The 67,418-nt window shown below is 39.0% G+C and overlaps 5 protein-coding genes and 3 pseudogenes across 7 annotated transcripts; 5 read left to right on the forward strand and 3 right to left on the reverse strand.

Annotated features, from left to right (window-relative positions):
- The first annotated feature begins 3,547 nt into the window (after positions 1–3,547).
- On the forward strand, positions 3,548–8,434 carry LOC126602498 (probable E3 ubiquitin-protein ligase RHG1A). Of its 2 annotated transcripts, none has more exons than XM_050269396.1 (6): positions 3,548–3,805; positions 5,021–6,847; positions 7,255–7,305; positions 7,572–7,670; positions 7,777–7,914; positions 7,995–8,434. In XM_050269396.1, exons 2-6 carry the CDS (start codon positions 5,111–5,113, stop codon positions 8,124–8,126), a joined length of 2,157 nt encoding a protein of 718 aa, XP_050125353.1. In that variant the 5' UTR covers positions 3,548–3,805; positions 5,021–5,110; the 3' UTR covers positions 8,127–8,434. The 2 variants fall into 2 exon arrangements, with proteins under 2 accessions (XP_050125353.1, XP_050125352.1); XM_050269395.1 differs by having other exon boundaries at positions 3,551–3,805; positions 7,252–7,305.
- Positions 8,435–10,850: 2,416 nt separating this feature from the next.
- LOC126602501 (transcription factor SPATULA-like) lies at positions 10,851–13,763 on the forward strand. 2 transcript variants are annotated; one of them, XM_050269399.1, is made up of 6 exons: positions 10,851–11,488; positions 11,681–11,779; positions 11,873–11,938; positions 12,091–12,156; positions 13,024–13,338; positions 13,417–13,763. In XM_050269399.1, exons 1-6 carry the CDS (start codon positions 11,078–11,080, stop codon positions 13,498–13,500), a joined length of 1,041 nt encoding a protein of 346 aa, XP_050125356.1. In that variant the 5' UTR covers positions 10,851–11,077; the 3' UTR covers positions 13,501–13,763. The 2 variants fall into 2 exon arrangements, with proteins under 2 accessions (XP_050125356.1, XP_050125355.1); XM_050269398.1 differs by having other exon boundaries at positions 10,853–11,488; positions 11,678–11,779.
- Positions 13,764–15,761: 1,998 nt separating this feature from the next.
- On the forward strand, positions 15,762–17,466 carry LOC126602502 (transcription factor bHLH95-like; annotated as a pseudogene).
- Positions 17,467–20,212: 2,746 nt separating this feature from the next.
- LOC126602499 (probable serine/threonine-protein kinase At1g01540) lies at positions 20,213–23,631 on the forward strand. Its single transcript, XM_050269397.1, has 7 exons — positions 20,213–21,124; positions 21,384–21,488; positions 21,672–21,794; positions 21,873–22,043; positions 22,120–22,249; positions 22,330–22,539; positions 23,201–23,631. The coding sequence occupies exons 1-7, from the start codon at positions 20,433–20,435 to the stop codon at positions 23,354–23,356; spliced, it is 1,587 nt and encodes a 528-aa protein (XP_050125354.1). The 5' UTR covers positions 20,213–20,432; the 3' UTR covers positions 23,357–23,631.
- Positions 23,632–24,192: 561 nt separating this feature from the next.
- On the reverse strand, positions 24,193–26,411 carry LOC126601326 (subtilisin-like protease SBT3; annotated as a pseudogene).
- A 2,089-nt stretch (positions 26,412–28,500) lies between these two features.
- Positions 28,501–41,248, reverse strand: LOC126601335 (subtilisin-like protease SBT3; annotated as a pseudogene).
- Positions 41,249–51,323: 10,075 nt separating this feature from the next.
- On the reverse strand, positions 51,324–53,374 carry LOC126602113 (uncharacterized). The gene is made up of 3 exons (XM_050268939.1): positions 53,109–53,374; positions 52,931–53,028; positions 51,324–51,530 (listed from the first exon to the last, which is right to left on the reverse strand). Exons 1-3 carry the CDS (start codon positions 53,309–53,311, stop codon positions 51,463–51,465), a joined length of 369 nt encoding a protein of 122 aa, XP_050124896.1. The 5' UTR covers positions 53,312–53,374; the 3' UTR covers positions 51,324–51,462.
- Positions 53,375–54,263: 889 nt separating this feature from the next.
- On the forward strand, positions 54,264–56,920 carry LOC126602105 (subtilisin-like protease SBT3). The gene has a single exon (XM_050268928.1). The coding sequence runs from the start codon at positions 54,332–54,334 to the stop codon at positions 56,630–56,632; it is 2,301 nt and encodes a 766-aa protein (XP_050124885.1). The 5' UTR covers positions 54,264–54,331; the 3' UTR covers positions 56,633–56,920.
- Positions 56,921–67,418: the final 10,498 nt, after the last annotated feature.

A 67,418-nucleotide genomic window follows, 5' to 3' on the forward strand; every position in this document is an offset into this window, starting at 1 on the left:
ATTTGTGTTATTTGCAACCCTTGTGATCGTGGGTTTTGTTCCCTTTAAATAAATTTGATTCAATAAATACATAACCAAAAAACCAAATTGTGGGCTAGGTTTGTTGGTTAGCATACCGTTCGTGTTTCTTTACGTTCAAGTTCGTATCTCTTTTGTAATTTATAATATTATCTTGTCCAAAATAAAATATTTGGTTTTGTACCTCAACCACATTATTTATAAGGTCACTTCTCATAAAAACATTAAATCTCTTATAAATTAGTCTTATTCAACAAGAGAGCTGCCTGAATAGGACTCAATACGACAATTTTATCGAAGTTTATCTGGTACGATACTCACCTCTTAGAAAAATTGAGTAAAAAAGATATGGGAGAGTAATTGCAAAATATTAGGTCCTATATATGCATACTTGCCAACAACCACAACTTGAATCTCAGCACATTATTCCACTAACTTGAAGCAAATTTTGTTTATTGCAATGTGAAATTGCACAAGTCATTAGGGTTAGTTTTGAATTTTGATGCATAATTGAAACCTAATTATATTAATATGGACTAATAAAAAATACTCTTCTGGACTGAGCCAAAGCCCCCTTGACGTGTACCGTAGCTAGGGTTTTTAGCCTGTCCAAATTTTCGCCATCTCAAAAGCACCAAAAATTTCTAATATTCTCCATGGTGGAGGAATCGTCAAATCTTATCTCATTAGTAATTAAGATATATTATTTAATAATTAGTGATGGGTTTCATTACATAAGCAAATTCAAATAGCTATTGTTCGGTAGATTCTCAATGGAAATACGTGGACGTTACTACTCTACTTACCATACTCTAGAAGCGGAACATATTAATTATATCAATTATAACATGTAAAATGATATAATAACTGCAGGAGCAAGACATAAAACAGAATGAAATGGAGTATGATTCTCTCTCATTTTTTTTTCCTTCCCCTCATATTTGAACGGTTACGATTAAGTCATGTTAACATCTTATATTAATTTTTTTATAAAAGGAGAAAGACAAAATGTAGAATGTGAAATAAGATGATGAAAACAGAAGGGGAGAGAATCCTAGTCAAATTGAAATAGCTTTGAAAGGGCAAGAGAGGAGAGTAGAAAAACAAAAACAGGGGGGACCGAAAACAAAACGTAAGAAAAAAGAAGAGGCCCACGATTGAGATATGAACGGTAGGCAAGGAGGATTTTATAAAGGAAGAAGTTGGGGGAGAAGAGAGAACCTTGCTTGGATACTTAATTGGGACATTTATAAATTATAGGTCTTTGTTTTCACACCTCTTTCTTTCTTTAGGAAAGTTTTACGATGCACACATCAACACATAAAGACTCCTCCTAGTGTCTCTTAAAGGGCAAAAAGCCAAATTAATAATCAATGAATAGAACTAATTACGAATTTTTTATAAAACACGATATAAAAAAATTACCTGATTCTACATGTGCGTATTTTTATCAAAAAATTCAAGTGTTTCACAGTATACTAGAAAATTGAGTTTATTTACAATTTTATATATAAAAATTAAACTCACTTAGATCAATGTGGAAGACCTTTAAATTATTTTTAAAAAAAATTAAAAAAAAATCCTCATATTAGTTTGAGACTACTCCTGTAAAGGTTAAAATCATTTATACGTATGACAAAAACTTAAAATCATTTATGGATCGTAGAAATGCTTGTTTATTAAGCACTTTCAAAAAAAAAAAACAGCCTTTATTGTCTTGAAATTTATCAAGCACCAAATCAGCCAGATTACCCATTTAACCCTAAAATTGAACCGACAAAATAATTAAATGACCCATCTGGTAAAATTCAATTTGGGTGCGCTATTATTGCCTCTTACCCAAAATATTGATTTTTGTTTTCCCCTTTTAAGTGGTTTTTTCTTCGACCAACCATCAACTGCGAGAGATGGAAACAGTGTCCCCAAATAGTTAGTCAAAATTCGTACTCATCTACAAAAGCACCAAAAGCCAGATCTTTAGGAAGGTGAACAAAATCTAAACTCATCAAACTGATGAGACCCCATTGCCTCGAGAAATTTTTTTGTGTCCGAAACACGATGTAGTAAATTATATGTTATTATATAAATGGTGAGAAATTGTATTTTTTTAAGTGTTCCATCACTTGTGTAATGACATATAGTATTACGCTCCGCACTCCAGGCACATTAAAAAATATCTCCATTGTATTGTGCCATGCTCCATGCCTCGTGTAATCACACTAATTGTCCATTTTTATTTATTTAAATTACGAAGTTACAAGAATAATACTTGCACGGTGAGTCAGAAAATTTGAATTCTACCAAAGTGATTTCAATCAACTTGATTCGTATGTGGTAACTATCCAAATTTAAACTTGCATAAAAATTATTTTAATTTGTTTTAAAATTTTTATGTGGGGGGGGTGGGGGGTCACAACTCACAACTCACAACTCAAACACAGCTGAAAGGTTCACAAAGTCAGAAAGGGCTCCTCAAGAAAAATGCAACGGCAGAGAAAGCAGGACATGTGAAAATGTGATAATATTGATGCGAGAGGAGGCAACAGCCAACAGGTGCTTGGCGTGAAAGAGCTACTTGTGGGGCTTGCAATTTGGGAGCCATTTCCTCCTCCTTTTTTTTCTCATTTTCTTTCTTTTCTTATAAGCCAGCTAAAATTAAACTATTTACATATTTCCCTTAAGAGTAAGAATAAGAATTTGAAGAGTTCTAATTTCTTAACTTTTTTTCTTGTATTTTATTATACAAATGATGTTGAAAGAGTCTAATTCGAACTCGAGACATCAGTGTGAAGAAAAATGTTTTTAATTAACTGAGTTGCAATCTTATTGCTTAACTTTTCTTGTAGTTACTATTTATTAAAATAATAATACTCTGATTTCTACGTAGAGTTTCAATGACACATGAAATTTAAAAATTAAGTATCTATCAAATTACAATCCGTAATACAATACTTTAAGAGTTATAGACAACTTACTTACCAGAAATATGCATGCAGGGTATGTATCACCCCGATTCATGGTTTTCCCTTTGTGTTTATTGACACATAGGGAGAGATGATAAATCTCGTATATGAACACGTGGCAGATAATATTTTGATTCATAATTCTCCTGATTAAAAATAGATAAACAATTCGGATTGATTAAGAAAACAGTTGATTATATTCTTTATTTCTTTTTTCTCAATTCACGACTTATTCCATTATTTCTTCTTTTTCAGTTCACAACGTTTGTCATTCCAATTAAGTAAATGTGTAATAATAAAACTTCAACCCAAGTTTTAGATTTTTCAACCCAAAAAAACAAAAATGCAAAATGAGGACAACATTGGTGAGCCATTTGAATCCTCCTCCCCACGACACCTAGTAGGTGGTGCTGTTAATTAGTTTTTAGTTTAATTTAATTATATTTCTATAATATTCCATTTATTTCAATTTCTCTGTCAGGAAACTGCCCTGTATGACCATTACTCTCTCTCTCTCTCTCTCTCTCTCTCTTTGGGTTATTTCGTAAATTAAAGATGACTGTCCTCTTTAATCTCTAGTTCTTTCTCTCCCTTTTCTCCTTTCACATTTCATTCCATCCACCCAAAGGGCCAAAGCCTCTCCCTTTCCTCCCAACCCCCATTGCTCTCAGTGGGTTTTGTTTTCCGTTTTTCTCACCTATTTATTTTCTTCTCCAGAAAAATAAAGAAAAGAAGGTTCTTTTCATCACCCACCGGGATTATCCGGGCCAGTTCTTTCGATTTTCTGCTCCTGATTGTTTTCATAGATCGGTTTCTTCATCTGGGTATGTTTTGTTTTTCGATTTTGTTCGTTTACTTTTCTGGGTTTTCAATCGATCGGTTGCTGGTAAGATTTGATTGAAAAGACTCGGCTTTTGGATTCTGGGTTCGATTTTTGTTTTTGTTCTTGTTGCGCTTGTTGTGTTTTATCTCTGCAGCTGGAAATATAAAAGGTTGTACCTTTTCCGAACAAACCCAAGATTCTTACCTTGTTATTGGGTTTCTGTTCGTCTGTGCTGTTAACATTTGATTTCTGTTTGTTCTAGTTTGTTGTCTGTTGTTGGATTATGTGAATCACTTTTTATATCAGCTGGGTTTTCGGCCATCCGCATTTGACCTTGTCAGTGGGTGAACCGATCTCGAAATTTTACCAGTAAATGGGTTTGATATGTCATTCTCTGATTATACTGATGATAATTCGTTATGTGCTCTGTGTTTGGTCAGTTGCGTGTTCGAAAGGTTGCACCTTTCGATTGTATGACGTTGTTGTGGTCAAAAGTTTCATTTTTTCAGCTGGTGGGTGCCTAAATTTATGTGAATTTGATTGCCTCAGAAGTATTTCAGGAGCGGGTTTAGTTTTTCGATCATTCTTTGCTTTAGATGTGGGAGTAGGTTTGGCCGGGTATGTGGGTTATATGTGGGAAAGCTTGTGATTGAATTTAAGGATGCTTGTTTTACCTGATATAGCTGCACTTTCAGTCATTCACTCCTTTACTGCTGCAACATGATAATGAGCGTTTTATCTTGGTGTTCGATGCCTGCTTTCAGGCCAGGATAGCACGGGTGATTTGCCATTACCTCATCACTAGTCGAAGCTTAGTGTGTGTCTTCCCATTTGGTCAAGTAGGTGTATTAGTGCCATTGAAAATGCGGATTCTAGTCTTCAATTCAACTTTCACCCACTTTGCTCCTGCACCTACGCAGGAGCTTATAGTTAAACATTAAGTGAGAGGTTAAAAAAAATAACATGAAAAAAGGCATTGCTAGCTGGCGACGCAACTCACACTCTAGCTTCTTCCTTCAGTTAGGCATTCAAGTTTTTCACGCACGGAACACATACATTTCCGAGAACTCTTTGACTGGTGTAGAAGATTTGTGCTTCTCTTACCTATAAAAGAGAAGAAAAAATTATTGCTCTTTACTTTTATAGCAATTTTGTACCTATTACTTACTTTAAAGGTCTCCAAACTTATAACTTTTCTTCTACTTTGTTATGTCAGGTCTGCCAAAGTACAAATAACGATTTATTTATACTGAAGATTTCTTCAAGTTCTTTAATTTCTTATACAAGGAGTTTCATATTAGCCCTAATGCAAGGGCAGAGGGGTACTATCGGTTCCTTGCCTGAAATGCTAGATTTTGACCATGGAAGTGCATCAAACGATGCTGCTCTAGATCAGCAAATTTGCTGGAATAGCACACGGAATCCTGCTGAAAGGATTCCGGACTATGTACAATCACCTGGTGATGTGAATGTTGGGTTTGTGAATTCTATGGGACAGGAGCGACAACACTTGAGTAGATGGTGCCTGGGTGAACCTAGTTCTAGCAACTCACAGAGTGAGGTTAGTCGTGATGAGCGGAAACCAGAACTTGGATGGTCTTCTTCAGTGGATCCTTGTGTAGAAGCTGCTTCAAGGTTAGAGGAGCGACGCTATGAACCAACTAATAACCTTTCACTGGGCAACAATGTGAATACTATTTTTACACAAAGTTCCAGTTCCGATGCAATTCCACAGAATCTGAACTTGAATGCAGCTTTTGCGGGTCATGGTGGTGATAATAGTCAAGTAATGGAATGTCCTAACACATTCAAGTATAATGTTTCTGAAAATGAGCAAATTCGACCTCCTAGTAGTTCTAATCCCTTTATACTACCTTCTGGAACTGCTGGATTTTTAATGGGAGAGAATGATGGCAGATCGGGCAGTTCATTGGAGGGTCGTCGTGTATCTTGTAAAAGAAAGGCTATGGAGGGAAATATAGGACAGTCTTCTCTAAGTGGAAGTTGCAGTTACTTTCAGCATACAGACAGTGGTGGAAGGACTTCTGTTCCCGCTCACTATAATGCAGGTGGCAGCCTAAGCATATCTACACCATCAGAACAGGGGAATTCAAGACTTGGAGTAGTTGGGAGAGCACTTGCTTCTGACAGCCTTCCTGATTCAAATGCTGGAAGAAGCTCAGAAAGCACTCATAGGAACTTCCGTGTGAGAATAAATCCTTCAAATCAGCAAAATTCTATACCCTCTAATAGGTTCTCAACGGGGAGGGCTGCTAGGCATTCTAGTATTTCCTCTTCGCATCATTCACCAAGTCTTCTTCCAGTTGATCATAATATGGACTTGAGACCAGCACCAGCGCTAGATAATACGAGTTCACAGAACCCGCCAGTTGTCATCCATGTTCCTGCTTTGCCGCAAAATGTGCAATCATTGAGATGGAGTGGAGGGTCTAGCTCAAGAACCAGCAGCTTATCAAATTCTGTGGTTTTTGGAGACAGAGATGCTCCACAGCCTCCACCACTTGAGGAAGGGAGCTCAAGAAGCATGGCGAGACACATTTTGGATCATCCTATTTTTGTACCAGCAACTGAATTGAGAAATTCGGCTCGGCATCCTGCAGGTGCATCTACTAGAAATTTACCTGGTGGAAATGCAAGTATTCCTGGAAATGTTGCTTCAGCATCCCGGACTGGCACAAGTTCAGGTGTTAATCCAGCAGCTGCACCTACGTGGGTTCCTCCTCACAATTCTCATCCGCAATTTCCTCGAAGATTATCTGAATATGTTCGTCGATCATTATTTTCTGCTACTGGTAGTGAGCCTGGGAGCCAGGGCACTAATTATTTGCCTATGCGTTCGGGTTCTGCGTCATCACCAGAGGTTGGGAGTTCATCTGGTACAGGTAACCAGGGTCATCATCAGTCTCACCCAAGGTCAGCATCTTGGATGGAGAGACATGGTGATGGTGGACTTGGGCTTCCGTATTCATTACGGACTTTGGCTGCTGCAGGTGGTGAAGGAAGTAGCAGGCTCGTATCTGAGGTGTGTTGTAGAACTCTTTCTCTGGCTGTGAGGATTTTCTTTCGGAATGTTTTTTTTTATCCCATTATTTAAAGCATTCTGATGAATATTAGGAGAACCCACATTTGTGCTTAATCACCTATTGATGTGATACCATCAGATGTCTGATATAATTATGACCACGATGGTATGGGATATGCACTCACCTTTTCCTTTTAGTCAACCATGAAGATAATTTTTTCAGTTCTTTTGATCATTATGTTTCTATCTGTTTATGTGTTTTCGTCATCTCCAACTATTAACATCATAATTTGTGTTATTGAAGTTATCTGTTGCTCTAATACTACCAAGTTTATATTATTTTGCTAGATATGGGAAAAAAGATATTCATCTAAACTTTATGAAGTTTTCTTCTCTCTTTTTAGCAGATTTGCAATGTACTGGGTCTCATGCGTAGGGGCGAGAGCTTGCGATTCGAGGTTAGAAATTTATTTGCTTATATTGAAGCACTGCAGTGTAATCACAGTTTTGAAAAAGAATCTGTCTTGATATAGCACAAATGCCTTACTCTCGACACAGGATTCTGGTTTTGGAAGTTTAAGCCATATATGTCTTTTGCTTGTATATTTGGGGACTCGATGTTTCTGTTTTCATGTACAAGAATATCATAACAAAAGGCTGTTAACAGATGTGAGAATTTTCTTTTTGAATTGTGGTCTGACATTTGGCTGTACTTTTGTGTCAGGATGTTATGATTCTTGATCAGTCGGTCCTTTTTGGGGTGGCTGATATTCACGACAGACATAGAGACATGCGACTTGATGTTGATAACATGTCTTATGAGGTAATTGATCTGCCCAACCCTCCCGCTTTCCCATAAGATACATAACAGTGTGCACCCTTCTTGGTATAAATGAGATTACTGAGACATAAACCTCTGATTAATGCAGGAATTATTGGCTCTGGAAGAGCGTATTGGAAACGTGAACACTGGATTAAGTGAAGAAACCATATCAAAGCGCTTGAAACATAAGAAGTATGTTGCAGTAAGATCTCCGGCAGATACAGAGCCGTGCTGCGTATGCCAGGTAACGACTGCATAATGCTCAATCTGTGTAACATTTTCATGTTTTTGCGTTGCTTGATTTATTTATACCATTATATGCAGGAGGAATACAATGGTGGAGAAGATCTTGGAACGCTCGAATGCGGACATGATTTCCACAGCGAGTGCATAAAACAATGGCTGATGCATAAGAATTTGTGCCCCATCTGTAAAACTACAGCCTTGGCAGCATGAGGTCGACGACGTCAAATGTTTTTGCAGGCTAGCTTTTCTTCAAGTTAGGTAAAGAGGGTTGCTTATGGACTCAGTCTGCCTACATATGGGCTCACTGAATCCCAATGCCTCAATCCTTCACCTTTCCGTGGCAGTCGAGTTGAAGTTGGTCGAAAGCACTGCTTCAAGCGCCGAGCGGCAAATTACTTAATTATTTTTCATTTTATTTAAAACCAGGCCTCTTATTGGAGGCACCACATTTCGAAGTTGGAAAAGCAAAACCGGTACTGACTTTTCACTTTACCAATGAATGATTATGCTTAGGCTTTTATGTTTTTGTTATGGTTTGATTCCCTTTTTTGCTGCAGATTTTTCGTTATGCCTAGAGATTTCGTGATCTCGAATTCCTTCTCTGAGGGCTTGATAGAAAACTGAACCAGTACTAGATTTTGTTTCTGTTTAGGTTTTCTTTTCTTAGCAATTCCATGGTGCTGCAGCATAGGATTGTTCAAAGGTTTTTTGTTCGAACTATGCCAATGCAGACATATCTTAGGGCTGGTTTGGTATTGTTGTGATTTGAAAAAAAGTTGCTTTTGTTGTGCTGTGAGAATAAGCAGCTGTGAAATAAAGCAGCAGAGTGTTTGGTAAACTTTTTTGTAAAAGTGCTTTTGAAAACAAAAAAATAGTATTATAGTGTTTGGTAGACTTTTATGTAAAACAGATGTGAAAAAAAGCTGGTTTTTCAAAGTTGGGTTTTGCAGTTTCTTGTTTTTGGTTTTTTTTTCACTCAAAACTGTGAAAAAAAACTGAAGCTGAATGTTTACCAAACACAAAAACAGTTCCTAGCTTTTTTTTATACCAGTTTTTTTCAGAAGCACCTCAGTACCAAATCAGGCATTGGATCTTAGCCTTCCATTAATGGGCTCCCATTTTGATATTTTTGCATAAAAAGTTAACTAGGCTCATCTTTTTGGGTCACACTTGCTAATAACTAAGGGCTTGTTTGACATTATTTGTAGGAACCACTTATGCGCATAAGTGCCTTTGCTATAAAGTATTTTTAGTAGCAATCCAAATGTGCTATTGGGGTAGAAATCACTTATGCTCATTAGTGCTTTTGCTAGAACTGCTTTCAGTGTAAACAAGTGCAATTTTATAAGAAAACCAAGTGCTTCTTGATGAAGTATCTGGAAGTGACATTACTAGATGCTTCATGAAGTTCTTTTACGACTAAGAAGTGATTCAAAGATTTTTTTGCCATTTAGAAGTGCTTTTAGTTGTGAGAAAGCACTTTTAACCCTACTAGAATTCTAGAATCAATCTCAAACTTGCCCTAATGGGTTCTCAAAAAAAAAAAAAAAAAAAAAAAAAACTTGCCCTAATGTGGTCAAAGTGTAGTGGAAGTTTAGCGGTGAGCTAGTTGTTGGTTCCCTCCCAACTTTGTTGGCTTTGTCAGTACCTTTGCAACGATCAGCATGTTTATGATTAGATTGACATCTGTTTGAATCAACGTATTTTTCTCATCGTAGAAATTTCACATCAATCGAGCAAGATTTCGAAAAAACAGAAGCTGTAATCAAGTTCATGAATCAAGATGTTGATATCATTCACAACTCCATAGGTTAATATAATCATTTTGATGTTTGATCGTGGTTGGGAACCTTTGGATCCGATTAAATTGCAGAACAAGAAACGTGGGATGAGCCCTAGAATTTTCATCCTTCCTCTTTCCTTGTGAGTTTCTCTTAGGTCACTTTTTAGGGCGTGTTGGGCAAAACCCTAGGTAGCACAAGAACACGCCACTGAAAAGGGAGGGAGCCTCGGGAATTGCACCTTTTGGTGTCCCCTCATTAAATTCTAGTTGCAGGCAAAGGTGACGTTTTTGGTTGGATTAGATGGTGAAGGAGTTTGGACTGCATGATGTGTTTTGACTTTAACCTTTTCAGACGTTGAACAATGCACATTTACTCTTTGTACAATCTCTAGGGTTTAATTGCAAACTTGGCCCCTAAGTTTTTTTTTGGGTCTTTTCACTTTGGTCTTTCAAATATTTTGCGCCCCAAGTAGCGGCTTCAATTACAGAGGTAATAGCGTTTAGAGGTGGGGTATATCGTCGACAAAACTAAAGAAAATGTCCAGATCTGACTGATCAGGTTTAGTCCTACTTGCTTCATACTTAAAATAACATCGACTTGGAAAGAGTTGAAGAGCTATTCATATAGTTTGATTACATATTTGGACAACTAATAGGCGGCTTAAAAGAAAATCGATCCATTTAGGACTCTTTATACCCCTTCTTTGTGCAACTATGCTTTCTTGTGGTTTAAGACAAATAACACAGTCGTTAAAGGTTGTCAGTACTGAAAATTACAGAAACTTATAAGTTGGTGTGACATTGACCGACATACAAGTCAATTCACACCTAACACTATACTAGACATGAATCATCTACGTGATCTTAAGTTAATTTTTGTGATTAGGCCTCACTGCCATCCTTTTAAATTGAGATTTTAAAATTTGAAAACTAAAGTGAAACAACTCAACAAATTTGAGCTTATGACCCGATGTGGTAAATAACAGAAAACTAGGGGCGGGGGTCTGCAATATACATAAAACAATGGGGAGGTCTACAAATTTATAAAATAAGCGGAAATTTCTGCGAATGATGACGTAAACATCTGACGGAGCACTTGACAATTAGCGCGGGAGAGTAATCAAATTGCAAGCTTTACGGCTTTAAACCTTCTTTTAAAAGAGTTTTATGGAAAATGCCAATGACAGAATCACAGCACGGAACAAGAAGAGAGAGAAACACAGAGGAGAGAGAGAGGCAGAGCAGCGACGGAGAATTGGGAACCATGCTAACAACGAACTAGAGAGGCTCACCGTCTCCGGCTGAGCAGCGACGGCTCTGACGGCTGTAAAAGTGTTTCAATTGTTTCTCGTCCTCTGAAGTTTTCAAATTTTTAACTATGGCGGATCTGTACGGAACAGCGCCGGACTCGGAAGAAATCTCGAACATTCTAAGCCAGCTCATCCACGGCCATGGCTCCTCCGCCTCTTCTTGCATGCCCTTTAAACCCACTTACATGCAGTCGTCAGTGCCGCCGCCAATCCAGGCGGCGACGCCGTCCGAGGTCTTGATTCCGGAGGCCAGGCATGAGGATCATCGCCGGTTTGCTCAATTGGTGAACCGGTCTGGCACGGACCAGCGAGTAGCGGGGGGAAATTCAAACTCTGCTGGTGTGTTGGCTTCGTCGTCCGCTTTCGATTTCTACGATTCCGGTGGCTACTTCACGGAGGAGGTGAAAGAAGGTATGGAGTCTGACGGGAGGAGGATTTCGTCTGAGAATGATCTCGGCGGTTATAGCTGTGACAGTGAGGTACTTTCCATTTTTCACTTTTTGAATTCTGTTTGGTTGCTGAGAAAATTAGGTGGAAAAATTGAATAAATCAGTTTAACAAAACGAAAAGTATAGAATTTTTGTTGTGTTAATTCTGTTTGTATCAGTTTGTTCAACAATAATTGCGTGGAAATTTGAAATCTTTGGGGGGTTTGTTGGTGGAATTAGAAGGGTCTCGAGGAGGCGGCGGATGCGCAACTGAACTCGGCACTGCCGCGGAGTTCATCAAAGAGGAGCAGAGCTGCTGAGGTCCATAATATGTCGGAAAAGGTTCGATCTTTTTCCTTGTGCGTAAAGGTTTTCGATTCGAGTATGTGACAATGTGAATTTGATTTGTGGGTTGTAATTTTGATTGTTGGACAGAGAAGGAGGAGTAGGATTAATGAAAAGATGAAAGCTTTGCAGAACCTGATTCCGAATTCTAACAAGGTACTCTTTATCGAAAATTTTCTACAGCCTTTTTGTGCTTTCTTTCTCAAATAATTGTATTAGTCTTTGTTTTTTTGGTTAACAAATAGAAGAGGATTAGGCGAGATTAGCTACATAGTAACAGTCGATATTTGATCGTGTGCTTTTTTTAGACGGATAAGGCGTCAATGCTGGATGACGTGATTGAATATTTGAAGCAGCTCCAGCTTCAAGTACAGGTGAGATGGTTTTCACTGTTTTCGGAATATAATCCTGATAACTTACGAGCGTTTGCTTTTGTAATCCTTTCGAAGATCACTAGATCAGTCATCTTGACTTTAGCTATGTACTTGATATTCTGTTGTCCAAGTTCAATGTGGATTCTATTGAGTGCTAGCCTTGCTGCTTGAAGCGGCAACTAGATGCGAATCTGATTCTTTCCGTGCTTAACAAGCCTGACTAAACTCAATGACAAATTATAGAAATGTTGCTACATGTGTTGGGATTATCGAAATTTTTCATACAAAACTTTGAGAGGAGTAGATAGGGAGCCTGTATCACATGCCCATGTGGTATGCATTGGTATAATTAATTGAAGAACCTATTAAACACGTACCAGTTTGGCAGCCTCTTGAAAGCTGTAGTGACTTGGTTGTCGTTCATCCGTGATCTGATGTCATATGAAATATGATGTTTTTCCATGGCCTAGACCAGCATTTCTCTTACGGTCTTACTATGTGCTTTATGAAGTAGCGTTATACTGTGTTCTTTGTCTCTGGGCATTTATTGAAAGTGAATTAACAGTCTGATATTATGTATTGCTCTTGTCATGAGCCAAACTTAGTGAGATCTACGTCCTCTGATGTGCAATTTTGGTTTCTAGACAAATCATCAAATTGCGATGGAGGGCAAAGTTTGTTAATTGACATCTAACTGAAATTGGGTTTTCATGGAAAGATTTCGGGTGTACTGCATATTCATTATTTTGGGGGGACATTATATGACTCACAACTAAATAGTTTGTGTCTTGTGTATGAAGCCGCTACCTGAAGGAAGCTTGTTTTTCATTTTGAAGCTGACATACATTTTGTTTCTGGTTATTTCAGATGTTAACAATGAGAAATGGATTGAGTTTGCATCCGATGTGTTTACCAGGAGTCATGCAGCCTATGCAGTTGCCTCGTATATTTGAAGAAGGAAGTAATAAATTTCCAAAATCTGGCGAAGGAATAAACCCTTTTTACGGGACTCACGAGAACTCAGTGCTATCTGCTTTTAATTTATCCGCTGGATGCATGATATCAAATCCGCCAATGGTCATACCCTCGGTTGCAAATGTAGCAACTTCAGAAGCCACATTTGGTTTTGAACCATCGATTCAAGCTCACTACAGACCCTACAGCGTCCCCTCCTCCTCTAAGGTAACTCTAGCATGAATTATGGAAGTAACATACAAAAATTTCGAGAACTAATGCAGATCATTTTCTTGCTCCGTGAAGGAACTCGTCAGTGACAGTGAACCACAAACCAAATTAGATACCATTCGAACAGGGAAAAGCACTTCATCGGACGTTGATGTATGAGATTGCAGCCTGTTTTCATACCGTTCCTTTTTCTTCAACCAACCAAGAGACTATCATCGTCTTCGAAACTGCTGACTTCTTCACATACGTACTTTGATTAGGTTATAAATGTTTAATATTTTGCCAAGTGTAACAGGTTGACGCGATTGTCGGATTTCTACTGTTGATGCTTCTTAGCTTGTATTTATATAAAAATACTTGTACCAGTCTTGGTGTTCTCGATTTATAAAGCCATGGTTTTTTCGAGCTTTAGATTAAGAGAACTTTAACGAAAAGCACTTGGTACTGTTTACTTTAACGAAAAACCACATTTTTATACTAAAAAGTCAATCCTTGTACTATTCACTTTACCCTTTATTTTGTCCTTATCATTAGTTTTCCTTTAATTAGTTTTCCTTTAGATGAATCTCTCAATTGCTGTCCTTCATGATAAGAAACAAACATTTTCTAGCATGCACAGACGTGGCCCCTCTCAATTTTTTTGGTTGGAAATGATTTGACAAAATTACCCAATATATCTTTTCTTCAATTTTTTTTAATTTTTTATAAGACATTGAGTTCAACAAAAGCTAAACATCGACATCTCTTCAATGTAATTGTCACTCAATTCTCATCCATGACCACCAAGAGGCGGATATAAGAGTTGGTTATGACACCTCATGAAGAATATGAACATGTAAAGACCTATACGTTTTTAACAAAATGACACCGTTTTTTGAGAAAATTTAAAGTTGGTCATTCTCTCTCAAAATAATAAAAAGCTCATTAACCCACCTTCCTCCCAATTGTACGTCTTATATAGAGAGCTCCCGACCCTATAGTATATGATTTAACTCTTTGTTTTATTGACTATAACAATATTGACATAAAATACAATTAAGAGGCACTAAAAGGAGGGGATGTGCGCTAAGCATACAATGGAGGGTTCGGCCAAGTGCTCAATGAAATGCTTAATCGAAAAAACTGAAGAAATTCTTTTTTTTGGCAATGCGCTCATTGTTGTTGAGATGCAACGAGGATTAAGTCTTACATCCTCTACTACTTAGTTGTACCTCCGATAAACTAACTTTCTAGTTTCACCACTGATATAGAGTATGCACCGAAATTTTTGTCCCACAAATTTAGCACTCCATTTATTTTTGTGTATACTCTATACCGGAGCATAGTAAAATTGTCGTGTCAAAAGTAAATCTCAATTATGTACAGTGGCTTTGAAGTATTAGCAGGAATGCCATTGAAATGAGGACAAGAGAGATGAGCAGCCGATAGCGTTACAGGGAAGAAGAAACGTTTCCTCTGTCCGTCTCATTGTCTGCAACGAGACAATGTCATATGTATGGAAAGGATGGGATGCTTTGGCCGCCATTTCGGTGTCAGAAGTTTCTTTTCGTTTGATGAACATCATAACGGCCGTTAAATGCATTTCGCAATCTATTCGTCCTCCAACTTCACTTCAATTTACCAACATGCCATGAATCCACGATACACTTCTTGGTTGTTTTGGGGCCAAACAGAAATGACAGTAGTATGACAAACACAAATTTAGAAGGTAGCGTAATTGATCATTGTTTCTCTTATTATGCTTCGTCTAATGATATATTTCTTTTAATGTTTAAAGAGGTTATAAGTTCGAGTCGTTACTTAAAAAGAAAAACAAAAATTTAGAATTGGAGCTTATTGGTTACGAAGAAAGCATTTGTTGCCAATACGTTATAAATAATATATCGATATCATTGTCTTAGACAAATCATACATACATATTATTAGTACGTTTTCGACAATAACAAAGAACTGCATTAATGGTTTGAAGACAAATTTTGCTTTAAATCAGTATTTTTTATGAGAGAGAGCACATCAACTCCAACTAATGTACCTACGTACGTCCTCTTCCTGTTAAGAGTCTCATTCTCTTGTTCAGATAGTGACCAAAGATTTACGTACTACTACTTGCGTTAAATCAAATATTCTAAGAGGGATGGGGTGATTCGGTAATAAAAAAGGGCGAAGGAGGGTGAGAGTAAAGGCAATATAGGAGGGTCCGGAGAAGTCGATTTCGAAGGATGGAAAACGCGCTTTTTGTTTGGACGCCAAGTAACGGCATTCGTCTCATGATTGTATTTTGTTGTCTATTCCAGTCATATATTCAAAAGCCCGCCACCTTTCGTCGCCTTCCTCCTCTTTCTGAAAACGTCCCACTGAAGCTCTTAACCAAATCCCTCTCTCTCTCTCTCCCTCTCTCTCTCCCCCCCTGTATGCTATATAATCCCTATATAAAAAATATATTTTATTCATACAAAATTACCCATGTCCTGCTTCGATAGAAAACCTATCTGGGCTTTTGCCAATTCAAACTCAAATTCCAATTCAAGAACTTGTAGTGGTGGTGGTTGTTAAAGCGGGAAAAGGTGAGCTCCAGTGGCCCCACACCTACCAATACAATGGAGCAGAAAGAGGTGGTGATAAAAGAAAGCAGTGGCAAGGTTGGTGACCGTGATCGTGATGGCGGGGGCGATGAATCGGATCATGGGGTGCACACTTGGACTGAGAGGGAGAGAAGGAAGAAGATGAGGAGTATGTTCTCCAACCTTCATGCTTTGCTTCCTCAGCTTCCTGCTAAGGTATAAATTAATTAAACTACAATTTCAATATGTTTCACGAAAATTTAGCGTCTAAGGAAAATTCGCATGGACTCGATTGTTATTGCACCTGACTGTTATTACACTTTTGGTGTTTTTCAAGTGTTTATCGCTGACATTATCACTTGTATTGTGCACAAACTATATATTTTGATTTGTGCCTAAAGAGAGTAACCTAAAACAAACCATATATACAACAACAAAGCTTTATCTCATTGAGTGAGGTCGGATCTATGAATCCTATAACGCCATTGCACTCGATTAAACAGTTTAGTAAAAATTCGATAATCATTTGGGTAGTAAATCCCGAATGGATTACAATATTAAGAACAAAAAAAGTTAAAAGATAATATATGCTGTTATTTTCCAATGATGTGCAGGCAGATAAGTCCACCATTGTTGATGAGGCAATAAGATACATCAAATCCCTTGAGCACACTCTCCAAACAACACAAACACAAGGGCTTGACAAATTTTCTGCATTGACAGCATCAAACACAGAGTTAACTTGTGATACAAGGGAAGCATTTTTGGCTGATCATTTTCATCAGGGTCCACCAACATCAAACAACTTGGCATTGCCGGCTTCTCTTTTTCCGCCTCCCGCTTCCTTCCAGACGTGGTTTTCCCCAAACTTTGTCATGAACATGAGCGGCAACGATGCTCAGATCAGCGTTTGCTCACCACCAAAGCCAGGGCTCTTGACTACTATGTTTTACATACTAGAGAAGCATAAGCTGGATGTAGTATCTGCTCACGTATCCTCGGATCGATATCGTTGCATGTACATGATCCATGCTCATGTAAGTAGACTAAGAATACATATGATCACTTAGCATTCATTAGGAGGCCAAATTATCACTTAATTAGTTAATCTGCTGTCTAATTATGCTTTTTGTTTTTAACTTGTTTTTCGTTATGTGCCGGTCAGGCGGGTGCAGCTTGTGATAATTTTCCAGAGGCATTGTCAGTGGAGGACATATTCAAACTAGCAGCAGGTGAAATGAACTTGTGGCTCTTGTCATGTTGATTAAATGTACTTGATAGCGTGATTACCACCTTGCTAGAAGTAGAACTAGAAGAAGCTAGGAAAATTGAGCTTTTAGTTGAAGTGCTTTTAGGAAAGGTTTTGTGGAGTGGATACTATATGTGCCCACTGGTGGCCTGTAAAATTGAGCTTTTCCTTTGATCTTTGCTTGCAACTTCTTCAGTTCTCCTTGAGTTAGCTCAGTAATTCTGGATGAATCTTGCTGGTGTTTCTACTTTCTAGGCCAGTAAGCCCAATGTGCTATATTGGAAGCTAATTGAATTGGGTTGGGCTGATTTTTTCCGCTTATTTTTTACCGTTACAATTACAACTATTTTTGGAGCATTAGTTTAGGAGTGACTGTGTTTCTACACTGAAACATTTATGTTCATAATCACTTTATTAGAAACACAATATAAATTTTACTAAACTTTCAAGTGCTTCCTTAAATATCAACAAACATTTCACCAAAAATTTCAGTGCTTTTAAACCCATAAGCACGTGTACTTATCTATGTTATTAGAAAATATAAAAAATGTTTAGTGATTTGAAAGTGCTTTTAACTCTTCTGCGAGTTGATTAAGTCTGCAGATTGTAATGAAGCCAATATTTACTAGACGTAACATTTATGTTGTAATTTTATGTGTTTATGTTATTTTCGTGTCATACCTGATTATTTACTGTATCTAAAACTAGTACTAGATATGTTTCGTGCCTTGAGGCAATGAGGACATTGAGGAGATGATGCACGAGGACATTGAGGAGATGATATGCCCCATTCACATGGCTAGTACACTGTCGAGTCACATTATCATGTCTGCTTTTCTTTGTTTTTACTCTTTTGTTTTATGGGTTTGTTCATAAAAAGGTGACCCAAAAAAAGTGTGTTTCTTATTTTCGTCCAAACTAAACTTAATTGGAGCATGTAAAATATTGGCAAATGTTAACAGTGATCTCGGAGTATGACATAAAACCACCCTTTGTGCAAACGCTTTGATTGTGACTCGATTTAAATAGCTTGCTTTTAATCGTAGATGCGTGTGTAAGCCAATTGATTAGAAGAATGTGTCAAGTTTCTTTGTGTTCAAATTTAAATTTTCTTATAATAAATAAAGTAGTTCAAAATACTGTTATGTAAAAAGAGAACGTGGCAATAATTTACTTTAAGTCTATATAATCTAACCTCTCTCCGTATAAAATTGTCTCTAAAATGTGCTGCGTTAGTACACTAATAAGTTTTTTGACGAATTAAAACAGCTGGTGATCATATTGATGCACAAAAGCAAACATTGAGAACGGCAATGATTGATTTAAAACTTGAGAAACATAATTGATGAAGGGTAGTCATATCCATACACTCATTTTTACTCTTTACACACTCTTCTTAGTTCCTGACCATCAGATTGAATGAATTGAAGAAGATCAATTACAAAAAATTAACAAACATGTGTGAGGATGAAAATGAGTTTGCAAACAGTACTATCCTTCATGAATATTCAAAAATGTCACGTGATAAAAATCGTAATGGTCAAGTTTGGTGTGAAAATGAGAGATTCTATAGCACAACACAAGGAGCAAGAGCTTTCGCCAGCCAACGGCCTCGCTGGTTTTGAAGTCTACCTACACAAGTGTCCAGTTCTTTGTGGGCCCACTGAAAACGGCCCATTTACCTCTTAATAATCCCCTTCCCAAAATCCCACAAGAGCAATCCTAATCCTAATCCTAATCACAATTATAATCTATCTGAGGATCAATTAAAATGTCATTAAGCATCCCACAAGAGTCATACGCAAAATTCCACGATATCGGAAGAAAATAATAAAAAAACAACTAAAAGATTTAATGATAAAGAACCTAATTCTGGCTGTCACACTTAAACTTAATCGGAATATTTGAAATTTGAATAGAAAAGTAGTGAGCATCGTATCCTATGAAGAAATAAAATCAATAGCCCACAACCAAGTAATCATATTTTAATTGAATTAAATTGTATTAATTAATGACAAAGTTAAGAGAGTGTGTGCATCTAAGTGTAGCACTATGACCAAAAACTAAAATAAAATTGATATGAATAGTCTTTTAAACTTTTATACTAAGAGAACACTACCCGCGAAATCAGCAACCGACATTTACATTGAGAGACCAAAGTTAGAGGAGCAAATGAGATTAGAAGCATCACTGGTCCTAGCCGTAAATAATGCAAACGGTAATGGCTTCAACATATTGTTTTTTATCCTGTGCACACTCCTTGTTAATCTTAACCGTTGTTTTTACTTTAATAGTTCAATTTAAGAGCAATAAAACTAAAGGAGTGTGTATAAGATAAAAAAAGGTGTGTGAAAATTATAACCCTCGTGCAAGTTAACGTTGTATGTATCAGTTGTGCAATGATATAGCCAATGTGTTAAGTATCTCATACGAGTAGTACACTAGTAGGAATGAAATTCAAAGAAATTGACAAGCCTAACAAAAGTAATGGATCATGTGATTTAACTCGAGAGAAGTGAATTCTGCACACCTTTCTTCTTCTTTGATCAAATTTTTTATTTTTTTAATAACATTTAGACTAAATAATCAAAGAATATTTAGTAGACAAAAATAATTCTGAGTGCACAAGTATGCAAGAAGATTGTAATGCACAGGATCACGTGCACAACAATTAAGCGTCGAAAAACAATTGACTCTAGCATTTTTCTCATAATTAAGCATAGTTAATGTGTCAAGCTACATTTATTACCACATTTTTGCTATGGTAGGAGCAGAGTATCTATAGTCAAATTAAATGAGTGTGCATTTAGACGTTGCATATTATGGACGAAATAAAAAAAAAAAGGACTTTAATGAAAAGTTTTCGGTACCGTTCATTTTAACGAAAAACATAATTTTACACTAAAAAGTCAATCATAGTACTATTTACTTTACCGTTTATTTTGTCTTTAAAACTCAAAGTTTTCAAGTCATTATCATTAGTTTTCTTAATAAAAAAAAGATAAAATATAACATTTTACACTTGTAAATACATAAAAAACAAGCATATGGTAGAAGCAGCAGCAGCAGCTTGTGGAGCATTCTCATCATCTGATTCGTGCTTCTCTCTCCTCACTTTCTCTCTCATCCCCCATTCACACTGAGCTGAGCTCACCACCCCAGTTTCTCAATTTCCCCATTTGTACAGTCCCCACAGTCTCTCTGTCTCCTCTCTTTCTTTCTCTGCTTTCTTCTTCTTCTTCTTCTGTGAGGAAGGAGGAGGAGTGGAATTAGAGAGTACAATGTCGGGCTACTCGTTTCTGAACGACCAGCTCTCGAAGAGGACCTCCATTTTCGGTTTGCATTTGTGGGTAGTTTTGGGAATTTGCGTCGGAGCCGCCATTGTTCTCGTCCTCTTCCTCATCTCTCTCTGGTTCACTTCCCGCCGCAACAGCGCCTCCTCAAAAGCCAAGACCTTTACCCACAACTTCTCCACCATCCCAAACGTCTCCAAAGAGATCCAAGAAATCAGAATTGACCAGGCCCGGAACCACCCATCGCAACCCGACCCGAAACCCACCAACCACCAGAGTCACCCCGACCCGGTTGCCGACTCTGACTCCTCCGGCGCCAGACCCCAACCCCTGCTTCTACAGCAGGACGATCACCACGAAAGCCCGGCTGGGAGCGGCGGCCGGCAGAGAATTCACATTGAGATTGGGAAGGACCACCGGATTTCGTACCCGGAGAAGGGCGGCGGCGGCGGGTCGTCTCATGGCAGCGGCGAAGTTCGGTCTGGGGACCAGGGGATGATCGCCGCGCCGGAGGTTTCACATTTGGGGTGGGGCCATTGGTACACTCTCAGAGAGCTTGAGGATTCCACTAATGGGTTTGCCGACGAGAATGTGATTGGTGAAGGCGGCTATGGAATTGTTTACCGCGGTGTTTTGGAGGATAATACGATTGTTGCTGTAAAAAATCTGCTTAATAACAAGTATGTAGTTACGGTTTTGTAAATTTAATTTTTGATATGCGCTTAATATCGTACTAATTATGGTCAGTTTGAGATTATAATCATGTTTAAAGTGAACCCAGTTGGGAAATCTGAGAGCTTTATCTTGTGGAGTTAGTTAAATTTGTTAGATTTTCATGGATTTTGGGAAAATATATATTTTTGTTCCAACTGCTGCATGAACTTTGTATTGGGGAATTCGGCATGAGGAAGCTTGAAGATTTTACTTTGCTTGGTTCAGGGGACAAGCCGAGAAGGAGTTTAAGGTCGAAGTTGAAGCGATTGGCCGTGTTCGCCATAAGAATTTAGTGAGGTTGCTTGGTTATTGTGCTGAAGGAGCTCATAGGTAATTTATCTTCATTTGTTATATTGTGTATCCTTTCGAGTTTTGATCTTTGGTTTAATGCATGACCTTCTCTTGAATCCTTGATGGCTAATTCGTTAAGAATCTTTGTGATTATTTCTTCTTTTTGGATTAACTATAATATCCTTTCCTTATGATTGCGCTAATGCAGTAGGGTTTTTGTAGAATGCTTGTATATGAGTATGTTGACAATGGAAATTTGGAACAATGGCTTCATGGTGATGTTGGGCCTACAAGTCCTCTTGTGTGGGAGAGTCGTATGAATATAATACTCGGGACAGCGAAAGGGTATTCCTTGTATTAAATTACCTTAGTTATTTCGATTCTCCATGGTTTACCTTAACATAAACTCTGCCAACATTGTAGGTTGACTTACTTGCATGAGGGGCTTGAGCCAAAGGTCGTTCACCGTGATATTAAGTCTAGCAACATCTTACTTGATAAGCAGTGGAATTCAAAAGTATCCGACTTTGGCTTAGCAAAGCTACTTGGCTCAGAAAGGAGTTACGTGACAACTCGAGTGATGGGAACATTCGGGTGAGTTTAACCTCTCTACGTAAGTTATGACCTTGTTCTTGCACACTTGAATCACACATTTGGTTTTGCTTTGTAGATATGTAGCTCCAGAATATGCCAGTACTGGTATGTTGAATGAAAGAAGTGATGTGTATAGTTTCGGAATTCTCATAATGGAGATAATTTCTGGGAGAAACCCAGTGGACTATAGCCGCGCTCCAGGAGAGGTTTGTTTTCATGATCTTCACTTGATAATACATTGTCTTCCAACCAGAATAACTGGTACTGCTTGGTGATCATACTTCAGGTGAATCTAGTTGAGTGGCTTAAAGCAATGGTTACAAATCGGAACGCTGAGGGAGTTTTGGATCCTAGGTTACCAGAGAAGCCTTCTTCCAGAGCACTGAAGCGTGCTCTTTTGGTTGCATTGCGTTGCGTGGACCCAAATGCTCAGAAGAGGCCTAAAATGGGGCATGTGGTACATATGCTTGAGGCTGATGAGTTCCCTTTCCGAGATGTAAGTTGCATTAATTTCTTCCCCTAATTAATCTTTCCAGCTGGATGTCTGTTTCCTAGCTGGTTTATGATGCTACACCTTGTTTGAAACTGCTTTCTACGTGTTTCCTTATTTGTCTTCATAGACTTGCATTCTACATCATGAAGGATTGGTGTGATATTTAGATTTCACATTATTTGCTAACACATGATGCATGTCTTTTACCTTGATCTGGTGTTGTAATACATTCTCAATTTGTCTAATGTGCAAATCTTGGAGATAAATAATTGGAGTTCCCTAGATCTTGTTATCACAATTGCCAAAAATTTATTCTGTTTCATCTTAAATGCTAATATTAGTGGATGATAAGAAAACTTTTAACCTAGCGTATTTCATGAACTTCTCAGTCACTTATTGCACTGTGCATGTAAGCAACTTCTGTTACACTAGATTAATACGAACTAATAAGTGTGTAGGTTTCAGGGGAACTTTTTGTCTGCAAATTGGTGCAATTTCTATATAAAAGTTTTCTTATGGCAAATGAGGTTTCTATCCCTTTTCTTTTTGTTTTCTTTTTGTTTTTTTTGTTTTTTAACATGAAAGCACGTAAAACAAAGATCTACTTCTACCTGCATGGATTTGAGTTTCTCATCTATGATTATTTTTGTGCAAATAATTTCAGGAGCGCAGGGCTGGAAGAGAACATGGACGTTCACCACGTGATGCTGGAAGGATGGACAAGCGTGTGATTGAATCAGGTGATAGTAGCGGGTATGAGAGTAGTGCCCAAACTAACATGTTGTTATGGAGAAAGCAAGAAGTTGAAGAAGAGCATTAGCCTCTCACCAGCCACCAGTTTCATGTGTGAGGTGAATTGACGCACCTCGTTTTGGCCCTATGCCTCTGTCTAGGTGATGAAGTTAAATTATCTGTTATTTATTTCCCTGTATAGCCCCATTCATGTCAATATGAGCTTGCACTTCGGTGGATTCTCTAGCGTTTTGTTCCCTCCTCTCAATGTAAGCTGAATAACCAGAACTCGGTTTTTCATTCCACCGGCTTTGTTATGGTAATTCAGTTTTCAGAAATAGTAAATCTCGCGTCTTTATTAAAGTCTCATTGTATAAAGTTTGTTCCTTGACTGTCTTTCCGCTCTGTTAGGTAAGCTGTAAGTTCTCATTGTTGAATCCTTTGACTGAAAAAGAACGAAAAGGACCAACGGTTTTACTAGGACATTTCAGTTAAGAGGCGTAATCAACGGCATTAGTGGGTTTCGTGCTAGGTTTAGGGTTTACTTAGAAACATTCGGGCCCGACAGCATTCGATCAGGTTTGACAGCTAAGGATGTCATATGCATGCACAAGGGCATGATGATTCCTTTGGACCCCTCAAATTACGCAGTGTTGCTGGTTTTGGTGTTAATGTAAAAGTTATTAGAGGGACCTTCTTTCTGTTTCTTTCTTTCCGGCTCTTTTGTTCTTTTAGGTCCCCCACACACCAAAAGCTTTGATGGTTTTGATTTTCTTTTCTTTCACTTTTGGACTGAAAATCTGTGGTCTCTGTTGACGTGTCGCGTAAACCAGAAAAATGCAGCTACTTACTAAAAGATCATGAAACCCATTTCCGATCATCACTGAAATTCTGATAGTAATTGCTGTACTTCTCTGTATGAAACTAGTAATTTACGGCCACTACAGGACTTGACACTATGTGATTATATTGATCAATCCATTTCAGATGGCCATACGTCACCTTCGAAGCGTTGCTATCATTCTCGACTCTCAACGTGAAACCTTGTTCTTGATTCTTTCCAGTGAATGATAGGGTGCTAGGTTCCACTGCAATCTTCATTCCTTTAGGAACCTCCAAATATGCAAATTAACTTGATGCATCATCTCCCACATTTGTCACAACCCTAGTGAAGTTTTTTGCTTTCGGAGAGTTGTCTGTGCCGTTGAAGATGGCTATAAAAGAAGGGTAGTTTAGCTCAGTAGGTTGTTGCCTGCAACTCCATTGATTTCGTCGGATAACAGCGCTCATCTGCTTGGTAGTGTATCCAAGGCCACATAGAAACTCGATATAGTCCTGCACATCCATGTCATAGACGAGTCCAGGATTCATGGCTCTGTTCGGGTTGATATGGCCTGCACCGAACTCTAAAGGCGTGGCAGCAAGACTTTTATGGTGTTTCCAGTGTTGTCGAGGTTGTATGCTGTGGTCATGATCGCTGATCGAATGGCAGCAGGGCTCCATTCGTGGTGAACAGCCTTTAGGAGAGCTACAGCTCCTGCAACATGAGGTGCTGCCATTGATGTCCCTAATATTAGTTGATAGTCTGACGCCAAATTATAGTTGTTTACTTCCATGAACCTCTTGTTAGGTGCAACTGCAGCGAGTACATCAACACCGGGAGCAATTATGTCGGGTTTTAGAATTCTTGGGGTGATGGGGTCTGGTCCTCTTGAAGACAAAAACGCCACTTGCGATGCCGGTTTTGTCCCCAGATTGGTGTTTACAAAGGTAAGGGTTTTAACTTGAGTTGTATTGGCTCTTGTTGCATACTCTTTAATTAAATAGCCTTTTGCCATTGGTAGAATTAAAGCAGGAATGGTGAATGCGTTTCTTACCTCTTCCAGCTGTCCATCAATGCCACCTCCCCTGGGATTATCACAGAAGAGTACTTTTTCAGCCACTTCTTTCTGATCTAATGCCCCAAAATCGCATGTTGATTTCCTCACGCTGTCTTTCCCGTAGTACAACGGTTTATCAGCACTGTAAACGCTTTTGGGGAAGTATGATTCTCCTTCAACTGTGAATCCATTGTCTAGAGTCAAGGTTGCAGTGAAAGTACGATCAAGTGTGCCAGCTCCTACTGTCGTGATTCAGGGTGCTCCATTGTAGGTTGAGTTACGAGAAGGACCATCATTCCCAGCAGCGCATAGGACAACAATTCCCTTCTCAACTACTGAAAGAGAACCGATGGCAATGATATCGTTGTAGTAAGGAAGGAAGTCGAAGCCAAGAGACAGTGACATGATATCAATACCATCAGAAATTGCCTGATCCATCCAGGCAAGCACATCACTAGCTGCACTCTTATTTGAATATGCCACCCACAAGACCTTGTACATGGCAACATGTGAGTGCGGTGCCACCCCTCTTGCCGTGCCTTTTGCATATCCAAAATGACTTGCGCTGAGCACATGGTTGCCTGCAGCTGTCGATGATGTGTGTGTTGCGTGACCAGAGAAGTCTCTGGGTGAATCCTAGTCATATTCTTTGCTAATCGGTATACCTGCAGCCTTGTGCCCTTTGCTGAAAGATCGAGCACCAATGAGCTTCTTGTTGCAGAGAGACGGGGTAAATGCAGTTCCATTCTCGCACACGCCTTTCCATCTTAATGGCACCTCTGACATTCCCTTATCGCCGAAACTTTCACTTTCTGGCCAAATCCCTGAATCAAGAATACCTATGATCACATCTTGGCCAACTGAGGCATTAGGCCATAAACCGAGATTCTGCCTAAGTCCAAGAAACTTAGGGCTGTGAGTTGTGCACATCTTGCCAAAAGACTCGGGATACGTGGCAACATGAGCCGGGGATTTCTCCAATCTAGACAGCTGAGAAGGAGTGAGCCTTGCACTGAACCCATGCATGACATGGCTGTATGAGTACAGCAACATTTCACTGCCATCACCGTTTTCTGCAGGAGACGAAGACGACAATGACTTTACGGTGGACTTGTGCCAAGCTTCGTGCGTTAAGAACGATTCGGGTTTGTGGGAATGATCCATGTGAATGATGTACGTCTGGATTTCCTCAACGTTCGATACTGCATTGTTGATCTGCAACAGCATTAACAACAGAAGTGTGGTCATGCTGGACAAATCCATCTTTCTAGTTATCGATTTGCAAATAATAGACGATTTTCGAGCTTTAAAAGAACCATTGTTGATTAGCGAATGATGTTGACCTTCCTTGTTTAAACGCAAAACGTTATGTTCAAGGTCCGATCGAGTTTAGAATAAACTTCTGGTCGATATTGTCTATGTCAAAACAAAAGGCTTAAATATATAAAACAAAAGGCTAATGGTTTATGTCGATGCTACTTAAGAGAGATTGGACAGGCATCATTGTCTGACTTGATAGCCTGCATTTTCCTTATGTTTTTTTTTTTTTTTTTTTTTTTTTTTTTTTGTTCTTTTCTTTTGTTTTTAATCCTTGGGAGTTCTAACCTAAGTCTCTTAAAACCAATATACACGTCTTAATGTCAAAACCGACAAAAACTTACCTATCACAGAGTGTGTAGCGACATGGCCGTTTCTCTCTTCTCTCGCCTTATAGTAAGAGAATGATTAAAGAATACACACTACAAGTTGAGGTTCTCTATTTTCAGTAATAAGAAGATAAAAGAAATTTGGTTTACTACAACCATAAGACATTGAGGGAAACTGGCGAAATCATGTGAGAACAAACTTTATACAATGAGATTCCAATGAAGACGCGAGATTTACTACTTCAGCCACGGACGCTACTTTATGGTGAAAGAAGGGATTGTTTTGCGTCATAAAGTTTCAGTCGAAGGCATCGAAGTAGACAAGGCGAAAATTGAGACAATTTCGAAGTTACCGCCACCCACTTCCATCAAAGGAGTTCGAAGTTTCCTTGGTCATGTTGGTTTTTATCGTCATTTTATTAAGGATTTCTCAAAAATTACAAAACTATTGTGTAACTTGCTCCTTAAAGACGCGGAGTTTGTATTCGATTCATCATGTATTGAGGCGTTCAATGTGTTGAAAATGAAGCTCACGACAACCCCTGTGATAGTTGCACCGGATTGGGATATACCTTTTGAGATTATGTGTGATGCAAGTGACTATGCTATTGGAGCAGTTTTGGGTCAGTAGAGAGACAAGCTCCTACATGTGATTTATTATGCTAGTCGAACTCTCAATGACGCACAACTAAATTATGCCACTACCGAGAAAGATCTTCTAGCCGTTGTCTTTGCTTTAGACAAATTATGTTCTTATCTAATTGGTTCAAAGGTAATTGTCTACACCGATCATTCAACTTTGAAGTATTTATTATCCAAAAAAGATGTAAAGCCTCAGTTGATTCGATAGGTGTTGTTACTACAAGAGTTTGATTTAGAGATACGAGATAAAAAGGGGTCTGAAAATGTGGTGGCAGATCATCTTTCTTGAATTGTGCATCATGAAGGTGATAATGACTTAGTTTCCATCTCCGAAACATTCCCTGACGAGCAACTCTTTACCATTAAATCTTCAGTCACTCCTTGGTATGCAGATTATGTCAATTATTTAGATATCATGCCTCCTGATTTGACTTGGCAACAGAAGAAAAGATTCATTTCGTTAGTCAGACATTATTATTGGGATGAGCCGTATTTGTGGAAGCATTGTCCAGATCAATGTATAAGACGGTGTGTTCCTAATGACGAGATGAAGGAAATCTTGCGACATTGCCATTCTCTAGCATGTGGTGGTCATTTTGGTGCTACAAAGACTCCTGCCAAAGGTACTACAATTTGGTTTTTGGTGGCCTACATTGTTTAAGGATGCCCATACTTTTGTTTCTGCACGTGATCGCTGCCAATGTGTTGGAAATATCTCAAGTAGACATCAAATGCCGTTGAATAATATTCTAGAAGTTGAACTTTTTGATGTATGGGGTATTGACTTCATGGGACCATTTCCATCATCTTATGGCAATTAGTACATCTTGGTAGCTGTGGATTATGTTTCAAAATGGGTTGAAGCAATTGCTTTACCCACTAATGATGCGAAGGTTGTTCTTCATTTTCTCTGGAAGCATATTTTCACTCGCCTTGGCACCTCGTGCGCCATTATTAGCAGTGTTCTAAAAAACGCTCAAGGCGGCGCCTAGGCGTTCGGCTGTGGAAGCCCGCTGCGATTTGGGGAAAATCATTTAAAAAATCGATAGGGACTTAGGCGGCCACTAGGCACCCGCTTGGCGCTCTGGCGGTCTAGATGGCGCTAGGCGGTGCTCTAGGCAGTCTGAAATTCTTGCTGTCGCACAAGGTGCTCTGCAACTCTCGCCACCACTGAAGGCTTTACAAGACTGCAACTCTCTCGCCTCGAACTCTCGTAGCATCTGCAACTTCAAGTTTCCAACACCTGCATCGCATCTCGCACCTCGCATTTGGCATCTGCACCTGCATCGGAAACTATGGCTGCTTGCTACAGATTTCTGGAAAAAGAGAGGGAGCGAGAGAAAGGAGAGATAACGGTTTTGGGTTTTTGTGTCATGGGCTCACGGGAAGAGTGAAAATTTATGTAGGAAGAGAAATTTTTGTTTGACTTTGCCACGTGTGTGGTTTTTTAGGACTAAAATAATTATATTTTTAATGAGGGAAACCTGGTCCAATTGTTTTTCCAATTAAAAACAAAGTCCAACTATGATTAATATATATGGGGTAAGTAAATTAATATGCAGATGGTGTCACGATGTCTGAAACTAGTAATTTACGACCACTACGGGGCTTGATACTATGTGGTTATGTTGATCAATCCATTTCAGATACCCATACGTCACCTTCGGAGCGTTGCTATCGATCTCTACTCTCAACACGAAACCTTGTTCTTGATTCTGTCCTGTGAATGTTAGAGTGCTAGGCTCCACTGCGATCTTCATTCCTTTAGGAACCTCCAAGAATGCAAAGTAACTTGATGCATCATCTCCCACATTTGTCACAACCCTAGTAAAGTTTTTTGCTTTCGGAGAGTTGTCTGTGCTGTTGAAGATGGCTATAAAAGAAGGGTAGTTTAGCTCAGTAGGTTGTTGCCTGCAACTCCATTGATTTCGTCGGATCACAGCGCTCATCTGCTTGGTAGTGTATCCGAGGCCACATAGAAACTCGATATAATCCTGCACATCCATGTCATAGACGAGTCCAGGATTCATGGCTCTGTTCGGGTTGATATGGCCTGCACCGAATTGTAAAGGTGTGGCAGCAAGACCGTCTCGTTGGTCTTTTATGGTGGTTCTAGTGTTGTCGAGGTTATACGCTGTGGTCATGATCGCTGATCGAATGGCAGCAGGGCTCCATTCGCGGTGAACAGCCTTTAGGAGAGCTACAACTCCTGCAACATGGGGTGCTGCCATTGATGTCCCTGACATTAGTTGATAGTCTGAAGCCAAATTATAGTTGTTTACTTCCATCAACATCTTGTTAGGTGCAACTGCAGCGAGTACATCAACACCGGGAGCAAGAATGTCGGGTTTTAGAATGCTTGGGGTGATGGGGTCAGGTCCTCTTGAAGAGAAAGACGCTACTTCCGGTGCCGGTTTTGTCCCCAAATTGGTGTGCAAAAAGGTAAGGGTTTTAACTTTAGTTGTATTGGCTCTTGTTGCATACTCCTTAATTAAAGAGCCTTTCGCCATTGGTAGAACCAAAGCAGGAATGGTGAAGTCTTCAGCGTACAAATCTGGCATATCTGACACAAAGATTGCAGCGTAAGCGCCTGCGTTTTTTACCTCTTCAAGTTGTCCATCAATGTCACCCCCCTGGGGATTATCACAGAAGACTACTTTTCCAGCCACTTCTTTGTGATCTAATGCCCCAAAGTTGCACGTTGATTTGCTAACGCTGTCTTTCCCGTAGTATAACGGTTTATCAGCAATGTAAACGCTTTCGGGGAAGTATGATTCTCCTTCAACTGTGTAGCGGTTGTCTAGAGTCAATGTTGCAGTGAAAGTACGATCAAGTGTGCCAGCTCCTACTGTTGTGATCCAGGGTGCTCCATTATGTGTTGAGTTATCAGAAGGACCATCATTCCCAGCAGCACATACAACAACAATTCCCTTCTCAACTGCTGAAAGAGAACTGATGGCAATTATATCATTGTAGTAAGGAGAGACGTCGAAGCCAAGAGACAGTGACATGATATCAACACCATCAGAAATCGCCTGATCCATCCCGGCAAGCACATCACTAGCTGCACTCTCTTCTGAATCTGTCGCCCACAAGACCTTGTACATGGCAACGTGGGCGCGTGGCGCCACCCCTCTTGCCGTGCCCTTTGCATATCCGAAATGACTTGCACTGAGCACATGGTTGCCTGCAGCTGTCGATGATGTGTGTGTTCCGTGACCGAAGAAGTCTCTTGGCGAATCATAGTCATATTGTTTGGAAATCGGTATGCCTGCAGCTTCGAGCCCTTTGCTGAAAGATCGAGCACCAATGAGCTTCCTGTTGCAAAGAGACGGGGTGAATGCAGTTCCATTCTCGCACACGCCTTTCCATCTTAATGGCACCTCTGACATTCCCTTATCGCTGAAACTCTCACTTTCTGGCCAAATTCCTGTATCAATAATTCCTATGATCACATCTTGGCCAAATGAGGCATTAGGCCATAGACCGAGATTCTGCCTAAGTCCAAGAAACTTAGGGCTGTGAGTTGTGAACATCTTGCCAAAAGACTCGGGATACGTGGCAACATGAGCCGGGGATTTCTCCAATCTAGACAGCTGAGAAGGAGTGAGCCTTGCACTGAACCCATGCATGACATGGCTGTATGAGTACAGCAACATTTCACTGCCATCACCGTTTTCTGCAGGAGACGAAGACGACAATGACTTTACGGTGGACTTGTGCCACGCTTCGTGCGTTAAGAACGATTCGGGTTTGTGGGAATGATCCATGTGAATGATGTACGTCTGGATTTCCTCAACATTCGATACTGCATTGTTGATCTGCAACAGCATTAACAACAGAAGTGTGGTCATGCTGGACAAATCCATCTTTCTAGTTATCGATTTGCAAATAATAGACAATTTTCGAGCTTTAAAAGAACCATTGTTGATTAGCGAATGATGTTGACCTTCCTTGTTTAAACGCAAAACGTTATGTTCAAGGTCCGATCGAGTTTAGAATAAACTTCTGGTCGATATTGTCTATGTCAAAACAAAAGGCTTAAATATATAAAACAAAAGGCTAATGGTTTATGTCGATGCTACTTATGAGAGATTGGACAGGCATCATTGTCTGACTTGATAGCCTGCATTTTCCTTCTGTTTTTTTTTTGGTTCTTTTCTTTTGTTTTTAATCCTTAGGAGTTCTAACCTAAGTCTCTTAAAACCAATATACACGTCTTAATGTCAAAACCGACAGAAACTTACCTATCACAGAGTGTGTAGCGACATGACCGTTTCTCTCTTCTCTCGCCTTATAGTAAGAGAATGATTAAAGAATACACACTACAAGTTGAGGTTCTCTATTTTCAGTAATAAGAAGATAAAAGAAATTTGGTTTGAGTACTACAACCATAAGACATTGAGAGAAACTGGCGAAATCATGCGCGAACAAACTTTATACAATGAGATTCCAATGAAGACGCGAGATTTACTATATCAGCCACATACGCTATTTTATTCAAGTGTCGAATTTGAAATTGAGCCTTTCATGTGCCCTCAATTGTACAAACTTAGTTACGTTCTCTACAAGAAAAATGGTAGCCACGTTTTGAGTAACTGTTATCTCAGCAACAGCCGCACTTGCCTGTGACGGAAAGCCATAATGTTTATGCACTTTGGTGTGGTTCAATCCCCACCGATCCACCTTTCTTCTAATATTCAACAATTTAATTAACCCACTAACACTATCTTTTGTCATAAAAAAAAAAAAAAAAAACTTGCTTGTGACTATTACACTCTTTTGTTGTAGACTTGTAGTGATATCCCAATTACAATCAATTTTTGGGAACGAATTCACTGATACGATGTCAACTTACCAAGACCTAATAACTATTGGTTGTTCGACAAAACCAACAACCTACGAGGAACTTGGACCGAACGACCACTTACATATAATCATTTTGACTAATTATATTGTGGCAGCTCAAATTTGGCACATTATTGCACCATTTATGTTGTTCTAATCATCATTAGGTTAAGGCTTAAACTGTATTAGTTTGCTATTTTACTCTGTTCAAAATACAATAAACCACATGATTTCATGCATCAATATCTTATATGTGATCACCTATCTGATAAATATAAAGTATGTTGACTTTTAAAAATTGGGGTTTAAAATTACTTGAATTTTCATTTTCTTTCATCCCTCCATGGTGAGGGTGACCTAAGATGCTTCAGTTTTCACTGAGACCTAATCAGAGAAGAGCTTTAACGGACCAATGTAGCATCTTCCCTTTCTACGGGCAAAAACGCAACCAATCGACCATGGAGATTCCATAAAAAGCAATTTTTATGAATGGGCGGTGTGTTTTGATGATGGCCTTGCCCATTGTGGCTGTGCCCATTTTGAATGTGAAGATCAAAACTACATACCAAAAACGTTACTTTTATAAGAAAAGGAATTTCTATAGTAAGAAGTAGGCATCTCAATGTTTCGAGTATAATCTATTCACGCACCTGATTCATCACATGAACATCGCAAATGAATGGTGTGATACGATGCAATTTAACCTTTCCGCTCTGTTAGGTAAGTTGTAAGTTCTCATTGTTGAATTCTTTGATTGAAAAGGAACGAAAATGACCATGCTGCATTCTCTTAAAGAGGCATAATCTAAGGCATTCGTGGGTTTCGTGCTAGGTTTAGGGTTTAACATTCGGGCCCTAGCTACTGCATTATGTCAGGTTTGATACCTAAGGATGTCATATGTATGCACAAAGGCATGATGAAACCTTTGGACCCCTCGAATTATGCAGTTTTGCTGGTTTTGGTGTTAATGTGAAAGTTATTAGAAGGACCTTCTTGTTGAGAATGAGTCCCATATTGATGGGAGTAGGAACTTTGCAAAGGCTTATAAGAGGTTGGGCTACTTCCTATATTCCTAATCGGTTTTATGGTGGAACCTCAACTTTCTTCATGGTATCAAAGCAAGTTGTCTTACGTGTGAAGCCAAACAGCTACGCGTGCTCCACGTCACCCCGTTGTGTTGTCCACGTGTTAGGTTTGAAAATTCGCCACACATGAGGGGGTGTGTTGAGAATGAGTCCCACATTGCTCCACGTCACCCCGTTGTGTTGTTCACATGTTAGGCTTGAAAATTAGCCACACGTAAGGGGGCGTGTTGAGAATGAGTCCCACATTGATGGGAGGAAGGACTTTGCAAAGGCTTATAAGAAGTTGGGCCACTCCTTATATTACCAATTGGTTTTATGGTGGAACCTCAACTTCTTCACTTCTGTTTCTTTCTTTCCGGCCCTTTTGTTCTTCGCTTCAATTTTTTAGGTCCCACACCACACCACACACCAAAAACATTTTTTGGTGGTTTTGAATTTTGTTTTCTTTCACTTTGGGACTAACAATCTGTGATCTCTATTGACATGTCGAATAAACCAGAAAACTGCAGCTACTAAAAGAGAACAATAGCTCATGAAACATATCTACCAAAAGAGGGTCACCTCTGACATTTATGAGATTCTGCCTTCTCGTTGGGACTAAGAGAAGAGTTTAACGTAAAAGATCGAGCCTTTTCGATCATTATTGAAAATCTGAATGTATGGATGCAAATTTCTTCCTCCTTGATCTTGGACAAGATTGCACCTACAAAACAATTAACACCTTAGGTCAAGGCCAAGAGCCTCACGCGCCCATGATGAATTGGAGAGGGCTTTGGCCGAAGAACTTTCGATGCCAAAGTTAGAATTTAGAGAGAAAAGTATTTGGAGAGTTTTTGGGAGTTTTGCAAGAGTATGAGCAATCCCTTTTGGAGAAAAGAATAGGGCTTTTATAGGGGAGTGTGGCCGGTCCCTTTTGGAGAAAAGGTAGCTGGCCTTTAAGTGTTTTTTGGGGTGTTATTTGGTGATTCAATTAACAATTAATATATTAATTAGGTATAAATATATTAATTAGCTAATTATCATAATAAAAGAAATATATTGGGAGGTTATGTAATGATTTCCTTGTAGAGGATATGGAGTAAAGATTGATGAGATAAATTTGAACTTGTTACCTATTTTGGGCACTCTTGACTCGATTGATGGATGATTCTCTACTGCTCGCGTGTAGGAAACCCGGTGTGTCTCGAGGGCAATTTTGTCCTCTTCACCTAAAAATCCACGTGTCGCCTCTTGATTATTTTTTGCTCCACAAATGCCCCCACACCTACTGGGCTGCTCGTAGGAAATGGCAGCAGGTGTAGAGATCTTCTTGCTTTATGACTACTTCATATTTTGATGTAGATTCCCTCTTTAATATGAAATTAGATCATTCTAGGAAAGGGAAATAAATTTCTCTCAAAGCCTATTTAAGCCCACCTTAAGTGGGTTGTTAAATCAACTTTGGAGAGCGATGTATTCTACCCTACAAAAGAGAGAAAGCTTAGAGGATATTTGTTCCCCCTCCCCTAGCAATCTTTTACACTTTCCCGTGCAAATGATCGTCTTTCGTTGCTTTCTCCGTCTTCTCCGTGCCGCACCGATGTAAGGAAAACTTAATTCTCCTTGTCTTCTTCTTAGGAGGTGTTGCCACGGGGCAGCCGTTGGGGTGATGCGGCACGTCAGCTGGCAAGGGTCAGGAGTTGACTTGTCATGGGCCAAGGAGGTGGTGTGGTAGAGGTCATTGCTTGTGCTACTCGGCTTGATTGAAGCCAAGGATTAGCTCGGCATAGGCCGAGGAAGTGGCGTGGCATGGGCAACGGTTTAGGCTGCCATGTCTGGGCTGCTTGCCAAAAATGAGGAAACTGCTTGAGTTTGATTTCTCAGCTGCCTTAGATGGAGTAGTCAAGGATAAAGCTGCTAAGATCAGAGCTGCTAAAGATGAAGTGTCGGATGAGTGAACTGTTAAGTTCAAAAGCGGCTGTTGCCCCTGACCATTTGTTGCCTAGTTGATCTTCAAGCATTCGATCTTTTAAGCTATGTGGCCTTCTCACAATGGAGAGCTTACCCAGATGGGTGTCGGGGAATTAGTTTACCCTCTCACGCTGAAGAGCAATTAGTTTATCCTCTCGCAATGGAGAGCAAACCCATATGGGTGTCAGGGAATTGGTTTATCCTTTCGCACTGGAGAGCAATTAGTTTATCCTTTCGCACATGAGAGCAGACCCTTTTGGGTGTCGGGGAATTGGTTTACCCTCTCGCACTGGAGAGCAGACCCAAAAAGGGTTTTTAGCCGTTATTGTGGACAGCAATTGGGCCAGGCTTATGAGTAACTTCTTGAATCTTCATTGAGAATAAAGAAATAAATCAACTGTGCTGGAAGGTAGAAACTGCATAACAAACTGGATAATCTTTGGCTTGCGAGGCCTTGTTCGTCGAGCTGCTTGAGACTTCAAACTTATTTGGAAAAGCCCAAACGGGGTTCAAAGGGTGATGGAGACTTCCTCTGCTTGTGTAGGCTGTTTCGTTGACCTATCAAGATACTCATCGCATCGACCCTCATTTGTCAGTTTCTCAAGGCACTGCTTCCATTTTAGGCAGCCGTTGGTAGTGTGGCCTGGTTCTTGATGGAATGCGCAATACTTTGTATGATCCAGCCTGGTAAGATCGTCTTTCATCGGTGGCGGTAGTTCGAACCAAGGTTCGTTCTTGAGCTTGCGGAGAATTTGGCCGATTGGAACTGTGAACTTGGTGAATATTTCAGGCCCTGAGTCTTCTTTGGTCGAGGAACGTTCCATGTGCTTCTTTTCTAACTCGTTTTTTGTTAGACTGATTGGCCTCGTCCCATAATGCATGCTTTTCTGCCAAAGCATACGAAGCTGCTAGGGTCAGTTCTTCTCCCATTATTAGTTTTCTGAATAAAGGATGTTCGGTCGGAAGCCCATTTCTAAATGCTGCTGTTGCTATGTCCTCATTGCAGCCAACAATCTTGGCCTTTTCAGCTTTGAACCTCATGACATAATCGCGAATTGTCTCTTTAGGATCTTTTACGATGCTGAAGAGATGGTCAGATGTCATTTTGATTGAACAGTTAGACGAATACTCCTTAATGAAAACAAAGGAAAGTTCGTTGAAACTCTGGATCGACTGAGGCGGTAGAGTATGAAACCAATCTTGCCTTTCGCCTTGTAGAGTTGTGGTAAAAATTTTGCACATAAGCGCGTCGTTACTCCTGTAGATGATCATGGTACTGCAGTAGTGCTTGAGATGTCGATCCGGATCTTCATTTTCCTTGTACGGGGTGAAGTGAGGCATAATGAACCTGAGAGGTGGATTTGTCTGCTCGATCTCATTCGTGAATGGTGACATGCTTATGTTGGTCATGTCTCGTTGAAGCGCATCATCAGCAGGCTCATTACGTTGGAAATTGCGTAATCGTTCTGTTAGGAGCTTCTCAACTTCTTCTTGAATTTTCCTCTGCTGGGGCAGTGGAACTTTCGGCTGCCCCCGATTGTGATCTATGGGTTTAGGCCTCTCATCCCTATGATCGACTCATATATGTCGCAGTCGCGGTGCATGTGGCATGTTCCTGGCAAGTAAACAGGCTGCTCGCAGGCTGTTGGTTGAACTTGAGTCGGATTGAGTGACTGCTTCTCTCCGTCTACCGTGCTGCCTACTCCAATGTGAGGTGGAGAATACTCATTGTGAGCCTAGTTATGAATGAACACTTCGTTTGGAAGGTTGTCCATATTGATAATCGGAGTGTGACTTCAACTGTAATCGTATGCTCGTCCATGGGCTTGATCGGGAATGCATGCTCTTCCGCGTGCTAAGACGAGAGTATATGTTATCCCAAGGATCCAGGCGGGAGCGTAAACTGCCAGAACGCTCGGATCGTGGCTGGTTGATGGGCTGCTTGCCGGGACGCTGGTGGAGAGGTTCATCTGCCCTTGACCTACTTCGGGACACCTCGTCCGAGGCACGTTGGATCTCGGTGCGTTGAAAGAGTTGATTCACCAAGGTTGTCTGTTGTGCAAGGATGTTCGTCAACTCTATGACTTGTCAAGACAAGTGTTGTTCGCCATTTAGATTGGAAGGGCTTGGAAAAAATGTGCCTCATTGAGCAATGGAAGTGTGGTAGGCTCCGGGCGCAAGATTTGACTTGGGAAATGTCAACTCTGCGAAGAAATGTGGTGAAAATGCCCCCGGCTTGATGGTAGGTCCGGATGGTTGGGATAGTCTTGGGCCGACTTGGGCTGCTTAGAAGGCCACGGGGGCAGCTGGGCCGCGGGAGTAGGCTGGGCCACGGGAGTAGGCTGCTCAGCGGGAGCAAGCTGAGCCACGAAAGTGGGCTGCTCGACGGAAGCAGGTTGGGCCGCAGGAGCATGCTGGATCACGGGAGCAGGCTGGGTTACGGGAGCATGCTGCTCAATGCGTGGTGCATGCGAATGCAAGGCTTGGGCTCGGGCCCGTGCAAGCTTGGATGGCATGGCTTAGGCCATGGTGGAACCTTGTAGTAGTGGTGCCACTCTGCTTACGACTGCATTTTGCCTCATGGATCTCCGCGATCCCATTTCTTGAGTATTGGAATTTTCACTTATGGAATTTTCTAAATTTCTAGCCATTATATTTTTCTTATACGTTTTATCAAATAACCTTTGCAAATAAAAAATTCTAATTATAAGAACGTATGAAAAATATTCAAATGGACTAGAAAATAGAGAAAAACCTTTTTATGCGAGAGTCTTCTACGAGTATGGATTTCAACTCTCAATGAAAGCACCAATTTGTGGATGCAAATTTATTCCTCCTTGATCTTGGACAAGAATGCACCTACAAAACAATTAACACCTTAGGTCAAGGCCAAGAGCGTCACGCGCCCACGATGAATTGGGGGGCTTTGGCCGAAGAACCTCTGATGCCAAAGTTAGAATTTAGAGAGAAAAATATTTGGAGAGTTTTTGGGAGTTTTGCAAAAGTATGAGCAGTCCCTTTTGGAGAAGAGAATAGGGCTTTTATGTTGGATAAATGTCAACAATCTGTGATAATTTATATATGCTAATAAAGAATAAATGCGATAAGAATTAACAGAATATAATCTAGAATACGAATTATAAAAACAGACAACTTGAAGATCGAGGCTTGCGTACCGCAATGTCCTTGAAATGGAAATTTCGTCCCTACTCTGTGCTTGTAGTTCTACGGACATCTGCTTCACTAGGATTCAACAATCAAGTTAAAATTCCAACACCGGAAAATTTAACTTCTGGCGAATTTAGTGTGGTTATCTCAGTAAGAAGGTTTAGGAATGTAGAAGATGAAGCTGACTATTTTCTGTGTTCTAAATGCCATGCAGATGGATGTATATATAGCAGATGAATGCCTGTTGGGAGACATCTCTTCAGAGGGGTGCTTTGCTCTGTGTTCAGAAAGAACTCTCAGACTTCATCTGAAATGATGAGTCTTTTCATAAAAATAATTAAATAATTAAATTTGAATTTAATTAAAAATAATTAAGTAAATCCGAAAAATAATTAATTAAATAATTTAATTATTAGAGCCCAAGGCCCATCTTTTGACAATTAAATATATATTAATTATAATTAAATATATATTAATTACCAATTAATTAGTACACCCCAAATCCCAACCCCAAGGGTGAGCCCAATTTTAGTCTCCAAGCCTATTACTCCAATCACTTTCTCTAAAGGACAAAGCCTTATAAAGTGATAAAATCTTTTGGGAATGGCCAATGTGGGACAAAGAAATTTCTATTCAAACTACTCAAATTTCCAACATTTTATAGGGGAGTGTGGCCGGTCTCCCTTTAAAAAGGTGGCTGGCCTTTAAGTGTTTTTTGGGGTGTTATTTGGTGATTCAATTAGCAATTAATATATTAATTATGTATAAATATATTAATTGGCTAATTATCATAATAAAAGAAATGTTTTGGGAGGTTATGTAATGATTTCCTTGTAGACGATATAGAGTAAAGATGGATGAGACTTGTTACCTATTTTGGGCACTCTTGACTCGATTGATGGATGATTCTCCACTGCTCACGTGTAGGAAACCCGGTGTGTCTCAAGGGCAATTTTGTCCTCTTCACCTAAAAATCCACGTGTCGCCTCTTGATTATTTTTTGCTCCACATAATGTCACTGCTGTAATTCGCTGTATTCTATTTTGTCATTCCCTTTTGTTTTGTAATATTTGGATCCTGGACATTAATATGCAGATGGTATCATGATGTCTGAAACTAGTAATTTACGAATACTACAGGGCTTGATGCTATGTGGTTATGTTGATCAATCCATTTCAGATAGACATACGTCACCTTCGGAGCGTTGCTATCGATCTCTACTCTCAACACGAAACCTTGTTCTTGATTCTTTCCTGTGAATGTTAAAGTGCTAGGCTCCACTGCAATCTTCATTCAATGAGGAACCTCCAAAAATGCAAAGTAACTTGATGCATCATCTCCCACGTTTGTCACAACCCTAGTGAAGTTTTTTGCTTTCGGAGAGTTGTCTGTGCCGTTGAAGATGGCTATAAAAGAAGGGTAGTTTAGCTCAGTAGGTTGTTGCCTGCAACTCCATTGATTTCGTCGGATTACAGCGCTCATCTGCTTGGTAGTGTATCCGAGGCCACATAGAAACTCGTTATAGTCCTGCACATCCATGTCATAGACGAGTCCAGGATTCATGGCTCTGTTCGGGTTGATATGGCCTGCACCGAATTGTAAAGGCGTGGCAGCAAGACCGTCTCGTTGGTCTTTTATGGTGGTTCTAGTGTTGTCGAGGTTATACGCTGTGGTCATGATCGCTGATCGAATGGCAACAGGGCTCCATTCACGGTGAACAGCCTTTAGGAGAGCTACAACTCCTGCAACATGGGTGCTGCCACTGATGTTGATAGTCTGACGCCAAATTATAGTTGTTTACTTCCATGAACCTCTTATTAGGTGCAACTGCAGCGAGTACATCAACACCGGGAGCAAGAATGTCGGGTTTTAGAATGCTTGGGGTGATGGGGTCTGGTTCTCTTGAAGAGAAAGACGCTACTTCCGGTGCCGGTTTTGTGCCCAAATTGGTGTGCACAAAGGTAAGGGTTTTAACTTTAGTTGTATTGGCTCTTGTTGCACACTCTTTAATTAAAGAGCCTTTCGCCATTGGTAGAACCAAAGCAGGAATGGTGAAGTTTTCAGCGTACCAATCTGGCATATCTGACACAAAGATTGCAGCGTAAGCGCCTGCGTTTTTTACCTCTTCCAGTTGTCCATCAATGTCACCCCCTGGGGATTATCACAGAAGACTACTTTTCCAGCCACTTCTTTATGATCTAATGCTCCAAAGTTGCAAGTTGATATGCTAACGCTGTCTTTCCCGTAGTATAACGGTTTATCAGCAATGTAAACGCTTTCGGGGAAGTATGATTCTCCTTCAACTGTGAAGCCGTTCTCTAGAGTCAATGTTGCAGTGAAAGTACGATCAAGTGTGCCAGCTCCTACTGTTGTGATCCAGGGTGCTCCATTATGTGTTGAGTTATCAGAAGGACCATCATTCCCAGCAGCACATGTAAGAATATGAGTATGAGATAGAGAAGTTTTAGGACTGGCTATAGGTGTTCAATTTGATAGAAAAGTCTTGTTGATAAAAGGAATGCTAATCCTTGTCAAAGAGGGATTTTGTATAGCATTAAGATCAGAACAAGGAAACAAGCATTTGTTTCCTATATGGATTTTAATAGGGAATCCTAATATGTTATGGTAAAGATTATATGTATATATATTGGCCTCTTTTCTCACAATGCCAATGCTCATATTTGGGCTTAATCCTATTTGTAAGTCGAGCTCTTGATAAATCTGCGAGAGAAGAGAAGGCACATTGAAAGCTTGCTACCATGGCTTCAGGTTCTGCAACTGGTGCAGGTATGCTCTTCTTGCTGGTTTTCTCATATACATAAACTGGATATTTCTCTTTAAGTTGTAGTTCATGTTTTGGTCTTGGTCTTTGTGATTTATAAGCTTACATGTGGTGTCAGAGTCACAAGACATATAAATATGAGTTCAATCTGTAAAGAAGAGACTTTTGTATGTTACAATAAAAAAGAAAAAAAAAACTTTTGTGCTCTCATGGAGAATCGAAGTCTGGTTCTGGAGGTATTAAAAGAAGCGATAGTGGAAAACGACAAAATAAGGGCTCCTTAAAATTAAAAATAAAATTTGACCGTTGGAACCCTTAAACCATTACCGAATGAGGTCTTTTTTCCCAAACTAAAGAGAGTGTTGATTTCTTCCATGAATACCGATCTGGGTTTTCCTTTCAAACACTAAAATCTTCTATTTTCAAATTCTAAATTGCTTCCGCTGTCCGATTCGTGAATTTGAAATGCTGTGATTAAAATGTTTGTTATTAATTGCTTTGATTCCATTGAATACCTGTATAGATGAATATGTTTGGCCTTTAAAGTCTGCATTAATCGATTGCTGCAGTGAGTCATATGTTAGATCAACTTCTTTTAAGTATAAATCTCAATTTTGATTTAACCATGATAATATTTAAAATTGCTTTTCACATGTATGAGACACCATTAAACCATTTGGTGTCTAAGGATATATGAAAGAAATCAGCGAGTTGTTTAAAGTTCTTGTTATATCATTTTACTCTATGTATGCTTATCAATAGATTGTTGTTAAGACTATATGTATGGGTCTGTGATTATAGTCATGAAGTGCAAAGTGATGTTGAGATGAAATCAGGAACTAATAAATTCATATTTGTGATTTCATGAATGGTGCAGCATCTGCAATATCATGGAGGACTATGAACTTGGCAAATATTCCTGTTCTCACAGGGGAAGCAACTACAAGAAGTGGAGACGTGAGATTGGGCTCGTATTGACACTCAATGAATTTGACATAGCCCTTGAAACTCCTAAGCCAATTTTGATTGATTAAAGCACTAGGGTTGAGAAAGTTGATGCAGAGAGATGGGTCAAAGCAAACAAAGTGGCGCTTTCTATACTTGAGAGTGCCATGACTAATACTGTTCAAGGTAGGATCAAGAAGCATGAATTAGCTATTGACTATTTACAAGCAATTGAAAGGAAGTTCAAAGAATCTCAGAAGGCAGAAATCAGTCAATATATGGCAATGCTTACCACATACAAGATTGAGGGCATAGGATCAATCAGAGACCACATCATGAAAATGATTGATGCAGCTGAGAAATTGAATTCTCTGGATGTTAATATTGGTGAGAAACATCTAGTTTTCATGATCCTTTAAGCCCTTCCAAACAAATATAGTCAGTTAAAGGTGTCTTATAACACTCAAGACAAGAACTAGGATGTTGATGAGCTAATAGCACAGTGTGTTCAATAAAAGGCTAGACAGAAGCAAGAAAGAGGAAAAGATATTGAAATGGTGAATTTTGTGCAACCAGACAAGGGGAAGAAGTCATTCAAACCATTCTCTGGACACTCTGGTAAGAATTCTAATACCGAGGTAACTTCTTTTAAGTCTAATGCATCTGCTAATGTAAAGGACTCTATTAAGGGATCTAGCAATCTTATGGTCAAAACTAAAAATATTGCTAAACTTATATGTTTTTTCTGCAAAACTAAATGACACTAGGAAAGATTGTCAAGTTTTTTAGGACTATCTTAAAAGTAAGGGTGTAGAACAAGTCAATGTCTGTGTTGAGTCAAATTTGATTGATATTCCTGTGAATTCTTGGTGGTTTGATACTGGTTGCTCAGTTCACATCACAAATTCTTTGGAAGGTTTTGTGAAATAAAAACAAACTGGTTTTAAGAACTATAATGTCTTTGTGGGAGAAGGAACTAAGGTTGCGGTAAAAGCTATTGGAATGGTATGTTTAAAATTGTCTTCTGGTTTTATACTGAAATTAAAGGATGTGCTTTATGTGCCTAAGATGAGAAGAAATTTGATCTCTAGTTCTAGGATTGTCAAAGATGGTTTTGCCTTTCTAGGTGACGATGAAAGTCTAATTTTTTTTAAAAAGAACCACCTAGATTGTGTTTTGGGAACTGCATATTTGAGTGACAATATGTGGTGTTTGAATTATACTCTAGAGTCTATTGATCAATATGTTTTAAACACAAGCGCTAAGAGGATGCACTGCAATGATGATTCATTCATTCTTTGGCACAAAAGGTTAGGACACATATCCAAAGAAAGAGTTTTAAAGCTGTCCAAAGATAAGTTGATCCCTGAATTGAATTTTTCCACTGCAACTGAGTGTGTTGATTGTGCTAAGGGCAAAATGACTACTTTTAGGAAGCTAGATGCTAAGAGGAGTCATGATTTGCTAGAAATTATACACACAGATATCTGCGGTCATTTTCCAACTAAAACCATTTGTGGTAACTCTTATTTTGTCAACTTCATTGATGATTTCTCAAGGTTTTGTTACACTTATTTAATTAGTGAGAAGTCATATGTCCTTGATTATTTCAAAATTTATAAAACTGAGGTAGAAAAACAATTGGGAAAGACCATTAAGATTGTTAGATCGGATAGAGGATGAGAGTACTTTGGCATGTACAGTGAAGCTGGACAACATAAAGGTTCGTTTGCTCTCTATCTAGAACAACAAGGCATTGTGGCTCAATACACCACACCTGGAACGCCACAACAAAATGGAGTTTCAGAGAGGAGGAATAGAACTTTGATTGGAATGGTAAGAAGTATGATGACAAGATCAAAGTTACCATGATTCCTATAGAGTGAAGCATTGAAGACAACAACTTAGATACTGAATAGAGTCCCAAGCAAAACTGTTTCATTTACACCTTTTGAAATCTGGAATGGTAGGAAGCCTAGTTTTGATTACTTCCATGTTTGGGGATGTACAGCTGAGGCTCGAATTGACAATCCAAATGAGAAGAAACTGGACTCTAGGACTCAATCATGCTACTTCATTGGATACTCAGACAAATCTAAAGGCTTCAAGTTTTATTGTCCTCAAGCTCACACCAGGATTCAAGAAACTTACAATGCCAGATTCTTTGAAGATCAAGATGTTGCAGATTTGTCACAAGGCAGATTCATTTTTGAAGAACCTGATCATAATGAGAAGTCTCCTTGCAGTGATGTTTACAAGGAAATTTTGATAACTCCTTATGCTTCATTGGTGGAAGCTTGATCTATACAACTATTTGCACAAGACCAAACATTGCTTTTATAGTTGGAATGTTGGGTAGGTTTCAAGCAAATCCAGTAGAGTCACATTGGGTAGCAGCAAATAAGGTTTTAAGGTACCTGCAAAGAACCAAGAACTACATGTTGGTTTATGGCAAGGATGAGCTTTTGGAGTTAGTTGGCTACACTGATTCTGATTTGGCCGGTGATGTAGATGATAGAAAATCCACTGGAAGTTATATATTTATGCTTAATGGTGGTGCAGTCTCTTGGAAAAGTGCAAAACAGACTGTCATAGCTACAATAACAATGGAGGCAGAGTTTATAGCTTGTTTTGAATGAATGAAACAAGCTGTATGGTTAAAGAATTTTGTGACAGATTTGAAGGTTGTCAATTCTGTGCAAATGCCTATTAAAATGTATTGTGATAACAATTCTGCAGTATTCTTTGCCAAGAACAATAAGAGAACTTCAGCTTCAAGATTGATGGATGTAAAGTTTCTTAAAATCCGAGAAAATGTTAGAGAATGAGCAATTCAGGTGGAGCACTTGAGTGCTGATGTAATGATTACAGATCATTTGACCCAAGGCATTGCCAGTTGGAGTGTTTAAAGCTCATGTCTCTCGGATGGGAATACTTGAATCATTTGATCAGTGGGAGTGATCTATTACAAAGTGATTGTTCAATTGCTGCTGTGAAGTTCAGGGAGCTGGTGTAGCAATATAGACAGATTTTAAGTTTAAGTTTTAAAGTTTATGGTTGAATGAAGATAGTATCAGGTTAGTTATTCTTGCTTTCAGTTTATTTTATTTTTGAATTGAGATCAGTTATGATGATCTATTGTTTTGAGAAATAAAGTTTGGGAAAATTCATTTGATGCTTTGGTTAGTCTGTTCAAAGCACTTGTTGTTGAATTGTTGATTCATACGTTGTTTTGGAGCAATGGTTTATCTTAAAATCTTGCTGACAATGGTGTGAAATAGTGGGAGCAAATTATTTTGCTTATTTGCTAATATTGATCAAGTTCACAATGTTGAGGATACAAATTGAATGTATGTGACTCTTGAGAACTATTTTTCTTTATTGTAGTAATAAAGTTACAAGAGTTCTGAATTTTGAGATGTCTGTTAGTTGGTTATGATTGAAGACTTTTTGTCAACAGGCTTAGTGATCACTTCTATCTGAGAATGGTTGAATAAGCTGAGAACTTGAAACTGTTCTCATATCAAGTCGGAGAATGTAAGGATATAAGTATGAGATATAGAAGTTCTAGGACCAGCTATAGGTGTTCAATTTGATAGAAAAGTCTTGTTGATAAAAGGAATGCTAATCCTTGTCAAAGAGGGATTTTGTATAGCATTAAGATCAGAACAAGGAAACAAGTATTTGTTTCCTATATGGATTTTAATAGGGAATCCTAATATGTTATGGTAAAGATTTTATGTGTGTGTGTATATATATATATATATATATATATATAGTGGCCTCTCTTCTCACAGTGCCAATGCTCATATTTGGACTTAATCCTATTTGTAAGTCGAGCTCTTGATAAATCTGCGAGAGAAGAGAAGGGCCATGGCTTCGGGTTCTGCAACTGGTGCAGGTATGCTCTTCTTGCTGGTTTTCTCATATACATAAACTGGATATTTCTCTCTAAGTTGTATATTTATATTCTCTTGTTTTAGTGATGTGAAACAGGATTGTAGTGATTTGCAATATTTCATAAGTTTTATGCATCTTGAGGCATTTATGTGAATTGCTTATGCATTGTGAATACATTATTTCAAAATTTTGTGAATAATGTGCCATTCATGTGATATATATATATATATATATATATGTATGTATGTATGTATGTATGTATGTATGTATGTGTATGTGTGTGTGTGTGTGTGTGTGGTGGATCACTCATTTATGTGGCATGGTGCAATTTCCATGGCGATTATAGAGTTTTATGAATGGAAATTATGATTTGCATTGTAGCTGCTATATTTCATAATTTCTATGAATATGTGAGATGCATATATGTATTGTGGATTACTCACGTGTGTTGTTGTGAGTACAGGTTCCTGTGGATTGTAAATGCAGGTTCCTGGATGATTTTGATGACCTGAAAGTGAAAGGGACTATGAGGTTCCCCTAGGTTTCGATCCCTTAAACATTCAGAAGGTGTTATACGGTCGGGCTACTCCTGCGGGATAGTCTATGTGGTATAGCCCTTGGAAATGGACACTCCTAGATTAAGAGTTCCTATGAGTGAAGGGCACCGTGCGCTGCCTTGGGTTTCAATCTCCTAAACCTCTGGAAGCTTACACGGCCAGACTTGTACCATATCCCGTGGGGAGGGTACTTGGTTCTGGGGTGTAGGATTAAATAGACACTCTCGTTACCCTACTTCGTGTTGTTGTGGTCAGATTGAAGTGAGGATAATCGGCCGTGAAACCGGTCATCAGATTGGATTATGTTGGCACACGAATTCTTGGAGTGAATCGTAGTGACGGCTGTGTATAATCAATAATGGTAAGTGATTTTACCAGTTATTGTGATTTGAAATTCCAATGATTTGGCTGGAATTTCTTATATTTGAATGCCAATTTAAATGGTTTGGCTTGAAATTGTGATATATGCTTAGCCACTGATGATTGTGGTTTGAAACCTTGATATTTATTTGGCCGATGATGGTTTGGCTGGAATTTATTATATTTGTTTTTCTGAGGATGAATATGGCAAAAAATTTCTGATGTTTGATATCGCTAATGATTATGGCTAGAAATTTTGAGGAAGAATCATGGTAACGGTTGCGTATCGCCAATGATGGTAAGTGGTTTACCAATGATTGTGATATTTATTTTGCCAATGTGTATGGCTAGAATTTCTGATATTTATTCTACCAATGAGCGTAGTAGGAAACCTATGTGTAAATGATTACTTTGTGGAAGTATTTATTTCTGGAGCTTGAATAAAATCATAGATTGAGGTTATGATTTTATTCGCTAAACACAAAATGGTGGAATTAATTCTAATTCCTTTTAGTTATTCGAGGGTAGAAATCTCGAGGACGAGATTTATTTTAATGGAGGTCGAATGTAATACCCTGAAAATTTTAAGATACATGAATATGTGGAAAAATTTATCGATAAGTGGAAACGACAAAAATGTCATTAGGTGGCTAAACGAAAGTTTACTAGGACCGTATTTTATCCTCATATGTTTTATTGGATTTCTTGACATATTTGGATAAGGGATGATCCTATGAGCACATAGGCGGAAACCGTTTATAAAATGGAGTTATAAAGAAGAAGTTATTAACGATTGAAGTTAAGGGCAAAATAGTCATTTTGCCATTTATCTGGAAGGCTCCAGATTTTCTGGAGCAAGGAGTGAGCCACGTGGAGGGCTGTGAGATGGGGTGAAACACGGGACCAATCAAAAGAAAAGAGGCGAGGGAAATGAGAGAAAAGGGGGAGTCAACGGGTTTCTTGACCCGTGCGACCCAAACCGGTGAAAGCCATGGAAACCGATGGTTTCCCGACCAATTTCCGGTGAATTGAAGCACCTCATGACCTGAAAATTATTCCCCATCATCCCCTCTACCTATTCCACCTTGATTTTGAGGGAAATTGGCCCTGCAATAGTGAATACTCGCACAGGGGGGTTCGATGAACTCGTGGTGGCGATCCACCCAAATTTGAATGTAACTCCCACCATCACCACCACCAATAGATTCCCGTCACCCTAAGGAACAAAGCCCAACTAGTTGTAGGGGAGTTGGAACACCGAGGAAGTTGAATCGAAGAGCACCCACCTTAGGGTTTCCGGCGGGTTCGAGTCAATTTGGAACCTTTCCCGGCCAAATTGGACTTAGCCACAGGTATAAATTTTGCTCTACTCTTTGAGATCTTCATTTTTGTAAAATTTGAGAATTTTTAGAAATACTTTAAATTTTCCGGCGAGTCGGGGAGGTCGACCGCCACCTGCGCGGTGCGTGGCTCGAGGGCCGTCGATGCTATCTTTAGACTAAATCGGATGTTTTGAATTCATTTTTGGTAATCGTATGATGTAGGTTGATTGTTAGAACCTAAATTCACTACGATACGTTACTTGGTCAATATAGGAATCGATGATCCGACCGTTGGATAGTCACCAAACTTTGAGACATTATAATACGTAATATTTGAGGACTTTAGGAACTTACGGATTAAGAATCCGACGTACGGATCTTCCCAAATTGGATTTGCAAGTTTGTAAAATAAAACATTGACCGCCACTTGATTTCATGATTGGCGGAGATCCGACCATTGGATTGGAATGAAATTTTAGTATGTTGTTCTAGAAGTGTAAGGTGAACCACAAATGGCTTGATCCCTTCATTTAGGGTACATAAACAGTCTAACTAGGATGTTAGATGCAGTCATAAATTAAACAAAATGATTTTTTTTTTTTTTTGTGGTTGGTTAGAATTATAATTAACCATTATTTTATTGTGGCCTACCTGTGTGTTTGGCTTCCGAATTAGAAATTTCGGGTCGTTACAATACCACTCTTTGGTACTTAGAAGTTTCGTGATTACTCAGTGGCTTGGATTTTGCAAGTCCCCAACCGAGAAGCTTCCCTTACTCGGGAACTTAGGGGAGCATTGTTTGTACCATACTTGACCAATCCCGAAACTATTGAGCACCGGTCAATGTTATACCGTCAAAAACCCACAAAAGTTTCCCTTCAACCACAAGGCCAATCACAGCACAACACGTGTCAACGTCAGAATAAAGCTAGAGACTCTCTTCTTTTATAAAAGGAGATCATTATCCTACAATGAATCCCTAATGTCATTTGTATTAAACTACTCATTAAAACTCACTTATGAAGAGCTTGAACCTATGTATTTGTGTAAACCCTTCACTATTAATGAGAACTCCTCTACTCCGTGGACGTAGCCAATCTGGGTGAACCACCTACATCTTGTGTTTGCTTCCCTATCTCTATCTCTTTACATACTTATCCTCACTAGTGACCGGAGCACCCGAGTGAAGGTCACAAACTTGACACTTTACATTGTTCCAAAGTCCTCACTGATTTTGTGCGTCAACAAACCTCACCACCTCAAATTCCACCATTTTTAGGCGTTGATTAAATTAGTAGATTAAATTAGCAAACCAAATGAGGTGTCACTAATAGAAAATGAGCATTTTTATCAACGATTAAGTAATAATCCAATCACCAACTTCCATATCATTTGGTTTACAAAATTTAGTCTCACTAGCATTACTCTTTCGGCATCTCCTCTCCTCTTTTTTGTCTTATATTCTCTCCCTCCCCCTACTACGTTATCTCTCACTCCCTCTTCTTTTATGCCTTCATGTTGTTTAGGCGATATTCGAATAGGGCAGCCATGAAAGGGGATTTCATGCTTTTGAGTTTAATTTGAAGTTCCGATGGATTTTGGAGTTTTGAGATTTTTTGGGCAGCCATGGAAGAGAAGCATCAAAACCCTTGCTTGAATAAATTCTCAAACTGGTGCTGTGGAAAGAGATATTTATTTTATTTTATTTCAGGTTGAAAGAGAAAATAAAAAAAAACATTTTTAAAATAAAGAAATTATTTAAGGTCTAAAACAATTTCTCTTCACTATATTTTGTTAATGATACTGATATTTACTTCCTTCCACTTGCATTTTGCATGCGCTGTGTACCCCAATTTCCCCATATGCCCTTGTTTTGTGGCGGTCCATACAATGACGAGATGGTCTCCTTGGCCTTGCCAAATGAACGGCCTTCATCTAGCGTAAATATATTATCCATAAACATGCACGGGCAATTGGACACCAATAATATATTATCCATAATATACTCCCAGTTGGGATGATCAGATGGTGATGAAGACTTTTTTGGGGGGATTGGTTCCTAAGACCATCTACAACCCTGACCTAAAATCTAAAAATATTTAGCTCAGAAAATTTAGATTTTAGCCCAGAAATAACTTTTTACTCCAACCATTTTGGCCTAAAATTTTAGCCCCAGATTATCAAAAAATGAATTAAGGCTATTTTTTTTAAATTAACTTTTAAAAAAAAATTATGTAGACTATCCTAAATTAATTTTATGAACATTTTAACCTAAAAATATTTAAATTCCGATAAATTTTGAAAAATTACTAAATCAATACATGAAAATCATGATAAACCACATAAACTTAAAAAAAAAAATTAATAAACCACATAAACTTAATACAATCGAAAACTCATAGACTACATAAACTTAATAATGATATCCACCATCTTGACTTGGTGGTGGACTTGAGTGATAGTCTTGAGATGAATCATCATCTTGAAATATACTCATTATGGCATTCATTCGTAAAATTTCTTTTTGCTTACCACGTAAGTATCTCTTCCTCTCTAGAGTGTATTTGTCGAGGTCCACCATTATCAAATTAGTTTCATACCTTTCTTGCTCTCTATCCCCTTCTTGCTTCATGGCCAAAAACATTTGGGCCTATTCTTCTTGCCAACGACACTGGTTTTCGTTCATTCTTACCATTTCGCTAGCAAATTGTGCACGTATCAGATCTTGGGACTTCCCTTTTCTCTTGGCTTCCTTTTCCTTATCTCTACCCTAGGGCCTTGGCAAAGAAGAAGTTGGGCTCATTTGGTCGATACCTTCATTGTCGGCAAAATTCACACCTTCATTGACATCATTTGGGGGTGGGGCTTTGACACGCCCCGATCCCGATATTCCTCGAATACCAAGATAGGCACGTGCTGGCCGACACCCAAGGGTGACGACAGCCATTAATTGAAAGCAAATGCTGAGAATAAGGAATAAATAAGGTTTATAAATATAAAAGAATAAAGAATATGCATTTAAGGAACGTGTTCAGAGCACACATCTAATCGAGAATATTAGAAGAATTAACATAAACAAATTGAATGAACACAGAACGGGGTCCTACACCTAGAGGACTCGAAGATACCGATGCGGAAGTGTCTGGATGTCGGGATTGTACGCCTCGATTCTAAGTCCTGAAGGGGGCGCAAAACAAACATGAGTGGACCAAGTTGATATATATATAATAAAACAGTTATCAACGTACTAACCCCCAGGTTTTATGAAAACACATATATAATGATAAACATAGGTTTTCCGAAACCTAGCATGATGTGCAGTATCTCAAATCATAACTCATATATAATAATCACTAGTGAATTGTCCGATAACCCCCAGGCCCCATGCCGGCTCCCCGTCTCTGAGCAGACAGTCAGAGGAAAATACACTTCAGGCCCCATGCCGGCTCCCCGTCTCTGTGCTAAATAGCCAGAGGAAACACACTCCAGGCCCTATGCCAACACCAAACCGTCGCCCGGGACGGACCGGAATCTATCCCTACGTCCCGTAGCGGAAAGGACCACTAGGTAAGTACGAAACCATTGAACATATATATATTGAAAAACAACTTCATAGTATAAAGTCATCCATCATCTATACTATAAAGAGGTGTTCGAAACATGTTCTAAATATCATATCGTCATCCATCGGATATTCTATAAGAACATGGGTTATAGGAAAAATAGTAATAATTCAATCTAGCCTCAGTAAGCATACTATCTCATAAAGTATTTCATAAAACATAAGTATTAAATCATGATTTTCATGTATGCATTTCTATTGTTAAAACATGCTTTTGAAGGGGTCCACTCACAAATACTTAGCCGCCGAAGAGCCACGCAAACTAGCAATCATGGAAACGTCACAAATATTGCCCATAAGCACATAAAGGGTACAATTAATAAAACTATATAATAGCAATTGAATTTGGGAAAACGGACGTTGGAAACGGATTCGGAACGTCGAATTTAGCCTAGGAGAGGTCTTGGACGAAACCCCAAAAAGTCAACTCAAAAAGTCAACGTTGATCGTTGACCGATCAAAGTCAAAGTCAACTATGACCGTTGACCGTTGACCAGGTCAACAGTCAACTGGTCAGAGGTCAAAGTCAATTGGGCTTTGAATTGGGTTGGGCTGAAAAGGGCTGAAAAGGGTTTTGAGGAAAAGGGCTTTCAGCCCCTTAACAGAAAATGGCCCAAAGGGCCCTAAATTCCTAAAACAGAAAATAAAATAAACAAAAACCTTAAAAGGTTTTTGGGTTGGGTCATGGGCCACAGACCCTAAACATAAACGGCCCGAGGGCCTTTGGTCTTAACAAAATAATTAAATGAAAACAAATAAAAGGAAATGGGTTGGATTGGGCTGGCCTCACCACACGGGCCTAAGGCCCTCTTGCTACAGGAACCGGCCTGGGAGGCCTGGCCTCACCGGAGCACCACCACTAGAGCTTCACAGCTCCGGCCGACTTCCACACACAACCCTAGACTTCGATCTAGGTACCAAAACGAAGAGCAAGACGAGGGGAGTATTTCTATACCTTCCTTTCGTCGTGGAATGGCCGGAGATGGCCGGAAAAACCCCCGAGGTTGCCGGAGTTGGGTGTGCTTACACCCGGCTTCGATTTCGTCCCATAACCTCCAAAAATCACGAATTAACTCCAATTAAACCTCAATCTCGCAAGAATCAAGGACGAAAAGAGAGAATTAGGGGCTTACCTAACCGGAAAATACAAAAATCCGCCGGAGTTCCTTTCCGGGTTTTTCGCCGAGTTCACAGAAACGAGAGGGAGAGAGAGCAGGACGAGATGATGAAGGGTGATGGGCTTCCTCGCGCGGGGAGATGGGTGCGTGCGTGTGTGCACGGTGCAGAGAAGAGGGAGAGAAGTGAGAGATGAGAGAGAGCCGAGAGGGAGAGACATGAAGAAAGAAAAGAAAAACAGAAAAGAAGAAGAAAGAAGGGAGTTCACGGGGGAAAAGAGAGAAGAAAGAGAAATTGTTTGGGGGGGCTGCCACGTGGCAGATTTAGAAGGAAAAGGGATCCAATGCTTTGGATCCTGATTTGGTAGACAAAAAGGATGAAATAGATATATTTAAAACATTTAGGGGTAATTACAAACATAAATCTTTATAATTAGGGGGCGGGTGTTACAGGCTTCATTATGAAATAATCTTCCACATTGTTGATTCGCATCGGTTCCCCACCTCGGACAATCCTTGAGGATGTTCCAAGCATGATGCAACTTAAAAGCTTGATTTTTTGGTGTAGTTCTTGTCTTATAAATTGTCATTGCTTTGTCACCCTATGCAACAATTACATAAAAATAATTAGTTGCAAAATACTATTATGTACATGACAAGTAAAATATCAACAAAGAAACTCACAATTTCTGAGGCGCCTCTTCCACTAGGCATGTCAACCATGGCTCTCTCCAAGCTTCCCTTCCACGAAGTGCACGCTTTGTTGATAATCTTCCACCGATCATAAACACCACCAATTTCCCTTCGACCGGCGTTGGAGTTTTCATGGAACTTATCAACGATTTTACCCCACAATTCCTTTCTATTTTGATTGGTGCCGATGGCACCATCTTCACTAACAGAAATTCATGCCAAATATAAAGCAATATCTTCGTCGAATGTCCAATTACGACCTCTAACATGCTCTTTTGCCATCTTGAAAATTTTGGAAATGAGAAGAAATGGTAGAAAGAAAAATTTGAAGAATTGTAGGAGAAAAATGAGTTTTGTGTGGATGTTTATAAATATATAGAGTTTTAGAGTTTTTGGTTGATTTTAAGTTAAATAATTTTTAAAAATTATTGTAAATTTTTATGTTATAAGTCATGGTTGGAGTTAGTCTAAACGCCCTATAAGTTCACAAACTTTACGAATTCATTTGTATTCTAAATTTTTCATATCGTCCCTTGTGCTCTACACCCATGACTAGTTACGATCATGTTTCCTTGTATTTTTGGCTTTCCATTGCCACCATCTCACACCTTGCAATTGTCTCAACCTTTGCTCAATCCCAAAACTATATCATCCACATGGATTCATCAGTGATGCCTAAAGCCTTTTTTGATCACCATTCATGGTATTTGGCAACGTTAGATTCCACATTAGGCAAGTTTACCCCTAGCACCACTGCGACCTCCTCCTCCTCCATCCTGTCTTCCAGACTCATTTATAGTTATACTCATGCCATGAATGGTTTCAGTGCAAGTCTCACTGCTTCCGAGCTTGAGGCCTTAAAAAGCTCTCCAGGCTACATTTCTTCAGTGAAAGACTTGCCAGTTAAAAAAGACACAACTCACACCTCCCAGTTTCTTGGCCTCAACTCCAAATCCGGAGTGTGGCCGGTTGCGAATTACGGAAAAGATGTGATCATTGGGTTGGTGGACACCGGCGTTTGGCCAGAAAGTGAAAGCTTTAACGAAGATGGAATGTCAGAAATCCCACCAAGATGGAAAGGAGAATGTGAAAGTGGCACCCAATTCAACTCCTCATTGTGCAACAAAAAGCTTATTGGGGCAAAGTTCTTTAACAAAGGGCTCGTTGCCCAGAATCCCAATTTGACCATTGAGGTGAATTCAACGAGGGACACTGATGGGCATGGGACTCACACCTCGTCTACGGCCGCAGGAAATTATGTGGCCGGGGCATCATTTTTTGGTTACGCCCCAGGAACTGCCAGTGGCATGGCTCCTAGAGCGCATGTGGCCATGTACAAGGCTCTTTGGGGTGTGGCGGGAGCATTGTCGTCCGATATAATTGCTGCCATTGAGCAAGCAATTATAGACGGTGTGGACGTTTTGTCCTTGTCATTTGGGTTTGATGGTGTTCATTTGTATGAGGATCCTCTTGCCATAGCAACATTTTCTGCCTTGGAGAGAGGTGTTTTTGTGTCCACATCGGCAGGAAATGAGGGTCCTTATTTTGGTACCTTGCACAATGGTATCCCTTGGGTTCTCACGGTTGCAGCTGGTACAATTGATCGGGAATTCAAGGGAACTGCGCATCATGGAAATGGAAACTCCGTCACGGGGTCCACGCTCTATCCCGGAAATTCATCTTCAACCCAATTTCCAGTTGTTTTCTTGGATGCGTGTAACAATAGGAAAACATTGAAGCAGTTGGGGAAGAAAATCGTCGTGTGCCAGGACAGAAATGATACGTTGGACTATCAAGTTTATAATGTCAGCAGAGCAAATGTTGCCGGAGGCATCTTCATTACCAGCAACACAGATTTGGAGTTATTCATTCAAAGCATTTTTCCCGCAATCTTTCTGAGTCCAAAGGAAGGTGAAGTGATCAAAGATTACATCAACAGCAACTCACGGCCAAAAGCAAGCTTGGAGTTTCAAAAGACACTTCTTGGGGCCAAACCAGCACCAAGTGTTACCAGCTACTCGTCTAGAGGGCCTTCCTTTAGCTTCCCCTGGACCTTGAAGCCAGACATTCTGGCTCCAGGGTCGTTAGTCTTGGCTGCATGGCCTCCAAATATCTTCGCGGCCGTGGTGGGAAAGAAAGACTTGTTCAGTAATTTTAATCTACTGTCAGGGACATCCATGTCGTGCCCCCATGTAGCTGGAATAGCGGCGCTGCTGAAAGGTGCACACCCAGAATGGAGCCCTGCTGCTATTAGATCCGCCATGATGACGACATCAGACATATTGGATAACACGGGTAGCCCCATAAAAGACATCGGTGATGCTTACCAGCCAGCTAGTCCTCTAGCCATCGGAGCCGGGCATGTCAACCCTAACAAGGCCATAGACCCCGGGCTCATCTACGATGCGAAAATTGAAGACTACGTTAACCTTCTTTGTGCACTCAACTACACCAATAAGCAAATCCAAACCATCACTAAATATGCCTCGAACAATTGTTCAACTCCTTCTTTAGATCTTAACTACCCTTCTTTCATTGCATTCTTCAACTCAAACAAGAAGCACTCGGACGTACAAACGACTCATGAATTCCGGAGGACGGTGACCAACCTAGGAAAGGGGCCATCGACCTACGTTGCCAGCTTGACACCGTTGAAAGGGTTTGTGGTTGGAGTGGTTCCGGAGAAGTTAGAGTTCACGGAGGTGGGTGAGAAGCTGAGCTTTGTGATGAGTATAAAAGGTCCAAGAGTAATGAAAGAGACAGTGGTTTTTGGTTCTCTGAGTTGGGTGGAGAGTGGAGGTGAACATGTGGTGAGAAGCCCCGTCGTGGCTTCAAGCCTCATGAGCTGATCAGAGGTAAGTGTCGCAACAGAGATAACTTGCCTGCTCTATAGCAAGCATGTGATCATTCCCTTGCTAAATAAAATGGCAATTACAGTTTCATATATGTCTAGGATGTCAGGCTAGCAGCAGCTTTGTGTCTGATTAAATAAATTAAAGCCGGCAACTAGCGATTTCAGGTTGTGCTTGTCGAGTAATTTTTTGACGCGATCGTCACATTCGCCTGGTGTTATTGTTATATTTCTGTTAGAACACAAATATTTATTTATTTTATTATCATGGTGCAAGTTTACGAAATATTAACTATGCAATACCTACATTATGACGAATAAATAATTAGTAGCAGACATTGTCAAAGTCGCACTCGTCTATCAGTTTCATTCGACAAAAACTGACATGGACCAATTCATTTACCGTCAACAAAGCATGGCTAGGTTCTATGATTTGATTAGAGAAACCATTATATTCATGTATGTGTTAGAAGTTAATTAATGGCCCGACAGTCTTACGCATTTTCAAATTATTTAGGCTCATCACTTTCGAAAGTTGAAGTTTTATTACAAACAAATTGGCAATTAGAAAGTAATTCGATTATTTATAAGCACATGTAAGGTATTTCTTTTCTCTAACGTAGGATTCATTCTCAACACACTCCACATGTGTGAAAAAAATTCAAGCTTAACACTTGGACAAGTTTTATTACAAATAAACTGGCAATATGGAAAGTAATTCGATTATTTATAGGGATTTTTAATGAAACACTCCGGTAATATTCACTTTTAACGAAAAATCACATTTTTACCTTTTCTGGTACTATTCACTTACACATTTATTTGTCATTTTTTATTAAAACTAGAGTTTTTTAGGAATTTTCATTAGTTTTCCTTTATTTATAAGCACATGTAAGGTCTTTTCTTTCTCCGACGAAGAATTCACCCTCAATACACCCCTCTTGTGTGAGAGATTTTCAAACTTAACACATGGACAAGTTTTATTACAAACACATTGGCAATATGGAAAGTAATTTGATTATCTATAAGCACATGTAAGGTCTTTCTTTTCTCCGATGTATGATTCACTCTCAACACACCCCTCATGTGTGAGAGATTTTCAAGCTTAACACGTGAACACAAAAATTGGATGACGTGGAGCACGTCTGACTGTTGAGTTTAACACGTGAAACAACCTACCCTATTATCATGAAAAAAGTTAAAGTTCCGTCATAAGTACCAATTAGTAATATGTGAAGTAGCTCAAATACTTATTAGCATATGCAATGTCCTTTCTTTTATTCAGTAAGATTCACTTTCAACGCAATCATTCCACTATTTACATGGAGGTTACCGATTATGTTATACTTATTGCATGATGACATTATCTGCAGGACTCTTGAACAAAAAAAAAAATCTCTTTTATACAATTCAACAACTTCGTACATGTAGAAGTTTCTATTGTCTTCCGCTATCCCATCGCTGTCGATCTCTAGAAAAGCAGCTGGAAAAGACATATGGTCGAGAATCCAGCATCCGGAAGACTAAAAAGATTTAACGCTTCTTTTAGAAAGAAAAAAACATTGGTCTACAAACGAATCACGATTCCATTCTGTATTGTTGAATTTGTTAACAAAAGAAAACAGAAAGTTTCACATCAGATGTAATACCGAAAGTGTTCTTCACACAAAATTTTTCTTCTCATGCGCATACTTATATTTATTTTTAATTTTTGAAAATGTTTAAACAAGAGCGTGCAAAATAATTTTCCACTATGTAACAAATAGTGTTGGGAGTAAATGTACAACTAGTGTTAGGAGTAAATGTACTTTTGCTTTAATTAGTGAGTAAAGAGTTTCTGTTAGGTCACTTAGTATTACGGTCTAATGATATTCTTCTTTACTTATAAGTGAGATCTTAAGTCTGATCCTTGCGAAAGATAAATTTGAACCAAATTATTACTAGTCCATTGTTAGGCCCACCCCCTATCGTTTGTTCAAAAAAAAAAAATGCTTCTCTTAGACTGTTAATATTTAATAGGAACTAATAACAAAACCACTTTTCAAGATTAGAAACAAGTAGATGTTTTTAGCAACATCTTAAGTTTTTAATGAAAGTTGTAATTTGTTTTAACTAAACTCTACTTGGTGCTAAAATCAGGGACCTGCTTCATGTATAGTTCGTAAAAATATCGAAGTTCCCTTTAACCAAAAGTTGAAAGGATAATGTCGGAAAGTGGGTGCAGAATACAGGATAATGTCGGAAAGTGGATGCAGAATACAGCAACATTGTTAGATGTAAATTTTTCTTGGGAACTTTAATGAAAAATTATTGGTATTGTTCACTTTAATGAAAAAATCATATTTTTACACTAAAGTCAATCATGGTACTATTTATTTTCCTTATCGTTAAAACTCAAAGTTTTCAAGTCATTTTCATTAGTTTTCCTATTTTTCTTTCATGAATTGATATGAAAATTTATGATCCTTGTCTTTTTATGGACACTTAACATTCTTAGTCTAAGGAGGTTCTTTCCGTTCTAAAGTTGGTGTAACGTCTGTTTTATTCCCCGCTGGGGAATCTTTCCCTTCAATAAGTGGAGGTGGAACTTTGGAGCCAAAGAAATATCGTATTTCAATATTTGTGTTTCACAGTACACCAGCCAAAAAGGAGATATTAAAGATGGGAATCAGAAAGTGACACAACGCATAGGCAACAAGCAAATTCACATCACATGGGAGTGGGACTGTGACTGTCCCAATTTATCTTGTTTTCTTCACTTTGGTTTTTACTGCAACAAGTCCGTTCGTATCAGCTCTACTATTTACAGAGCATGATCGGTAGTACGTTAGTATTGCTTGTATGGTCATCATGGGTACCCACCCTTGTAATGTAGAGGTTTTTTGTTTTTGCTTTTTTTTTTTTACCAACGATATTATCTACACTACTTTAGTATTGCTTGTATGGTCATCATGTGTTGTAGGGCTGGGCACGGGCCGGGCCCAATTTTGAAGGGACCAGACCCAGGTTTAAAAGAAACGGGCCGGGGCGGGTACAACATATTTTAATACAGGAACCAGACCTAACCTAGCCAAGGTGAAATGGGTCGGGTCCACGGGTCCCTCTTTTTTTTTATACAATTCAATCGGTTTGATACAATCAAGACCGTCTCTGCCCGAACCACCACTTAATAGCACCGCCCAAACCACTACCACTCAAGGTCGTCTCCGCCCATGCCCACCTCACCATTAGATCCAAACCCATCAAACTCAGTTCCAAATCGCCACCCACAATGAGATTCAACGCTGCCCAACTCAGATCTACCTATTCTCCTGCTTAAATCTTTGATAAGAGGCATGAAATCAAATGTGTCACGAGAGAAGTCACCTATTGAACACAGATCGAATATGTCCTTTTTTTTTCTTTTTTTCTTTTTTGGTACAGATTGAATTGAACACAGCAGCTGCACAGATTGAACACAGATGGGAAAACCATTGCAAGTGGGAAATTAAATTTTTCAAGTGTGACAACCATTGCAAGTGGGAAATCAAATGTTGCAGGCTACAGGGATGGGAAAATGTTGCAGGCTACAGAAATTTAAAGGATGCAAAATCAAATAAAAAGAATGAGAAAATGTCTTGCATGAAGAACCAGAGGTCAAAGAATTCACCTGAACTGGCGGTTGTGATGGAGTGTTGGTGGTCACGACGGCGATGATGTCGTCGAGGAAGAAAGAAGGAGAATCGAGAAGATAGGTGGTGCGAGTGCCTGGGTTCTCTAAGTCTGGGATATCATCGAGGACTCGAAAAGGATAATCGAGGTTGCTAGGTCGTCATGGTGGTCTCCAGGGCCCAGACTCGCAACGGCGGTGATGTCGGGTGGTGGCAGAGATCACTGACGGAGAGTGACGGAGTGTTGGTGGAACCGTGAAGGGGAGGGGACGACGCACATGAGAGAGAATCGAGTTCGAGAACTCGAGTGATAGAGTCGATGAGACTTTGTTTAGGAAACTTTGCTCAGTTGTTCCATTGCAATTACCAACGGGCCAGTCCAGGGCCCCGTTTTTCTATACATCTGGAACCGGCCCGCCTTTAAAATTGCATCGCCCCGCCTCACCCCGTCCCGTTTCTCTTATTAAAAAATTGGAATCGACCAGTACCAGCCCCGAACCTTGATTACCCGCCTCGACTCGCAGTTCCTATACCCTTTTGCCTACCCCTAATGTGTTGCCTCCTTTACCCACCCCTATACTGTAGATTTTTTTTTAAACCAATGATATTATCTACACTAAGGAAATGGGGAAAGGTCTAACCTCACAATGGGTTAGTAATAAAGTGGTTCAAATTTGCCTTTGGCGAGAATCAAACATAAGACCTCTCACTTATAAGTGAAGAGGAATACCATCAGACCGTAGTACTAAGTGGCTTATGCTATACAGTTAAAATACAAAAACAATCAATAGCAAACTAGTCACTCACTCTTATTAAAAAAGAAAATTGGAGAAATGATCCCTCAACTTTGATTAAATTGTAGCTTGGTCCTTGAACTAAAAATCCATTAGATTTAGTCCTTCAAATTGACAAAATGTGGAGCATTAGTCCTTTGGTACTAACACCATGAGATTTTCTGTTACTATGATGATGTGGTCTATGTGGGCTCTACATTTTTGTTGATGTGGATGTCATGTGGCCTAAAAAATCTATAAAAAAATACAAACATAGAGAAAGGAAAAAGAAAATACATAAAATAAAAAAGGTTGAATTCTCTCTCTCCCATATTCCCCTTCCGCCCACCTCATTCTCCAAACCCAGCCTTCATTATAGTACTCTCCCAACAACCAAACCAAAGAAAGTTTCACATCTAAATTTGGAACACAATCTTCCTTTCCAAAAGACTTCACACAATGACCTTCATCCTCACAGCACCTTAGTCCACACTACCTTGACAACTTAATCTTTGGTTCCCCACCACCTGCAATTGAAACCCTCACCGCACATAGGTCGGAACTTTGTAGCCTACGGGTTGGGGATCGGCTATATTGTGGGGATTGGTAGATGGAGGTCGGGGGGGGGGGGGGGGGGAGGGGTGGGGGGGTGAGAGGTAGGCTGGGGAGTTGATCAAATACTCAAAGTTAAAGGGGTGGGTTGCGAGAGTTGAAGTGCAAATGGGTCTATAGAATTTTTTTTTTTTTTTAATTATGAGCTCGTCTGGATATGCTTTTAAAATGACTAAAAACACTTTTAAATAAAATGTTTTTGGGTTTCAAAAGCACTTTAAGTGCTTTTTACAAGAAATATCAGTTTTGTGCTTCTTCAAAGAAGTATTTTAAGTGTTTTTCCAGGATTTACTAAAAATTTTACTAAGGATTGTTTCTAAAAATATTTTCACCAAAAGCTAAAAATATTTTCACCAAAAACCCTTTTAGTCATTTTAAAAGCACATCCAAACGAGTTATATATTTTCCTAATTTTTTTTAAATTTAATTTTTAATTTTTATATTTCTAATCCAGGTAGCACTGAAATATTTAGGTGTGGGGCCTATAAATCAGCCACTCAAACACTCTAACGGAAAATCTAACAAATTTGACACCTAGGGTCAATGCTCTACATTTTGTCTAAGTTTTAGGGACTAAATCTAGAAAGTTTTAGTTTAGGGACTAAAGCTACAATTGGACCATTCCTCTGATTTACTCTATTAAAAATCTTTCAACTAGTTAGATCAAATAGCTATACATTATTCGTATTTAATCAAAATCCGATCTGAACTTGATATTTTGGTTTTTAGTACAACAACATGTGCATGAACCTTTCTTTTGATTGGATAGTTTGGCTTGTAGTTCCATGACATGCAGTGTTTGTTGGATTCCGGACAATTATTAGAATAAATTTAATTCAAATAACTAAATTAACGGCGAAAAATAAATAAATAACACATAATATGTAAGCTCACCTATATATTTGGTTGGTTATAATTGACAATGCGTAAAAGAACTAAGAAGAAGAGATTAACTTACTTGAATCTTTTACCATCCACGTGCTGCTTTGTTGGATCATTCTACTGCTCATAATTTTTCTCTTCATGATTGATCACGTGAAACTCTCCAAGTGTTTAGCCTTAAAAAGTATTCACATTAATAAATTTAGCACAGAATGATGGAGTGATTGATTTAAATGTGTTAGCAATATCTTTCAGTGAGATCAATATAGAACAGGCGACACTTCAACCCAAAAAACAAAAAAGTAAAATGGACAGCACTAAAGTGTTTTGGCTTAGGGTTTTTCTCTCTTTTCTCTCTGAGGACAAAATTGAATAATCTTAACATATGAGAGAAAGAATTGCCATGACGTGTAAGGTAGGAAAGGTGGATGTTTAGTTATCAACATAACAAAAAACGTAGAGAAAGCATTGCCATGACGTGTAACGTAGGAAAGGTGGATGTTTCGTTATCAACATAACAAAAAAGTAGACAGAGTATTGATGGACAAGTGTTACAACATAACATGGTGAGTAAAATGGTTATTGATCAGTCAGTACCCCAGTTATGAGGATATGAAGGTAAAAAAGTTATACATTGATAAAAGGATAAACCTTGTAAGGGTTTATAAAAGGTTGAGTTACTTCTCATATTACTAATTTATTTTGTGGTGGAACCCTAACTTTTTCATGGTATCATAGCAGATTAGCCCACGTGTGAATCCAACACCATATATGCTCCACGTCACCCAATTTGTGTTGTTCACGTGTTTTACTTGAAAATTCACCACACATAAAGGGACATATGAGAATTTAAAGGTAAAAAAATTTCACATCAATGAAAGAAGAGACCTTTTGAGGCACCTTAATAGTTAAAACAAATTAGATAATATGGGAAAACAGTGCATGAGAATGGGCCAATGACTTTTAGGACATGCTAGCAAGGTATAAAATATCGATATTTTCACATGCTTCCAATTGATTATCGTGATAATATCGCTCTCTCTCTATCGTCGGAACGACAGCTGAGCTCCGTCGTCGCAGCTGCCAAGATCTGCGCCTCTTTCTGCCAAGATCTACGCCTTTCACAGGTGGTGATGGTGCTCGCCGGAGTGTGCGCCACTGTGGTGGAGGTCACGGTGGGGTGGGTGAGGTGTGTCTCCCCTCCGCTCGCTCACTCCATGTCTGTTCTTTCTGCGGTGGTGAACGAAGGACTTCTGCTGCTGTGCAGTGCAGCAGATCGAACTAATTTGAGCTTCACACTAACACGGAGAGAGATCCGAGACATACCTAACCAGAAAATCAAAGAAGACTCGCCATAGAGTTTATGGGCTCCGCCATTCTCGCAGAGGCGGGAGAGAGAAGACTGATGATATGTGATGATAGTGGTGTCCTCGAGCTGCTCGAGTCGAGCAGATGGTGCTGCTGCGTGTGTGTGTGGTCACGTCAAGAGAGGGAGAGAGGTAAGAGGGTTTCGAGAGAGAGAGACAGTGCAGAAAAGAGAGAGAGAGAGTCGAAGTGAGTGAGAGAAGGAAATGGGGTCTCAAGGTAGGAGAGAGAGAGAGAGAGAGAAACGTGATGAGTGATGGGGGCTGCCACGTGGCAGCCTGAGAGGGTTTCGAAATCAAGATATAGAGTTCAGATTTAATTAGGATAAATGACTAATTTGATAGTTCCAAATACACTCACAATGTTTGTCAACTCGTTATATAATCAACTTAAATTAGTTAAATCCATCATGCAATGCATTTCCTTCCAATTTTTTATGATAAACTAATAGATAATTGACTAAATAAACATCCTGCAAAGTTTCAATAAAAATTTCCAAGTTTTTCTTACAATTTCCGTGGTTTTTATTCAATTTTTATCGATATCGATAATATCCTGATATTTCCATCGATATTTCCGTGTTTTTGGACTACTGATATTTCCGATATCATCGAATTTTATACCTTGCATGCTAGAGAGATGATTCAGGGGTGGACTGTTTTACCAAATTATCGTGTCAACCAACCGTACTATATTGATTTTATGTCAATCGGCAATATATCGAACCAAAGTTTTTTGGTACGGTATTAGTATTCAATACCATTATTATTGTATTACCATACCGTACCAAAAAATATAAATATATATGTAGTATTTAGTACATGAAATATATATAAAATAATCATGAAATATATATAAAATAATATATATTTAATGAGCGTCAATTACATGAAATATGCTGGAATTTGTGTTGGTGTGAGCTGGCTGTGCTTTCTACTTTGTGCTTTGTTGCCAACAATTTTTTACTGTCTGTGCTTGCTACCTGCTTGCTTCAAGTATGATTAAATCATCTGAAAAATATGAATTAGCTACAGAGTTATATAATTGTGCATGTAAAATATGAGATGAGGACATAAAAAGTGAAGAAAAAAAAGGGGCCTTGAATTGGGTTGATGAAAAAAACAATCAAATTTTGGCCAAAAAAATTACCCGAAACAAAGTGGTAATTACCATTACCATTACCATATCATACTAACCGAACTATTTGACATACCAAAAGTTTAGCACGATAATGGTAATTGATTTTACAATACCAAAAATTTGGTATGGTAATTGGTACGAAAGTTTTGGTAAGGTAACCGTACCAAAACCATCCCTAGAGATGAATATGCGAAATGCCCAAGTGATGCCATCGCCAATAATTAGAGTGTGGAACTTCAGACAACAGTATTAAAAATGTTCTCTTGTTATTGTCTAACTGAGAAAGACTTTTGAGATCGTATCAATGTTTTAAGTCCATACTAAACCAGCTACAACGGTCGGATCATCTAGGATTGCTACCACCCCTTATTGTGGAAGAAAAAATAATCAAAAAGCATGTTTGTTTTAAAGATGGATAACCCACATGAGAAAATAAGCATCGTCTATCGTTTTTTTTTCAGCCAACCAATGTTGAAGATCTTGTCAGCCTACTTTTACATTTTTTGGCCTTAACAGGGAACGATATGTTTTTCTATATAAATGCCTATTAGCTCACAAATATTATGACAGAAGAAAACATACAATCTCTTGTTTTCATTTGTAATTTCCATTTGATAATAAGAGAGATTACTACTGCTGCCTTAATAACGTAGACACATTTGCCGAACCTCGTAAATATTATGTCTTATTTACTTTATTCCACTACATCCATACCATCGATTTCACAACAATGTTTGATAATGACTTTGTTTTTCAATTTTCAGTTTCACTGTTTTGACAACTAAACACTTGTGGGTAATTTTTATCAGTTTTTATTTTTTAAATAAACAAAAATTGATTTCAAAATGGAGCCAAATTTTGAATTCTCCAAAAATAATTCTAGTTTTCATTTTTGACAAACAAACAAAAAATTGTTTCCATTTCTTCACACCCGTTAATGGTTCACCAATATTATATCATAATATGAAGGTAAAAGAATCATACATCGGTAAAAGGAGAAACTTTGTAAGAACTTATAATAGGTTAGGCTACTCCTCATATTGCCAATTTGTTTAATGGTGAATCCTCAACTTTCGTCATGGCATTAGAGTAAGGTAGCCAACGTGTGAAGCCCAACAATCACACGTGTTGCACGTTACTCAATTTGTGTTGTTCACATGTTTGACTTAAAAATTCGTCATATGTAAGGGGGAGTGTGAGAATGTGAACGTAAAAGAATCTCATATCGGTGAAAAAAGAAACATTGTAATGGTTTATAAGAGGTTAAACTGCTCCTCATATTGACAATTAGCTTTACGATAGAATCTCACTTTTCATTCTATGACCTCAAGTTTACAATTTAACCCCCAAAAAATGTCATTTTCGTAGTTCCACCTGAAACTAATACTAAAAACGCTTACGAAACAAATTTCTAATAATTTTTTTCTTCAATAAAAATTAAAATTTGAAATGATTATCAAACAATAGATAAAATAAAATCCTATCCGAAACCCAAAATTATGATCTGGGCTTTTTTCGACTTTGGGTCTAAATTTATGATTTAGTTTCATTTGTTTTCTAAATTCATGTTTTGGACTTGGTTTTCAACAACAAGAAGTGGATTTCATAACGCAGTCGCATTGCCTTTTCTCTCCTGTCAAATTTGGTGTGTGCTGTTCTCGTTACACGTTAAAAATCCCATTCCTTCCTTTCCACCAATTGTCAGCTTTGGAACACTATAATATTCTATCTTTCAGGTTTCGTATGATCATATTATCAATTTTTCCATAGAACTCGAATAACAAATTTACACGTTTCTTTCCGTTATAACCTTTGAGAATTTGACTATAAAACTGGTACGTGTTTAATACAATCATCATCTTAGATAGTCATCATATTAAATACACGTATTCACTTAAATTATATCTGACCCTCAAATGGTGATCATATCGAACCAAGATTAAATCGAACAAAAGAAAAAGCTGAACCGAACCAAACAGTAATTTTGGTTCGGTTTTTTATTTTGACAAAAAACCGAAGCGATTAAAACCAAACCCACCCCTAATTATAATCAATTCCAAAATTTAGACTTATCTTTGTGGCAGTAAAAGCTTTAACAGCGTTTGCCCGGAAACAAACGATATTATTTACACTAAATGGGTGAGGAGTGAGTTAAGTCTCACAATGAGTTAGCAATAATGTGGTTTAAATTTACCTTTAATGAGAATCGAACCTAAAACCTCTCACTTACAAGTAAAAAAAATACTACTAAATTGTGTTACTAAATAACAAACCTTTAGATGTGAGGATTCTAATTAAGCAACTCCCTTTTCAAGGAGATGAGGATTTGGAAGGGAACTTTACTAAAATAAAGTGAGGTCGC

This window comes from Malus sylvestris, chromosome 15 (genome assembly GCF_916048215.2).
Source record: "Malus sylvestris chromosome 15, drMalSylv7.2, whole genome shotgun sequence".
NCBI lineage: Eukaryota > Viridiplantae > Streptophyta > Magnoliopsida > Rosales > Rosaceae > Malus > Malus sylvestris.

Coding starts and splice junctions, on each gene's coding strand:
- LOC126602498 (XM_050269395.1), top strand. CDS start 5,111: ATGCAAGGGCAGAGGGGTACTATCGGTTCCTTGCCTGAAATGCTAGAT. Junction 7,306..7,571: donor GCGAGAGCTTGCGATTCGAG/GTTAGAAATTTA, acceptor CTTTTGTGTCAG/GATGTTATGATTCTTGATCA. Junction 7,671..7,776: donor TTGATAACATGTCTTATGAG/GTAATTGATCTG, acceptor TGATTAATGCAG/GAATTATTGGCTCTGGAAGA.
- LOC126602501 (XM_050269398.1), top strand. CDS start 11,078: ATGGCGGATCTGTACGGAACAGCGCCGGACTCGGAAGAAATCTCGAAC. Junction 11,489..11,677: donor GTTATAGCTGTGACAGTGAG/GTACTTTCCATT, acceptor TGGTGGAATTAG/AAGGGTCTCGAGGAGGCGGC. Junction 12,157..13,023: donor AGCTCCAGCTTCAAGTACAG/GTGAGATGGTTT, acceptor TGGTTATTTCAG/ATGTTAACAATGAGAAATGG.
- LOC126602499 (XM_050269397.1), top strand. CDS start 20,433: ATGTCGGGCTACTCGTTTCTGAACGACCAGCTCTCGAAGAGGACCTCC. Junction 21,795..21,872: donor ATACTCGGGACAGCGAAAGG/GTATTCCTTGTA, acceptor CCAACATTGTAG/GTTGACTTACTTGCATGAGG. Junction 22,250..22,329: donor ATAGCCGCGCTCCAGGAGAG/GTTTGTTTTCAT, acceptor ATCATACTTCAG/GTGAATCTAGTTGAGTGGCT.
- LOC126602113 (XM_050268939.1), bottom strand. CDS start 53,311: ATGTCTCTCCCTCTCGGCTCTCTCTCATCTCTCACTTCTCTCCCTCTT. Junction 53,029..53,108: donor TTTTTGTATTTTCCGGTTAG/GTAAGCCCCTAA, acceptor TGATTTTTGGAG/GTTATGGGACGAAATCGAAG. Junction 51,531..52,930: donor CATTCCACGACGAAAGGAAG/GTATAGAAATAC, acceptor CGCCCCCTTCAG/GACTTAGAATCGAGGCGTAC.
- LOC126602105 (XM_050268928.1), top strand. CDS start 54,332: ATGACTAGTTACGATCATGTTTCCTTGTATTTTTGGCTTTCCATTGCC.